Raw genomic sequence first — 69,528 nt, forward strand, 5'->3', positions numbered from 1 at the left:
CGATAGTACCACTTCTTGGACGCGGTAGTACCGTGGCCTCAGGCCTGCACTGCAGCACGAGCGGAAGAGGGGCAGATGTAATTTTTTACATCCGCGCCCTACGCGGTAGTACCGCTCCAGGCTTGCGGTAGTACCGTGTCGGATTTTTGCATAGATCGCAACTCAGTGGAAGTTGCCAAGGATGTATTTTTATATGTCCGTGCCTTCCCAGCCTTGCGGTAGTACCGCAGGGGGGGCGCGGTAGTACCGCGTCAGCGGTTCTATCGCTCCCTGCCTTAGCGCTTCAGGGCTAGTTTTAGCCCCTGCCGAGCCAGCGCTAGTACCGCAGTGCTTCGCAGTAGTATCGTTTGTCTGGTGCGATAGTACCGCTTGTCGCAGGCTGAGTTGGTGGATAACGGTTGGATTTGTTCTTTCACTATAAAAGGGAAGTCTTCTTCTCCGAGTTGACCACATCTTCCACCCCTAAGCTCCATTGTTGCTCTAAGCTCCATTTTCGCCCGATCTCTCTCCCCAACCAATCAAACTTGTTGATTTTCCTAGAGATTGGTTGAGAAGGCCCCGATCTACACATCCACCAAGAGAAATTTGATTTCCCCCACTAATCCCTTGTGGATCTTTTTACTCTTGGGTGTTTGAGCACCCTAGACGGTTGAGGTCACCGCGGAGGCATATTTCATTGTGGTGAAGTTTCGTGGTGTTATTGGGAGCCTCCAATTAAGTTGTGGAGATTGCCCCAACCTTCTTTGTAAAGGTTCGGTCGCCGCCTTCAAGGGCACCAATAGTGGAATCACGGCTTCTTGCATTGTGTGAGGACATGAGGAGAATATGGTGGCCCTAGTGGCTTCTTGGGGAGCATTGTGCCTCCACACCGCTCCAACGGAGACGTACTTCCTCTCAAAGGAAAGGAACTTCAGTAACACATCCTCGTCTTCACCGGCTCCACTCTTGGTTATCTCGTCTCTTTACTCGTGCAAACTTATCTTGTGTTACATCCCTTGCTTGCTTGTGTACTTATTGTTGTTGCATCATATAGATTGCTCACATAGTTGCATATCTAGACAACCTACTTTGATGCAAAGTTTAAATTGATAAAGAATAGCTAAAAATTGTTAGTTGCCTATTCACCCCCCCTCTAGTCAACTATATCAATCCTTTCAGGGGTCCACTGTATGTTACTTTCTTGCCAATATTAGCCAATCCGCATGCAAAATTTTGACAACAAAATATGGGTAGAGGTCAAACCAATAGCAGATCCTATTCTACATTTTATAAAAAAAATAGTCTGCATTTTGTCTAAAGAGCATGTGAATGGATCAGATATTGCTTCTTTTATTATTATTATTTTCTTTCTTTTACCATATATTTTATGTTTCTTTTTTCTTTACTTTTTTACCTTTTTTGTTTATGCTTACTATTTAATTTCCAGATATTATTTTTGGGCTTACATGATCTTATTCAAAGAATATAAAAATATATTAAGAAATACATTAATAAATCTTTTTAAATAAATGATTTTTAATACATGAATATTTCATTGTATACAGGTATATTTTTTTTAAACATGAGTAAATTTCATCTCATATATGTGAACATTTATTATATCCAAGTACATTATTTTTTTGGCAATACATGATTTTTTCTTCTTATTTTTAACATCGTTTCTGGAATATAGTAAATGAAAAACGCAATTTTCAGTGTCTAATGGGCGGTGTGCCAGTGTCCAGCCCATTTAGAAGTTGTTGAAGCGAAGAAATGCCGACTGCATGCCATGGCCCATCTCTGTATCTCTCACGGTCGCACCCACAAACAACATAGCCCGAACCCCTAAAAAAAACATAGCCCGAAAAGAAAACAAGGCCCGGAAATCGTAGCCCAGTCCAAAGCACCTCCGGCTAGTTCCCCTCACCGCCATGTCCGCCGCCGGCGAAGCCTCCACCACGGTCCTCCGCTTCTTCTCCTTCATCGGCGCCGGAGGTGCGCATCCTGCTCCCTCTGTTTTACATTCCTGTACTCATATGCCTTAACCAGCGGGGCTTAACGCATCTGTCAACGCAGTGATCTGCACCAAGGCCATCAACATGTATCTCGACCATGAGCGCAAGCAGGAGGAGGCGTCGGCCGCGGCAGAAGCAGCAGCGGCTGCAGCCTCTTCCGACTCCGCTGTGTTGGTAGCAGCCGACGCGTCTCCGGCGGGCGCCGTCGCCGCCGCAAAGCCCTGACCTCGGAGGAGGGGCCGCCTTTGCTGGTTAGGGTTCTCGCGATGTTGCTTGCCACTCGCGAAAGGGGAAAAAAATAGTAGTTCCACTTATTCTGTTATATGTAATGTGTTGTGATGACATGAACCCATGACCATCCTTTTTTTTTACCATGTGAATTGTGAATGCTGCGAGCTTTAATCCACCTGCTCAACTGTGGCCTGATGAATAATAATATTACACTTTTGTCCAGGCGTGAGATCGCGATGCTTTACATGTTATTTGTTCTATCAGAAAAGCATTTAATGTTGTTCTGTCTGATGTTCATATGGTAATTTGGCAGAACTGCTAATCAAACTATAGGTAGTTTACTGGTAAAACCTGATTTGCAGCATTCTCCTGGTTATAAACGTTTTTCTCTTTTACTTCAACAGTATGCACAGATTGAAGTAACATATAAACACTCTGGGGCTTTTTTCCTGTCGAGATTCTGTGATGCTTAGGATCAACTTTTGCCAAGTATAAGCATACACAATTAGGGATTCTTGATTTGCAGTTAAGGGTTCCGTGAATTGATCTTACAATGGAGAAAACTACATTTATTTCATGTTGCAAGCTCTGTTTTTAAGGCGTCCCTAAGGCGTCGCTTAGGCGACGCCTAGGCGTCAGGGCGCCCCCAGGAGGCAAGGCGTCGGCCTTGCCTTACATGTGTGTCTAAGGCGTCCGCCTTAGTCCTTAAGGCGTCCAAGGCGTCCGCCTAGGCGCCACTCTGCCTGCCTTAGGCAAATAAGGACGCCTTAGACAGAGCTGGGTGGTTTAGGCGGGAAACAGATAACCGGGAGGGAAGGAAAGGGCGGGAAACTTTGTTTTGGCGCCAACAGGTACTAGAGGGAGAGAGAGAGACCTGTAACCATTTTCAGTTTCCCCCCACCCCCAGGCTGGATCTGAGCTTCTCCCCCTCCTCTCTAGCAGCTTCCCCCTCCTCTCCGGCAGATCCCCCTCCCCCTCCTCTCCTGCAGTTCCTCCTCCTCCTCTCCTGCAGATTCTCCATCCTCTCCTGCAGATTCTCCATCCTCTCCAGAACTATATGGGCTCTACAACCATCAGTTGCAAGGTGTGTATGGCTGTATGCCTAGTTGCCTAATGCCTACCAAATTCTACTTAATTCTGTTGCTTACAAGTCTCTAAGGCGTCGCCTCGCCTTATGCCTTAGCGCTTAGGCAGTGAGGCGCCCCCCCAGCGCCTCGCCTCGCCTTACCGCCTTAAAAACATAGGTTGCAAGGGATTTTTAGGATCCTTAGGTTCTTGTTGTTGCTCTATCAGATTCTTGCAGCAACTAGGGTGAATTTAAAATCGATGGAAAAACACTTCTTTATAGCAACTAGACAGCTAAATGTTTGTGTGTTTACCATGTAGGTTTCCTTCTAGACCAGGTCTTGGAACACTCTTGATCTTAGTATGGACATTATCCACTTCCTTGATAACATCTGTGCTATAGCATTTCAGGAGCCATGGTATCATTCTTGCTTTCTATGTGATTTCAGTGACCACGGCAGATTTGATGGTATCATGGAGAGTTTTTTTTAATGGCTATGAATAATTGTTAGTGTAACTGCTTGAGTAGGTGATATGTTGGCAGTCTTCAAATACATACGAGTATTATGTCTTCAGGTTCGCAAAAGGGCTCTTTATAAACTATCTAATTCTTGATTTACCCTGTGGACTTCTCCAATACAATCTGCCTCTGTCAAGTTTGATTCAAGGTTCTTTCCAGGTTTGGATCTGTCGCAAATAAAGTTATATCAAGAAGTTTGGCTGGGTGAAAGGTCATCCAACTATGCAGTTCAAATTTTATTTGGAGTTTGTTGTTTTTTAGTCAACTGGTTTGATAATGTTTACTCAATTAGAACAATAAGTCAATAATGTCATCATAAGAGCGTGATTTCATATTTTCCGTGTATGGACAACAAAGATAAAGTTCTCTGCTTCTTTGACTCCTGGTGATGTCACTTTATATATTTCACATGATTTTGATTATATGTAAGTTGATTGTGGTTTGTTTCTGCTGAAGATTTCTTATCCTAAGTTGTTTGGCCAGAATCATTCATTTCTGGTAGTTGCATGCATTTGTAACATCACCAAGTGAAGAGGTTGATTATTTTGTACGAGCAACTCTGATGGTTAACAGGTTATATATAATATTGGTCCCGTAATTTATTTCTGCTTTAGTATATTTCAGTATAACACGTAAATAAATAATTTTTGAGCACTTCAGAATTTTATTTCTGCTCTCCATCAAATCCGTGCTACTTGTTTAATGCATCTGTATTTTACTTAGAACTTCATAACAAGTAGGATGTACTCAAGTCGCAAGACAACATACCGGGAATATGACACAGAGAGGAATCTGTTCTATGCTATCAGCCACGGTGATTTATGATATTATTATTTTACTTGAAACTACTTAATCATCCTATACTGTCTTTGGTTCTTAAAAGATCTTTTTTTGCAGGTGATGGTATGCTTGTCCCAGAGCAACAACTGTAAGAGTGTTACTGTCACCTTTTGTGCTTCTATTGGTGAACAAAACAGGAAATCCATATACTACAATTGCTACCACAAAAGGGAAACTGCAAAAAGGATTAACAAAGAGCCCTAAAGCTTGATACTCAAGTGAGCAAAGTCTCAGCTCTTTGAGGAGGGAAGAAAGAGAGAGGAGAATAGATTGTAATTGCAGCTCGGAAGATATCACACTTAAATGACATTTCTTTTGGTCGACTTGGAGGACGGAGTTGGAGGTACTGACTCCGATACTGATGGAAGCTTTTCCTCTGACGGACCGTTCCAGCAGATGTCCTTGAGAGAAGGCCGTAGGCCCATTTTGCAGAACCGTTCGTACTCCAATGTGTCTCCTGCCGACTTCTTCACCTCAACAACATAGAAGGATGGAGTCACTTCAAAGATCTCCGCATCAATCGCAAGCTGCCCCTTCCTCCCTTCTTTGGATCCCTGCAGCGTCACCAGTCCGTCCTGCTTCTTCACCTTGAAGGATTCTGTCTCGGCTATTTGCTCCAGCTTTGACACTATTGCTGATGCGGGTTTTTGGGTCATGAACCGCGAGTTCGACTTCTGCTCTTGGTCCTTCTCAAATAGGCCAGAAAGATCGAATCCTTTGGAGAGGGAGATTATGTCAAACGCATTCAAGCTCGCTGGCTTCAGTGCGCCATTTGGTTGTTCTGCCCTTTTGCCTTCACCATCCTTGTGGTCAGTGCTGAAAGCAGCCTGGACATCATTAAGATCCTTTGAGGCACGTGGTGTTGGTGTTCCCAGCATCACTGCTGGTTTGTACCCTTTCTTGAACCACGGGTGCTCAATCAGCTTGTCCATGGTGATCCTAGTGTTTGGATTTGGGTCGAGCAGCCTGGATAGAATCTTCCGGGCATCAGAACTGAACCACTGTGGATGCCTGACATCACCTTTGCTGATCTTCCGGTACATCTCCATCAAATTTGAGTCTTGGAATGGGAGGTAACCAGCAAGCAGAACAAAAAGTATGACGCCACAAGACCATATGTCTGCCTTTTCTCCATCATAGCCCTTCTTGTTGATTATCTCCGGCGCAACATATGCAGGTGTGCCGCACGTTGTGTGCAGCAGCCCGTCTTGCTTCTGACACTCCTTGAGGGCACTCAACCCGAAGTCGGACACCTTGAGGTTTCCATGCTCATCCACGAGGAGGTTCTCCGGCTTGAGGTCCCGGTGATAGACATCACGGCTGTGGCAGAAGTCCACAGCCCCTATCAACTGTTGAAAGTACTTCCTTGCAGCATCTTCCTTGAGCCGGCCCTTGGCTACCCTGGCAAAGAGCTCGCCGCCCCGGACATACTCCATCGCAAAGTATATCTTGCTCTTGCTGGCCATGACCTCGTGCAGCTGGACGATGTATGGGTGACGAACCAGGCGCATGATGGAGATCTCCCGCTTGATCTGGTCAATCATGCCGACACGCAACACCTTGTCCTTGTCAATGACCTTGATGGCGACGCTCTGGTTGGTCGCAAGGCTCCGCGCATGGTACACCTTGGCGAAGGTGCCTTGCCCGAGCATACGACCAAGCTCGTACCGGTTCATGAGAATGGTGGACTTCCTCTCCATCCTATCGGATTCCTGTGCACAAGAGCAGCAGCAAGCTGGTGGAGGTAAATTGGCTGTTCTACAAGCGTCTACTCTGCGCCACTTCGTGCCTCTGTGTCCCTCCCTCCCCGAGAGGGAGGAGAGGTGAAGGGCGAGAGCGCGCTGTGATTGGGGGGAAAACTAATACACGACTGGTCTGTTTTCTCAGAATCCTCCAAGGATGAAGGAGAGGATGGTGGGAGGGAAGAATAGTCTGCGGTGGCTAGAGCTTTCCTCGCGACATGAGGCCAGGAGCTTGGCTCGCCCTTCCCTTTGGAGCTGGAACAGGCCGCCTAATAATAAGCCGGGTACGTTGCGTTGGATGGCTGTGGTTTCTGGTGCTATTTGTAGGCAGGGGGGCCTCACCGGCCTGCTCTGAATGAATCTATCCACACATCCCAGCCTTCCATCCCAGCCTTCCATCTTTCTGTGCAACAATTACATGTGCCTTTCGTGATGGGAACCGCTGCTGGTGCATTGCATTATGTGAATAGTAGTAATTGAATGTCATATCCATGATTGGCTTGTTTAACAAGGTGTGGGGTGGGTGAGGTGTTGGGCCGGTGACCACTTAGCTTGGGCCGCGCATGTGGCCATCACGGCTGATGTCTCCGATCAAAGATGTTAGGTTTTCCGTAATCGACCAGTTTGCCGAGTTGAGGGTGCAACAAGGCATGTGATGAAGCATATGTTTCTGGGGTGGTTTGGCCGTGGTTGCTCCACATCTTGCGTGATCTGGATGCAACTGATGCCAACCTCCCTTTGCTTCTTCCTTTGTTTTTCATTTACATTGACTTTTGACTTAAAATAATTCTCAGTTTTACATTGATCTGGATGCAACTGACCACACGCATGCTGTACATATGCATTCAGGTGGTACTTTTCTTTCTCTCTCAATTCTGGCGATAGGTGTCCAACCTTTTTCATTTTTAGCTGACAAATGGACGGCGGTAAGAAGCTTCCAGGACATTGACCCTAGTTTAGTCTCTTGCCACAGACGTCAGGTGCCATATTTGGTTGGCTGAAACTTATACAGAGAATGCAGCACTCACCATGTCACATCCAATCTATTTTTTTCTTGAAACTCATGTCACATTCAGATGTTGATTAATCAGTAACCCACATCCAATCCATCCCGTTCTGCCCTTGCGTGGCCAGTTCTTCCCCATGGGTTTCTGCGGTATATTTTCGACAACGGAATCGGCATGTTTCAGCCATAGACGAGATCGAGCTGTTCCTTCCCCGACCATGTGATCGGCGCATGTGTGCGGTTAGCCTGCTAAATCCACATGTCAATCGCACGACATTTCTCTCGCCATTGTTGTCTGGCTGTGGCATCAAGATACTCATCGATTGGACATAAATTTGACGCTGATTTTTGTTTCATTTTTTTGCCACACATGAATGTCCAATTTGGTGTGGTTGTAGGTCATGGTCGCAACAAGCTACTCCCTCCGTTCCACAATACATGCATCCCATTTGTCAAAATATAGATGTATCTAGACATGTTTTAGTATATAGGTACATCCATTTTTGAACAAATGGAAGTCAAGTATTTTGGAACGGAGGGAGTAGGTTAAAAATAACACCTGAATGTGTTACATAATTTCTACTAATAATATTTGGCTGCTTGTCGATAGGAGAAATCATAAAAGGATTGATTGATTGATTGGGTGAGTAGCTTCTGAATACTTGGTGCACGATTTCGCCGAGCAACAGAGAGACAGGCAAGAAAAGAACTTGTTTGAAATGGATGAATTGTCATATGGAAAGCTTAAACCATGCATTGGCTAGACCTAGCTTATCACCAGAGCTTTGAATCAGGTGTCATATTTCAGAAACTAAAAACTGAAGGATCACATGGTAGGTAGTAGCACCAGGCACTTGTTCGATTTCATTTTTACACCAATAAAAATCAAAAATAAAATAAATGCTCAGTAGTACATGCCCATGGTATTCCCTCATCTTGAGTAAAGATCAACATGTGCAATTAGATCAGTAGCTGCATCACATCTGTCATTTACAACCTTTTTCCCTGCACGGGCGATCACAGCGCTCAGCCAAAGTTTACAGCGAAATTGTTCGTAGGATCAAGAGGGATCATGATGTTACACGGCACGGCACGTTGGTGCCCACCCAAACAAACGGTATAGATATGCAGCAGCAGCAGCAGCAGCATCCTACTAGGTCGACTTTATGGACAGTAACTCGAGCTCGGCCCACCAGAGGGGCGAGAGCCGCGGCGCCGCCGCCTCCGGCGAGATGCCAAGAACCTCCCTGAGCTTCGCCGTCACGTCTCGCATTGCTGGCCGCCGCGTCGGGTCGGGGTCGGTGCACCCCTCGATCACCTCGCACACGGCCTCCAGCTCGTTGGCCCTGTGTTCCTCGAGCACGGTGTCGACGAGCTCGGCGTAATTCTTGGCTTTGAGATGCTCGGCAGCCTGCGCGGCAGAAAAGAAGTTCACATTTGTACCGATGCAATGCTGTCGGAAATTAAGTTTGGAAGTTTGGGGTTGCGCGGTTTGTTCGTCGTGTTATACCCAGATGCAGGTCGGTTCATGGCCATTTGGTTGTTCAGGAAGCTTTCCGGATATGATCTCCAGCACAAGCGTGCCGAAGCAGAAGACGCTGGCCGCGAGATCGGGAGGAGGCTCGGAGCGACTGCTGCCGTCCTGCTTTGCGGCGTTTGCTCTGTCCGCGACTTCTTTCCACATGCCAACATCAGCAATCTGCAACTCAATCAATGGTTGTTAGTTATAGTGTGGTAGCTGATTGATGAACCATGCCTCCACTGTCTCCGTGTTTCAGAAGAGGAATGAAAACTGATCTCCTTCAAACGGATACCTTGGCAGCATAGTCATCTGTCATAAAGATTGCGTCGGAGCGTATATCGTTTATCGCCACAGGCGGATCGAGCTCATGGTGCATGTACTGGAGGCAGTACGCCAGGCCCATGATGATCCTCATCCTCGCGGCCCAGTCGAGATCCTCAAACACCTTGACTGCGAGGCTAGTAATTCAGTTTGCAGGCGCATATATACAACATACATAGCTTATGCGCAAGGAGGTAATGCGGAAAAAATTCCTTACGGTGAAGATGCTCAGAAAGAGTTCCATTTGGAGCATACTCGTACACCATCATTCTCATGAAGGGTTTATTTTCTATGCAAAATCCAAGGAGATTGACAAAGTTCTTGTGGTTGACTCTTGACAATGTATCTATCTACACAAGGGAATGGGGTGGTTAGAAAGGTTACTAGAATTCACGTTTTTTACTACCTACAACTGTTGTTTATTGTTGGCTACTACTAGAAGATGTTCGGAGTCACCTTTTTTCTGAAGAACGTTTCTGAACTCTTGGACCACTCCTTGGTCGATGGAATGGCAGTGGAGACAACACAGATCTCGACTCCGCTGGATAATGTCCCCTTGAACACGGTACAGAAAGGCAGAGCGTTGAGAATGTTGCTGAAATCCTCGCAAGCGGCTTCGAGTTCTAGTCTGTTTAGCTTTGGAACACCTGAATGAAATAAATTGAGCTATCCAACGTTAAATTGTATTACCTGGAGGCAATGGCATCTCAACAAATATAATGGAAGCACAAGCGTCCTGAGCTGATCATGTGCCAGTTCAAAGTAAGAATATCCGGTGCATCTAAAATACAAATTGTATCACAGAAGACCCACATGTTCATGAAATATTGTCAGGCTATGCATGTATTTCTTATGTTTCTTTCATGAGATATATTGACTTCATAAAAAATAAAAGCCAATAGGATAATTAGAATGTTTGCCTGTTACAAATGCCTTCCGAAGTTGGCCGCTTAGCCCTGCTTTCCAGGGGGCTATTGATCCATCCCCTCGCTTCCGACAGACCAAGATTGGCGCAATAATCAGGCTAATGAGCAGTAGTGCAGCTAGAAATATGAGGACGTAAGTCCAAATGTCATACTTCGCACCGGATGACTCTTTATCGGGTGATTGGGTCACTTCGGCAGGCACCTGCTTCGGTGTTGCAGCATCAACATTCTCTATGGATTCTGGAACCGAAGGCATCAGGATTTGGCCATCCGACTTTGGGAACGCAGGAAATGAACCAGTCCCTAGAGATAGAACATCAGCAGGTCTCTGGATTCCTGTTGAATTTTCCAGGTTATTATTCCCTGAAAGAGCAGGCAGATTGCCAGCTTCACCAAGCAGCCTGCGGCGCATCGCACTTGCTATGGACTGCAAATTCTGCATTATGTGTGACTCGGTAAAACCTGACAGACAAAATATAATTGTTTAATGATGTGTAACACATCAGACAAAAAGTGTTGAGTCTACATCCTGAAAATGCCAAATTACTTGGTAGATTGTTGCAATATTTCCCACGGAGGACGTTGAAAGAAATCCAATTCTTAGACCCCAGCCTGTAAAACGAAGATCTGTTAGGATGTGAAATAAAACTTTCAGAAATGAAACCTATGAGTATTTGAACGCTGAGTTGAGTGACCACAAAAGTAGCGCCGGGCACATCCATGTAGCCACTTACCAGCAACCTAGTTTTCTGCTCAAGCAGCATGTCTGCTCAGCAGCTCCATCTTGTGTGTTGAAAGATGAGACGCCTTCTTGGAACTGATTGTTGTGAAGTGATCTGAAACACAATGGTACTTCATTCTACGAAGCAAAGAAGAGATCACAAATGATGCAATTGGCCTTACAGCTGTTTGAGTAGTGGCATCGTCCCTAGTTCTTTTGGAATTGTTCCATCCAAGTTGTTGGCACTCAAATCCAGTACTTCAAGGGCAGATAACCCTCCAAACTCTCTGGGGATTTGCCCATGGAAATTGTTCTTTGGAAGTAAACTAGACAGAAATAAGAATTAAGCCAATATCACCCAACACATGGATTTCAAATAATATTGATCAAACAAAAGAAGATTTTGCGCAAACGCTTGCTAACGTAGGTGCAATGGTGCATCTAGAATTTTTCATCAAAAACTAAAATCATTTTCGACATTTACAAAATAAACAAGAGATAAGTGAATAGTACCCGATGTGGTTCTTTTGTGTCCTTTCATTTTTGTAAAAAGTACAGAAACTCATAACTTTAAATGAAAGTCTCTAGGTGCACATGATATATAGTGTAATGTATGTCCATGCTTTTTTGCATGATTTTTCGAAACCAGTAAGGCTGCAAGTGCGACATGCAATGCTTGCAAATGCAACCGTTTGTGATTCAGAATTATCCTGACCGAATAAGCTATTATATAGAAATAAGCACCAAACAATGGGATTCTAAATTAACCTCTTATAATCCAGATAAGTGTAGTTAAAATACTCACAGTGATCTTAGGCGTTGTAGGCTTCCAATCTCAGGTGCGAGGGTTCCAGCCAGTTCATGACCTGTTAAATTCCTATATGTTGAAGAAAATAAGAACTCAAGTACATGATGCACAATTAATACACTACCTTAGCTAATCGTATTGGCACAAATGATTTGCAAACATCTTAATTTCAAACGTGGAAAGAAACTATTTCCTGACATAAATTTGGCACAAATATGATTTGAACAATGTGGGCAATTACAAAATTCGGCACTTAAATAATCATGTGGAGGCATTGCGTCAACATTTGGAAAGAAAAAATAGAGGAAAAAAAAAGAACAGACTTACAGAATCTCCACGTTGCCGTCAGAGCATTGGACGCCGGACCAGCTGCAGGGATTGTTGTCCGTGGGATCCCAGTCATGGAAGACTCCATGGGGATCTCCCTCCACCCTCGCCCTCAGCTCCAGCAAAGCCAATCCTAGCAGATGAACACGATTGCAGAATACAGCACACCCACACCAGTCAGTCGCGGATCATCCATCGATCTCTCTTGTGATGGCATTGTGAGTTACCTTCGCCGTTGAGCGGAGCGGCGCCGGCCCACGCCTGCGCCTGGAGCAGCAGGACGAGGACGAAGAGCAGCATGAGCCCCCGCCGCGCGGCACCCATGGCCACGACGCGGGCGCCTCCCGGCGGCCACTCGCTGGCTGGACACGCCGACGCCGTCCTCGGACACCCGCCGCGGTCTCTCAGAGCGGGGCAGAATAAGACGAGCAACCAAGACGAGGCCGAGGGACGAGCAGCACGGCCGGCCCGGAGGCGCTAGCTCCGGTCGGGCCTTGCTTCAGGGCGGGCTCGGCCTGGCCATCTATCATGCCGGGTGGGGCGGAAGTGGGGGAGGGCGGGACGCCGCGCGTGCGCTGGCTGGTTCCGGCGAGCTATGCGCCGGCGGCCATGGGTGGATGAGCAGGGAGAGGCAGCCGCTGCCCGGATTTGGCCTCCTGCTCCGCGAAAGCTGGGGGGTTGTCCCGGCGGAGCTGGGTAGGTTCCTGCCGGGATGTGCGGTTGGCGGCGGCGCGAAGGGGGGGAGGGGATTTCGCGCGCGAAGGCGATGGGCGGTGGCTAGATTCGGAGGGGGGAGGGAGGGAAGGCCGCGCCCCCGTCCCCGTCGCCGTCGCCGCCGCGCGCGGCAAACCGCAGAAATAGAGCTTTGCCATTTCAGGACCTCTTTGCTTCAAAAGAGTTCTATGCTCCCTCCGTGTCTTTTTAGTCCCCATATATTAGTTTTTATTTAAATTAAAACTTTTAAAATTTTAACTGAGTTTGTAGAAAAATACATGAAGCTTTACAGTATCAAATCAATATTACTAGAATTGTCATCGAATATATTTTCATATTGTACCTATTTGATACTCCTTCTAGATGCTAATATTTTTTCTACAAGCTTGATCAAACTTCAGAAAGTTTGATTCAAGACAAAGCTTCTATGCAGAGTTAACAAAAAAAAGGAGGGAGTATCAGAAATTTAGAGATATTTTGTTTCCAGAGAATTTAAATAATTTTGGGGGGAGTATGTTCTCCGTATTGCGAACAGTGATTTTTCTCCATAATCTAGTTCATTTTTAAAAGAAGATTCTCATAGATATTTTTCTTTCTTTCAATGACAAATATGTCATGCACTTAATATGCCATTTCAGTTCTTCTAGAAAGAATTGTGTTTTCTGTGTGACACGACCAAAACATCTTATCGCACATTCAGTTCTTCTATTAGAAATTTAGAATTGAACATGCCATCGCATCCAATTCATGTTCATGTATTTTCAAAACGCTCAAACCAAAAAGGGCCCATCCTACTAGTAGAAATGAAAACAAACCGAGTCGCAAACTCTCATCGTCTTCAAAAAATAAAAATAAACACGCAGGAGCAAATAAGTGTTGATGCAGAGACATTTGGCAACAGAGACAAGTTATATAAAGGTTCAGGCATTCAGAACAGTTCACATTCACGAAGACACGCTGACGAAACGAAACCCAGATACAGAGTTGTTCACAGAAGCTAATAATTACATTCACCCAAACCTGAGCGAAATACCAAACTCCGGGGTTTTCTTAAGTCGCATGATTTAGTAGACAAGCTTTATTTAGCGGTAAACTTGCCCAGCCAAGCTCTCTTGAAAGCCTCGACTCCTGTCAGATGCACACGCAGCTTCACTTCTTGCCTCGCAGCTTTGTGCCAAGAGCCCTTTCCAGCTTGCCGATGATCTGTTGGTTTGGGATAGCCTTGCCTGACTCGTACTCCTGGATGACTTGTGGCTTCTCATTGATCAGCTGGTAATAAAACAATGTGTCTTAGGGAATGAAGGCAGAGAGATGTTACAGATTTCAGGTTGGCAGTGAAGTAAGGTTCATACCTGTGCAAGCTGTGCCTGTGTGAGCTTCTTGTCCGTTCTAGCCTGCATAATGCTCTTCTTCAGGTCTGACGGCACACGCTCATCTGTTGAAGGTAACCCCCAATGGTTACAAAGCAATAAAAGATGTGTATTGTATTGACATTCACTAATAACAATGAAAAAGTAAGGACCATTGAAGGATTCAAATTCCTAGGAAGTAAAATTTCCTACAGTAGCATTCCTATAATGTAACTTAAGTTTTAACAACACAACCCTAAAAGTACAGAATACGCACAACCCATAATGTGAAATCAAATGCAGCAGAATACGCACGGCTTCTAATTAGCAAATTTGCTCTGAAAGGACAGTACAGGTACACTATAGAGGAACTTGTTTTCCTTGTGATTAACAGTTGAATTGGCCACAGATAGAGAATATCAGTAGAAACTAAGAAAAAACTGACTTGTACACCACAACAAATTATGTTTATTCCAAACCTCAAAGAATTAATCGAACAATTGGGTAAGACATGAGTCCATGATAGTAGATCAATTAGGAATAAATGTTGCCTCAATACTGTGGAACACTCAAGCAAGCACAACATGCTTTACTATATAAGTAGATATATACTAAATGCATGTCAACGCACGAGAAAGAAGGTAAACTGATCAACTAACAAGCATACTCATGTATAGTTCCTTTTACCAAAAGGAGAAAAGCTGTGCCATATTTCACAAATATTATTATTGGATTTAACTGAGACGTACACACATCACATAAAAAAATGATTGCCATACACACACATCATATAAACAAAATGATTGGACAATAAACAGCTATTTTAGGCAGTTATTCCTTTTTTTAAATAAACATATATAGAAGTAAAAAGTGTAAGGAACTTACGAGCAAGATTCTCTGTATCATCATCAAGCCTCTTTGTATTGAGCGATGTGGTGCTATGAGCAGCTTTGTTTGTCCCAGCATTATCTGCATTCATCAACAATGTCATCCAAGTTAAAGCAATATATAAAACTCTCATATATCTCAACAAAAGTGTGCAAAAGATATGCACAGATAGATATTCTGATCATATGATGAAGCCTGTCTTTTACAGCACCGTCTATGATACAAGATATCATATACTGATCATGTTCAAGCATTTATGATGGCCATAGCATGCATAAGAAAACTAGAAAAATAACTCATCATAAAAGATAGAGGTATTCCATGACAAGCTTAAAGCCTTAAACCTCTTCAATGGCAACCACTTAACCGACATGAGCAAGAAAGTACTGTTCAATGTTGGCATGAAGTGCTTTATTGCGAAGGTAACCAAGACAACAGACATCACTAACTCCCGTTATCCACAAAAATAAACAGTTAAAACATATGGATCATATAATCCCCACTTAAACACAATAGGTGTGCACTAGGAACTAGGCACATGAGGTGTGCATTGTGCACTAAAAGCATAATTAACACTTCTATTAGTCATGTAGAATTCTGATTATAATTCAGAAAAGATCAATATAACATGGATCTACCAACACAGTAATTTTCAAATCCAAGCTCAACCCACACATCGCCGAAAAAAGGGACAAACATTGCTGTGAATAGTATGAATGCAAAATCATTCTACTTATACAGATCTCGCCCCAATATATCACAGGTTCTTATCAACACTGTTTGATGACTTTACATGCTGCAAAAGAGTGTTGATATTTTAATGTGCACTTGTGCAGTACCAAATCCGAATGCATAATCACATCAGAGATGCAATCAATGAGCCACTGCTGCAATATACAGACTACAAAGATTAAACCTGACTAACCGTATGTAATAACCTCAGATTCAGTGCAAAGCTGCATCATCAACATCAAACAGGTGAATCGTAAAAGAAAAAAAAATCTCAAAAAAAAATAAGGTGCTTGGCACTATCAAATAACCAAACAAGAACGTGCACTAGTCGTCTAAACCAAATAGACAATTTATTCTTCCAAAAATTCCTAAAAATTCACCCTCCTTGAATAAAAGGCCAAAGAATCCATTCTACCGAAAACCCTCGCGTGAAACATGAACATTATTCGGATTACCACACGCCTATGCCCAAAAATCAAGGAGGCTCAATCCAACGCCCTAGGATTCGCAGCATCGCACGCCAATCTGTCGAAAAAGCCCGCGCCTACTCGAGGACGACCAGCTACTACGCGGCCAAACCAAATCCACCACCGCATCGAGCGATTTATTTCTACTCCGAGAAAGGGGTTTGGAAGGCCGGGGCCCGGAGGGACGCTTACGCTTCTTGGCGATGTCGATGTCGACGCCGGCGCGGCGGGCGGCGTTGACGGCCTTCTCGTCCTTCTTGGCGGCGGCGTTGGGCAGCTTCTTGCGCACGACCACCGGCTCCCAGTCCTGGGCGATCGGTCCGGTGCGGGACATCTCGGCTTGCTCCGGCTTCGGGGGGACTCGCGATTCGGCGGGGCTAGGCTAGGGTTTCGCCGAGGTTGGAGACGATGAGGATGTGGTCGGTGCGAATGATCGGGGTTAAGGTGGCGACGGTCTCGGGACTCCTCTTGAGGTGAACGCGAGTGGGCCTTTCCGCAAACCTGGTGGGCTGGTAACGTGTCGGAGCGGACGGACCTGGACCTCTCTTTTTGTTCTTAGTTTCGGTCGCAGTTCACCGCGCACCCCCCTTATTCGAGAAACCGGCCCATTTAGTTTTTTCTCTCTTTCGTGACTGCATTTTTTCCTTCATTTCCGCAACGCACGCTCTCGAAATAGGCTTTTGTTCCGCTTTATGGATAAATCAACGATCCATACAAACAACATCTGAAATCGTACTCATAGTGACGGCTGGGGCAACAATACAATCATGCCCAAAGAAAGGAAAGAGAAATCGAAAACTTTCACGTCCGCATTTAGTCTGACCTAGTGGCTGACCGCAACGCACACTCGCTCGTGAAATGAAGCTTCCCAAAACTTTCACGTCCGCATTTAGTCTCTTTTATATTTTTATTATATTCGGTCTTTTTGTTTTCTTGTTTCATGATTTTCTCCAATGTATAAACTTTTTTAAATACATAACTTTCATACAATGCACAAATTTTTTTATTGAATGCGTGAAATTTTCTCAAATTCGTGAAGTTTTTTAAATCCCACAAACTTTTTTTCAACTTTCATGAATTTTTAGCGTTGATTTTTTAATACTTTGTGAACTATTTTTTTAAATCTGATAACTTTTTCTAATTCACGAAATTTTCTCAAGTTAGTGAACATTTTTGAATTTCATGAACTTTTTCAAACCCGCGAACGTTTCTCAAGTTAGTGAACTTTTTTAAAATCTAGCTGCAGAAAATAGAACCGGACAAGATATTGCGGAGAAACTAACACATGCATCTAACAAGAGAGCATTAACAAAACCTACATCACAACACACGAGCAACTCACAAATCTGAGCAACGAAAAAATAAATTGAAATTAGGAACAAAGGAGAGATGAAACCAACCACAACTGCCTGAAGAGCTCCAGACGTCTCACCACCGAACCCTCAAATGAGCAGCGAAGGAGAGGTCCAAATCAAAATCGTCATGTCTCTCCCTTTCTATCTCTCTGAGCTATCATCGTGGAAAAGAAAAAAAAGAAAAAGAGAAAAAGGCGGCTACAAGGAGAGAAAGGAAAATTTTAAAATGAAGGGGCGCTCGACCGGAAGACGCCAGGCACGCAAATTAACTGGTCTATCAGAGAAAAAAATACGGCTCGGTAACAACCAACCAGCCCATAGGTAAAAAGAAAGGGAATAGCATGAATTTCAACATTCCCCTAAAAAAATGAATTTCAACATATAGATGGCGGACAAAAAAACGATTGAACACCAATTGATTTCATCAAAGATCAAACTAAAAACTAGCAAATTTGAAAATATATAATATCCAGATGACCGTGATAGACGATGTCCCCCGTCCCTTAGTCCTTGTTTGTCATGTGGCAAAACTCTCTTATCTTGCCCTTGCCGGTGCCGTTGAGCTCGTTCATCTTCCTCATGACGGTAGTGAATGTGGCCGCCCACTCCCACTGGTCCCTCACATTGTCTTTCACAATCCGCCTCGTCTTTTCAATATGTCCTCAGTAAATTTGCCCTAATTTTCTCTTTAATATATGCTCGGTAAATTTGCGCCAATTTTATAGTATCTCATTGCAACGCACGTGCATCGTCCACGCTAAATTTGCATCAATTTTGTATCCCGTCGCAACCCTTTTGCTATGGCCACTCGAGGGTTTTTGTTTTCCGACACTGAAGAGTCGTTCCCACGATATTTTCACCCAGAAATGATTTTCCACAATCACATGTATCAACAAAAAATACGAAAACAAAGCTATAAATAAATAAAACCAAGTTTTTCTTTTTACGACTGATGATTGACCGTGATGGACGATGCCCCCGTCGCTAGCCTCTGTTTGTCACGTGGCAGAACTCCCTGATCTCGCCCTCGCCGGTGCCGGCGAGCTCGCTCATCTTCCGCATGGCGGCAGCGAACCTGGCCGCCCACTCCCCTTGGTCCCCCGAGTTGTCCTCCACCATCCGCCTCGTCTCGCCGTCGTCGATCAGCGCCCGGTCCGAGCTGAAGGGCACCCTCCCGGCGAGCACGTTCTCGAAGTACCGGCCGTCGAGGTCCCCCGGCGTCGCCTGGTCCTGCGCGACCCATTCCCCCGCCCCGGCGTCCTCGGGGCACCGCGACCGCATGTCGGCGCCGTAGCTCGGGTCCATGGTCTCGTGCACGGCGGGGTGGATCCGGTCCCCGAACGACGAGCAGTGCGCGCGGCCGATGGAGTGCGCGCCGGAGAGAGCGACGAGCTCGTCAATGCCGAAGCCCTTGGAGGCGAAGGCGCGGACGAGGTCGCCGAGCTGCGCGAACGGCGGCGGCAGGCTCTGGCTGGCGTCGGCCGCGTCAGAGGTGAGCCCGTCGCGGCGGCCCGAGGGGACGTCGTAGCTGATCGCCCCGGAGCTGAGGACGTTGGCCGCGTCCCGGGCGGCGAAGGCGAGGATGTCGGCGCACGACACGGTGCCGGGGCACAAGGCCTCGAGCTGCCTCTTCGCCTCCTCCACCACGTCGATCCCGCGGAGGCCGCCGTTCGCCGGCGAGGCCTTCTCGGGGTCCGGGTTGACGGGGCTCGGATCAATGAGGACGGAACCATCGCAGCCCTGTAAGTAATGATGCATCAACAGAGCGCTGCTAGATCAGTTTCTACACACACACACACACACACATACACACACACACACACACACACACACACACACACAAGATTATCTCCTCACGTTCGTTACATACCTTGACAAAGCAATCGTGGAAGTGGAGGCGAATGAGCCCGGCGCCGGAGCCGCCGTCGCCGAGCCGGGAGACGTGCCGCTCGACGACGCCCCGCACGACGGCCTCGACGTCGACGGTGCAGTTGGTGCTGGCACCGTAGAACCCGTCCTGCAGGGCGGCGTGGGCGGACGGCGGCAGCAGCCCATGCAGCGCCAACAAGAGCGCCACGGCCAAGTTCACGCGTCCTCCCGCCATCTCCTACCGCACGCAATGCCTAATCCAGATATGTCAACTCTAAAAAGAGGAACCGCAATGCAAGTGCAACAGCTAGCTGCAAGATCGATCTCCCTGGTGATGGATGGAGAAGTGCTAGTGATCAGCTAGTGCCAGTGTTGGCCTTGTACGTACGCATTTGTATATTGCGGGGATCTAAGTGGCTTGCTTGATGTGGAGGTATGTATATATGGAGACGCTCATGGAATGTGGCCCGTCGCGTCCAGCAAGCTCGGAACATGGCGAGGATTCTGCAAGCTGCCCGCTGACAATCTCGGCACTCAGGTTGGGAGGAATGATGGACAGCGAGGATCCGCAGATGGGAGAATATATTCTCGGTATCACCAGCTAATTCGATCTGAAATAGGGAGCGTACGCCTGCCTGCGGTTAATTAATTCTTGGCGCCATGTACGGATGCACAGAAGCAGCTACGTACTGGTACCGAAATTCGTATTCCAAGGTAAGTACTAGTGCTATCGAAGAAATGATTCGTACCAGATATCATTTGCGGTTAATTAATGCATCTGAACCGTGGATGATCTGTTAAGTAGTGATTCGCAAAAAAAAAAGATCTGTTAAGTAGTGAGGTGATATGGCAAAGAGCAATTTTAACAGGACGCGGCTAGCCAGCACCCGTTTGCTGGCTAGCGTCCGCGGGCACACCATCAAAAAGGTAACTACCCTGCCCAGTTATGTCCCAAAAAGGTACACGTGCCCCCTCCGCAAGCGTGGCCTCACATAAACAGACTCCCCCACGTCCGCTCTCTCTCAACGCAAGGCCACAAAATCACTCAAAAAATCCATTCATCAGTGGCGCTCTGAAGAGATTGTTGGGAAATTTGGGTGGCTTTTCTTCCTGATTTAAAAGCAACTTTAAAAGGACAAAGCATCAGTGGCTCGGTGGGACAGGTCTAGCTGCAACTCTTATAGGTGATCAAAGGAGTTGCTACTGGTAAGCAACTCCGGTGTGTATTTAAGCGAGTTTTGTGTACATCAGAGGCAACAAAGAGAGTTAGGAAAAGGGAAAACAAAGAGAGTTACATGTACATGTAGAAAGATGAGGGCAAATGTACAGCAACACAAAAATGGTTCGGACAGGCAACTCTATGGACACTTTTGTGCGACTTATGCATCAGTCATGTGCAACTTAGAAGCTCCCGAGTTTACAAAAAAGAAAGAAAAGGAGGTCCAGTAGTGCAGGCGCCTTTGGGGTGTCCATGTATGTTTGGGTAATTGATCCTCACCAATCCGGGCCTATCGATCGTACCTTCTGCATAAGAAACAAGACATTAGAATAAAAAATAGGATATTTTGTTACTGTGAGAACACATATTTCAAATCTATGTGAGAGAAACCATTCATTGTTAAGCTAAAGGATGCCAGCTGGGAGGTGATCAGCTTCGTCACTAAGCAGAACCGTCCGTTGGTTGCATCACTCTCCAAGTATCTCTGCTCGCACCAAGTAATCCCGCCCAAAAGAGAAGAGATTCATGACGAACCGCTATGAGAGCAATTTAACTACAGGTGCTCCTTTCTCTGGCCTTCTTTAGCTACATTCTCATTCGTTTGTGGTTGCCTTTTTGTCCGACATCTTGTGAGCTATAGTTGGGTAACTATGTACTACTGAGTACCCACCCACCCTCCCAACCCCTCCATGGTGTTGTGCCCCCTTCCTGCAACGCATGAAGCAAAAGTTAGGAAACACATCATGTCGTTTTTAAAGTTGCATAACATCATCTCTAAGTTGCCTAACATGACTAGCGAGTATCCTAACATCATATTTAAGTTGCCTAATATGACTAGCGAGTATCCCATTGCTATTAGTGGTTGTTGTTTACGCAACTTTCATCTTGTACCAGACAACTAGTGATTGTTATTCAGACAACTCCGTCTTGTACTGCAACGACGGACTAGCCATGATGGGGTGGAAGCCGAGGAGCAAGGAGCTGCTGAAGGTGACCACATAGACATGCCTTGTACCAGAAACTGATGGTGTTGATTATGCTACAACCGAAAATGTTCTGCTTGTTTGGTGGACCTAAAGAAGTTATTTCGGTGTATCAAATTAGTGGATAACAAAATATATACGAAAGTTAGGTGATCTAGGCAAGTAATATTTATATGTAGACAATTTATTCTGTTGGAATAGCAATGTGAAAATTAAATCAATTTGTTGCTAAAAAATATCTCTGGGCAACTTGCACCAGCATCTCTAGCAAATAACTATCATGTGTTGGGCAAGTTTTAAAGTTTAAAGTATTGGGCGAAATAAAACCCAGCACTCTCGGTGGCGGATCTCGAGGCAACTCGCGCAAGCATTTCTAGCAAGTAACTATCATGAGTTGGGCAAGTTTTGAACACTTCCAGCTCAAAATCGTCACCCCACATATGTCGCCGATCTCTGGGCAACTAACTATCATAACTAAGGCAACTTGGCATTACAGTAAGGCAACCTATAACATAATTATTGGTGCGGTGAGCTTATATAGCACAATTAATGTGAAATCTCCCTGATCATATACATAACTCAACACAGAACTACTCTCAAATTTATTGTAGGCAACTATCCGGCATTATGAGGCAAATAATGTGTATATGTAGGCAATTTATTCTATTGGAAATAGCAATGTGAAAATGAAAATCAATTTATTGCTAAAAAATATGTCTGGGCAACTCGCTCCAGCATCTCTAGCAAATAACTATTATGTGTTGGGCAAGTTTTAAAGCTTAAAGTTCTGGGTGAAATAAAACCCAACACTCTCAGGAGCGGATCTCTGGGCAACTTGCGCCAACATTTCTAGCAACTAACTATCATGAGTTGGGCAAGTCTTGAACACTTTATATAGCATAGTGCATATACTAACACAAAAATCAAACCAATGTGAAATTCCCCTGATCAAACACATAATTCAACATAGAACTACTCACAAATCTCCCATAGATACTAGAAAATTTATTGTAGGCAACTTTCTCGCATTATAGGCAAGTTAGTGCAAAGTCGTTGACTAGAAAGAAAGCATACTTTCTGGCTGGAACTCAAATGCATAAAAAAAAGGTACAAAAACTACATTCAGTACATAAAAAAGGTACTATAATCAACCCTCTACTTCCTGGTATATCTCCAATTTAAAAATGCAAAATGTTTTTAACTACTACTCCCTCCGTCCCAAAATGTAAGATCATTTTTGACACTATCGTCGTGTCAAAAGTGGTCTTACATTTTGGAACGGAGCGAGTACAACACTAATCAAATCAACAACCTAGGAGACACGTCATACACATTGGTTATCTATATGTGAGCACCTATGATCCATATTCCAGGCCCCAATGTTCTCCTAAAATACAAGAACAAAACCTATTGGAAATAACAGCTTTTATGCAAATTAAAATAAAATTGTTGCTAAAAAAATCTTGGGGCAACTCGCATCAGTATCGCTAGCTACTACCTATCCCGAGTTGGGCAAGTTTCGGGTGAAACAAACGCAGCTCTCTCAGTGGCGGATCTCTAGGCAACTCACGCCAACATTTATAACAACTAACTATCATGCATTTGGGGAAGTTCTGGACACTTCCGGATCAGCATTGAATCTCGGCATATCATCAACATCACAGAAACACAATCATGAGTGAGAAGTAGAGAGACCATATTCACCTTGACAAGCTTCTGCTTGGCATCATCCATGCCCTGAACATTGTCAAAACCCATCCAGTGCTTCCTGGGCTGGCGACGTTTGTCCGCATTGCACCCAGCCAACATCCGCCTCAAAGAACCACATCAGCAGCAGCAGTGAGTATCACAACCTGAGCAGCGCTGTCAGAATGTTAACCAGGAGCCTCCTGCCGGGTTGTGTAGCAGATCGGTAGTCTACCACACCCTCCCGCATCAGACCCAGCAGGTCGTGTCCACGCCCTCGATCCAACCCACAGCTCTGGGAATGCTGCGCGAGGATCCTTCCTAGGTTGCGTGGCCAGGGAGTTCTGGACTGCAGGGGTCTCGAGGAGCGTGCGAGCAGGGACCCTTCGCCGGTTGGAATCCTCTGGGGCCGGCCGGAGAATTTGTTGTCGTCGTTGGACGAGAAGGGTCCAGATCCGGCGGGGACCTTCAGCCGCGGGATGCATGGACCCGGCCAGAGATCGACGCGGCAGGGCCCAGGACGATGCCGATAAGGAGAGCTGGGATGATTCGCTGCCGGTCTGGGACGGGGCCGCGCCGTGTCGCAGGGGATGATTCGCTGCCGACCGAGGTGCGTCGGCGGAGAAGAAGGTTGGGGGGCTCCAGCGTGGGATTTGACTCGGTGGAGGCGCCAGCGCGAGGCTAGGCCGGTGGAGGCGTGGCGCAGCGGATCTCGCGGATCTAGCCATGGCGGTGATGTACCGTGATGGATGGAGGCGGATCGACGCGCCAGGGGAGGTGGACGGCCGGTGTTGTTTAGAGGCAGGGAAGGGAGTTGGCTGGGGATGGTAGGAAGGTGGGGCCACGTCGGCGGCGATCTGGGGCGGGGGCAGCGTGGGAGGTGGCTGTGGCTGTGGCATGGAGGGAGGTGGTCGGGCGTGGAGGAAGATGCGCTTAGGGGGAGAGAGGTCGTGGGGATTGACCGGTTGAGAGAGGAGTGGGTCGTGACAGAGAGATGCGGTCGTGGATCCGCATTTATTTTCTCCGACCGGCCGACAACTGAGACTCGCGATCAAGATCCTACGGCTGGGAAGGGTGTGTGCTCCGGAACCGTAAAAAGTGCAGCTGCACTAATTAGAATTTGGGATTTTAACATATGCTCCTTCTTACCCCCTCTTTTCACATGGGAAGTAAGAAGGTCTGTATACAGTGCAGCTTGCAAGCTTAATCCTAGCAGTCAAGAGTCAGAAGGGCATAATCCAAGGGGGCTACGAGGTGGCGTGAGAAAGGTAACCATCCTTCGCTGCATAAGTCGGTGCTGCCTGGAATTTCCACTGACAAAGCCAAGTCTCCAGCGGAAGTTTGAATTGCTGAAGGCAACAAGTGGGCTCAGCGAAGAACGTGCGGCAAACAGAAGTTTCGTTCTGTAGAAAAGGAACTTGAAAGGCTCAGAAAGAAAGGAGCTGGCTGGAAAACCACCACATCAATGGAGCGGTAGCACTTCGTTTTCCAATGTGAGCAAATTAGTTGCATCCGCCTCCATCTCCACCCATAGCGTTGCACCACTGCTCAGGAGATATGAACATCTTTTTATGAATGAACTGGAAGAACACCTCCAGCACTGCATATTGCAATACCCATCCATCTTGTGAGCACGCTTTGTTCTTCCCCGTGTCACTCAAGAGAGCTTTTCGAGGGGCTAGGGCTTCTTTTTTTTCTGCGACTATAAATTGCTCTCCGTTCTCCAGCCATGAGCGACTGAGTTGGAGATTGGAACAGACGCAGCAAGGCCAAAATGAGACCCGATCAGATGCTTGTGAACATGCAGAAAATAATGTAATGTAACCAGTAACAATGTCAGAAGCTTGATTAATAAGTAGTAACTTGTAGTACAGTTCATTTCAAACCTGTGCAGAGCAGAATCATTTCGAACCAAATTAAGAGTGTCACTGATACATTCGAAAACAGTAAGTCTAAATTGAAATTTCCAATATTTCTACCTACCACACGAGGCACAGGATAGCCTATGCAATCTTATTCTCTAACTTGCAGTACAGTTCGATCAACAGATCGTCTAAACTAACTGGAGGGCAATCTGGAGCCATTAACTCGTGATGATCCCTTTAAGCACGAGTCACCAGAGTGGTCGAAAACGACAGTGTAGTTCTTGCTGTTGACATCTCTGAAGTAGCATCCATCGGTACCCACATATTTATACACCTGGTGGTTCTCACCGGACCCAGAAGTCACCAAATTCCCCTTCACCCTCATACTACCGCGTGCCGACTGCTCATTCTGCAGAGAGCTGTATGAGAAGCCTTGCTCCCCACCAGAGGCCCTCTTCTCATTGATGCCCAGCTTGACAACCGAAACCAGCGAGTACTCATCACCCACTTCGTCCGAGGTCCCAGAGAAAAGATAGAGTGGGAAGACCTGGTGAACTTCTTCTGAGAGCAGCAGCATGGCGCCGTTCGTGGCGGAAACACCTGAATTGGCGTCGATCGTTTGGTTCACCACTTGCTCACTGCCGCTCTTGCTATACACATTGCTGTTTTTGTAGCTGAATCTCTGGTAGAAAGTTGTCATGACCTTTCCGTGCGACGATTCCACCCACCCGGTGGCGGAGACATGCCGGCTTGCGCTCGTCACGAACCGCCCGTCCAGCCCGCTGAACTGTGAGTCCACATTTGCCGACGAAGCTGCATCATAGCTGATCAAGCTCCCGACTGTCTTCTTGCTCTTGTGATCCAACCACAGATGCAGATTGGCATCAATGTACCACATATCCAATGCATTGGTCACAGCAAACCCAAAATTGTGCTCCTTGCCGTCCATGAGCTTGCCCAAGAATGGCGTGATATCAATGTCATAGGTAGGTAGGTTGAATGAGCCAATGCTGGTGATTGGCCGCCAGAGAAGCGGGTTGACACCACCGGTGTAGATGACAGTGAACGGCCAAACAGCACCGACGACGTGTTCGTCGACTCTAACAATAACCTCCCGAAACGCACCATTGCCAGGAATGCTGGACAAATTGTTGGCCTCAATGTACTCGTTGGGAGGGTTCGTGTACCAGAACTCGTCACTGGAGTGGAACGAAACGAACACCTCAAGGACCGCCCTGTAGGTGTTCGACGGAATGGCGAGCTTCTTTGACTGCACATCGGCCGAATTCTGGATGGCGAACCACTGCCCGTCGTTCAGAGGCAGGCTTCTCGAGATGGGCAGGATCAAATCGGCGTGCGGCGTTGGCGGCGGTGACGGAGTTGTGGAGTGGAAGTGAAGATGGAGGGTGAGGTTGGCGTGGTAGACGCCGGTGTACGTGCTGTCGACGATGTTGCCAAGGTACACCGCGATCTCGCCAGGCTCGGAGAGGAGGGCGGCGTACCTGGTGACGTCGCGGGAGACCGACCAGAGGATGCCGTTGGGGCGCGGCTCGGCGGTGCAGCTGCGCAGGAGCTCGGCGCCGGAGAGCCAGACGCCCAAGATGCGGTCGAACTGGCGGCCGCGGCAGTCGGCGCTCCACTCGAGCACCGCGAGCGCGAGCGACCCGCCCCCGGCGCGCGCGGCGGCGAGGCACTCGGGCGGCGCGTAGGCGGCGGTGGCCGGAGGGCGGCCGTAGGTGTAGCCGAAGGAGCCGGAGAGGAGCAGCGCGGAGCAGGGCCCGACGCTGCCGCGCGGAGGCTGGATCGGGCGGTCCACCTCGAAGAAGGCGGTGGGTGGCTCCGAGGCGTTGACCGGCGAGAGCTGGAGCGACGGAAAGCGGTGTCCGCGCGGCACGGCGACCGCGGCGAGGGGGAGGAGGAGCGCCAGGAGGAGGAGCAGGCAGGAGCTGGTGGTCAGCGACGCCATGGATGGAGCTAGGGAGTGGTGGAGTGGAAGTGGAACTGGTTTAAACAATTAGCACTAAAGCCCAAATCTACCAACCTACCCCTTTTAACAGCCAATCCGACCGATTGGGCCCACATGTCAGGCCCTAGGTGGTGCCACTGTTTCCAGGCCCACATGTCAGACGCTAGGCCATATTGACATTGCATCAGGAAATCACAAGATCAAAGCATATTTTCTTGCATAACAATATAAATTTAAATATATATTCCAAAATAAGCTTCATCAAGAAAAGAAAAAAACAGACTAGCAACAGTGTTCTCTAAAACCCAACTAGGCTGGCATTTGAGGACTAAATTTGTTGGATCATACTTGAAATTGTCTATACTGGCATTGGTAATTGGTGAAAGCCTAATGCGGGCCATAGAGAAAAGATGCCCGAGAAGTTCAACGCCGTGCAAACACGGCTTCATACATACAATCTTGACAGGTTACATCATGTTGGCCGGCTTCGAGGGTGAAATAGCAGCCACAGGCAGTGCAACGTTCAGCCTGCAAGAACAAAGGCATGCATCAGATCTTCACTCAAAACCAAATACATATACTGCCAGTGAGTTAACCTACCACACAACTACAGCTTTGGAAAAATTCCGCATCTTATGAAAATCACAACATCAGCATCATACATTCTTAAAAGGTCCTTACCAATCTACATGTGGCATAAAATAGTTTTTCTCGAATACGCACAAGCATGCGTATCATATATTCATAGAAGAAGAGCCAAGACGGCTGATACAACGCCTTTCGGCAATGTGCCACCCCGAGAGGTTAACACCCACAACCACCATGACAACATCGGCAACTAACACCCTTGCCCAAACTCAAGCCAAACAATGGCGAAAAGTACGGACACAGAGCACACAGGCCGCGTCCCCCGGTATCAAACACCTCATAGCACGACAAATCACCTAACCAAACTAGATCAACGCACTCTCCACCGATGGTGCCTAGAAGATTGGCCAGTAGACAGCGGGAGCTAGTCTGACTCGAAGAAGACGTCGCCGATGAGGCGTCGATGATGGAGTACATAGCGCCCCGGATGCTCATGTCCACAACAACATCCCGCACATGACAGCCCTGCACCCCAAGCCACACCGCCGAGGCGAGCGAGGCAACCCACCAGCCGCGTCCCCGGACGACACCCCAAGCACCTAGGCAGCGCCTCCAAGAAGGGGACGGCGCCGATACGCCGCCGCTGCCTGGCCCGGTGAACCGAGCCTAGAGTTTCCTCCGGTGTCAATAGAGCGGATGGGCATGGCCATGACAACGCCTCCAGGGAGGAGACGGCACCCACGAGCGTCGCCGTTGCCCGCAGTCGTAGCCGCGCCGGATTTCTCCTTGGCCACGCCCATCATCCCCGGAGCTCAGCAAACTGGAAGTGGGAGGCAAAGCTGCCACCTTGGGCCATCACCCTGGAGAAGGGAACCGAATGCCGCCGCGCCACCATCTGCAGACCACCACGCCGCCTAGTAGGCGCGTCCACCGCAGCCCCTGGTCGAGGGAGACCAGCGCCCGCCTCCACCCGCCACATCCCCGCCGCCCTCACGGCCAGGGACATCAGCGCCTCCGCCGGGACGCCGCCGCACATCCGCCGCAACTCCCGACCAGCCACCACAACGCGCCTCCGCTCCGGGGAGAAGAGAGCGAATCCGCCTCAGCCTGGGGCCGCCGCCCCAGCGTAACAGCACCGGACCACCCGCCGACGGCAGCCCCGGCGGTGCCCGCGCAGCCCAGGTGGCCAGATCTGGCCGAGCCAGACCGAGCCAGCCCGGCGGCCGCGCGCAGCCTCCACGCCTCGGCCAGGCGCCAGCGGGAGCAGCAGGCCGCGCCGCCCACCATCGCGCCGTCACGCCCCGCCGCCAGCGTGCCGCCACCGCTCAATGCAGACGCCCGCGCCTGCCGACACCGCACTTGGGGAGGAGATGCCCCCCCGCCGCCGACGCCGACCGGGCTTTGCCCGGCGGCGCAGCCCGGCGGCGGCGAGGAGAGGGCAGGGGAAGGGAGAGCTCGCTTGGCGGCGCTGGGGTTTGCCCTCCCGGTCGCCGCGCGGGAGCGGCACGGGAGGGGATTTCTGTCGTGACTCGGCATAAAATAGTAGAGTAGACAATGTACCAATCTAATTGCTGGCAGTTTATTTAAATTCATTGGACAAAATATGTATATGTATGTGTCACTAAGAATAAAAGTAGACAAACTATTCAGAGAAGAAAAAAGTACACAAACTAGATGAACATAAAATGTGGGTAACCTGTCAATCTATAACATAATTAACCAGCAAAATCTAAATAGGACAAGCAGCCACAAAAGTAAACCGGACAAGTCTGAACACCGGCGCTATAAATATGTTTGTAGCGACCAATGCGAATCAGACCCTCAGTTTCCTCATTTTTTTTTCTTTTGTGTTGAGAGTGCTTTCACACAAACTCTAGACGAACAATTCTTACATGTGATCTCTCACTGGTGGACCTTTGAATAAAACCTAAGATAGCTTCAGCAATCCAAATTAAAGCTTCACAATAATTTCCATCATAAAAAAGAAGGGATAATTGGTTTTATGCCCCTAGTTGGGTCACACTCGGCAGGTTTACCCCTAGTTTCCAAAAACCAGTGGTTTTGCCCAAGCCATTTCGCTTCTCTTATGCTTTTGCCCTTCATCACGATTCCATCCAGTTAGTATCATTTGACTGTGTGTTGACTGCCTGTGGACATTTCCTTGGACCTTTTTACCCCTTCTTCTGCACTCTCTGGCAACACACTGCCAAATGGGACCCATAACTGAGAAAAACATCTCTCTCATCTCACTACCATGTGGGACCAACGATGAACCAAACCAAATAACTAAATAACATTGCCATGTTGTAAACACCACATAAATTTTGCATAACATTTTTGTACAATAATTAACACAACATTGATCAATTAAAACAACAGTAATTAACACAAGAATCATCGGTCCCACATACAACAAACTAAGCAATAGTTCACAATCACTAGTTAAATCCTAGCTAATTACATGGGGTCAAAGATTAGAGGCCGCAGTCCGTAGGAGGATGAGCTCGTCAGAGCCAACAGAGTCGGAGCCGAAGCTCACCAAGTCCTCCTCGTCGGACAAGAGGAGGATGAGCTCGCCGGCGCCATTGGAGTCAGATCCACACGCCTCCTGCGACGGTGGCCATCACGGCCTTGTCCCACCGACGGGCACCAAGGTTGGCCACCAGCCACTGCCATTGCAGCCTCCGCTGGCCTTCCCCTCGCTGACCACCAGTGGGATTCATGGCGCCGCCGCCGCCTATGTTGGCCACCGCCACTGGCCTCTCCCCGCTGGCCACCGATGGAATTCATGGCGCTGCCTCCGCCTAGGTTGCCCACCGATGGGATCCATGGCACCGCCGCCATCGCCGCCTGGGTTGGCCACCGACGGGATCCATGGCTCCACCACCGAAGGGACCCGTGGCTTCGCTGCCGCCGCCTAGGTTGGCCTCCCACCGATGGGATCAGCTACATCGGCCCGCATGCGGGCGCCGGCGTGGCCACCCATGGGGACGTCGGTGTGGCTTGTTGTGTTGTGGCCTGGCTCGAAACCATGGCGGTGGAGCACCGAGGGTGGGGAAAGGGATAGTGGGATAGGATTTGAGAGAGGGGGGATCTGGGACTAGGGTTTGACCGATGGGAGAGAAAGAAAAAGAAATTGGGATTACTTTCTCAGTGATGGGTCCAACCTGGCAGTGTCTGGTGAGAGAGTGAGGAAGCAGGGGCAAAATGGTCGAGCGAAAAGTCCATAGACGGTTAACACAAGGTCAAACAGCACTAACTGGACGGAAACGTGACGAAAGGGCAAAACCATAACAGGAGCAAACAGGCTTGGGCAAAACCGAGGGTTTTCGAAAACTAGGCGCAAAACTGCCGAGTGAGACACAACTAGGGGCATGGAACTAAGACCCTGTTCGGAAGCTCTCCAGCTCCGCGCTCCACCGGCTCCGCATGAGGAGCTAGGCCGAACGCCTCGGCTCCGCGAAGCAAGCTTCTCGGAGCGGAGCCCCATGTAATGCAAATCGGTGGAGCGAGCAAAGTCCAGCTTCGCGAAGCCCAAATCGTGGAGTTGAGCGAAGTCTAGTTGCGTACCGGTTCGATTCATTTATCCCGAGCTGCTGTACAAACCAGCCACCAGCGCCAGCCCATGCAGCATGAAGAGAAGCAGCCACAGCCTTCCGAACGCACGCAGCTCCTCGCGGAAGCTGGAAGCTGGAGAGCTGCCGAACGGAGCCTAATTATCCCCAAAAATAAAGGGATCATAATCTGCAGTTGCCCAAAACTGCACAACTTGATAGGAGAAATTGATTGAAAACATGACCACAGATATAGAGAAATTCATATGCTAATGTTGTGCATCAGACCAATGACACTGCAACAATTACTTTTCCTAAAAATGCACCTACAATCTTTACCTACTAATAAACCAGCGATTGCTTCTGGTCGTACGTCGTCGCCAATTTTGTAGAAAGGTCCCTGTGGTTTTCGATATTCAACCCGCGGTCCTTAAAGTGAGAAAACGTTTCCAGCCCTGATCCGGCCCGCCCAGGCCCGAGTGCCGCCACCCGTAGGCCGCCACCACCAGCGCCCGCAGAGCTCCCAACCCCGAGCTCCTTCTCCCGTGCGCCTTCTCCCCAGCCTTCCTCACGCGTCGTCGGGCGACCGACGCCGCCACCAGCGACCATCCAGGTTACGCCACCGTCCCCTGCCTTCTCTCTTTCCTCTCTCTCTCTAATCTCCTCATCTCTCCTTCTCCCCAGGAGCTCAGCGCCAGCGCCATGGATGCCCAGTCCTCGAGCTCACCTTGGAGGTTCGAACGCCGCCACGGGACCTCCACCGGCCAGATCCGGCGCCTCCCTCCCCGGATTCGCGCGCCCTCCACCTCCTCTACCCGATCTGGCGCCCCACCCACCTCCCCACCACGCCCCGCGCGCCGCTGGCCGCCTCCTGCCCCGTCCCGCCTCAGTGCGCGCCGCCGGGCGCCTTATGCCTCCCAATCCCATCTCCTCCTCACCTGCGGCTTCTTCGCCGTTCACGGCTCCCGAAGCTCGAGCGGGCCGATCTACGCGTCGGTGACCTCGTGGGAGGCAGAGGATGGGATGGTGTGCTGTGCTCGAGAAGAGTGGGCTCGACTAAGGGGATTGGAGGGTGGCGTCGGCGGGCTCGCGGACGGGGATGGAGAGGGCGGTTGCTTGCAAGATCAAGGCTGGGCAGGCCGGAATTGATCTAAAAAAACAGGGTATGATGCAATCAATCTTCTCCAGCTATGTTCATATTCTTCTCTGACCTTGGAAATCTTCAATGTCATCTGCTTTCAAGTTCTGGCCACACAGGAATCCAACATCTATTGTTGGCAGCAGATTAATCTATTTATGATAGTTGATGCAACAGAGGGGTAGGGGCAGATCGTCTTCATCGCATTATGATAGTTGATGCAGCACCATAAAAAAAAAGGCCAACATGGCTCTGTGGTGGTCATGACTGCAACCTAACCGATAGTTGATGCAGCGTAGGATGAGGTGTTCCGATGGTGGTTTAAAGTAGATTGCGATGCCGCCATAATTTGTGCATTGCCCAGTGAAGAACCTAGAGAGGATGGAAATCACATCAACTTACCTATCCGATGTTGTCGAGTTTGTCCTCGGTTCTCAAACTCTCCACTGGCATGTAACCTATCCTGAAATTCATTTAATGAATCGACAAATTATCTTCATACCTTGCGTCGTGTCAAGATAAAATTTATTATGTAGATTCCATCCATGAGTGTACTTCTCTAGATCCTTGACATCATTTCCCTAATGCACTGTGAACTGGTTTCAAGCAAGTTATTATGGAGGATTTAGCTACACATTTTGGTCTAAGATGAGGTCACTAACTTGTCCTTCTCTAAGCTTTGAAAACCTGGGAGTTTCTGACTGCTAAATTAGACTACTGTCCTGCAAAGTAGATCAGCTATTTGACCATAAAAGTTAGTTCAATTTAGTTATTCCAGCCGGCTAGCTAATGTGGTTGTTGCAAATAGCAATAGCAGGAGCACATACCATGTTTCTTTGATAGTGGGTTTTCACGCTTAAGCAGCAAAAAATATATGTGTTCTATCTCTAGATGTTGTATCAGGTAGAACTACTGACAAGGAACAAAATAGAACATCAGTCACGTATAATTGCGAAGAAGAGTAAGCCAGTGCAGATTGAGGCCATACAACAATGGCTTAGCCGGGTTCAAGTTAGCTCAATTGTTCCGACATGCGATTTTTTTTCCTCTCGTGTTTATTCTTGTGACATTTTACAGAAATATAAATAGCATGCAAGCAATCAGGTTGATCAGAGCCAGACAGTTCACTACAGTAAGCAATGCAATGTAAGAGCATATGTTGTCATTAAAATTCCATTCAAGAAGAATTTCATATGTGTGTGTTAATTGGTTTGGTGCATTTATTGATAAATGATTTATCGGCCATCTACCAATAAATCGGTCTGGCTCCTCAAGGCAAAAACCTCAAAATTTATGACAAAATTCATCCTTATGCTGGATTACAAGCACTTATGTTGTGTACATTTCCGTGGACAAAAGGATCAGTCGGTTGGTTATGAGTTTTGTGCTTGGTAATTTTTCAGATCGTGGCAGATTGTTATCGCTAGCAAGGACTCACTGATCTCTGATGTGGCTCTCAATGGTGATGCGATGCAAAATGGACAAATCCATCATCGTTAGTCTGCTGCTGTTGGCTTCTTCTGAGCTACTAATATCAGGTTGTTTTGTTTCTGTTGAGCAGTTTAAGCTTCAAGGTTGCAACTGAAATGTGATCAATTGTGGTTGTTCTCAACTTCTCATTCAGCTCATCCTGATAATGTGGCTAGAGAACTGTATATCAGTTTATTAAGTTGGCTTCCTATCCGTTATGTAGTTTATGTGTGAATCCTGCAAGTCGTCATGTTCAATTGTGGTTGTCATGTCGAATTCGTCCTGATCATACTGAGCGCAAACTGTAGGGTTAGCTGTGTTTGATGTTGAATCGCTGATGATCACATTGTCGGAAAATTATTCCTGGTTTCCTTTCTATTAGTCAGTTTTAAGTGCGAGTGGTACAAGTCATATTATTTGATTGTTGTTCTCTTATCGAATCCGTCCCAAGCATATTATCCACAAACTATATTTCTGTTCAATATGTCAAACTTATTTCGGTGACTATTTTGTTAATGTTCAAATCAGCTACATTAAAACTAAAATCATATGGGAATCAGAGCGATTTACAAGGACCCTTTGGGGAGATACTTTGCAAATGTGGAACAGGAATAAAGCATGTTAGTTACATGGCGGAGATGGGATACTTAGTTGATCTGAACCATTTTGCAGTTCACTTTTAATCTGAAAATTGTACCTGATACTGATCATGACTTCTTTAGGTTCTGAGGGCTTAGATTGAAAACACCATGACAATTTTTTGTATCGCAGTGGGGTTGGCTGCTGTATTATGGAAGATTTGGAGATTTATGAATGAGGCCTGTTTTGAGAATAAAAGCGGTGTCTGATACTTTTGTTCTGATTCATGTGGTTTGTTATTTGGTTAAACTCATGGTCAATTTTGCAGATTAGCGCTGATTTGGGGAGTAAAGCTCTTCGAGCAAGTGACAAAAATCAAGTCTTCTGAGCATCTCAAAGATGGCGACCTGAAGTCGTTTGACTGGCAGCTTAAAAGCAATTAAAGTGCACAGAGAAATCAAACTTTTAAAGCCACTCTTGCCATTTGTGGACTGTTCCTGCTTGTTGGTGACTGCTTTTGCGAGTATGTTCACTCTCATCTACTCCCTTCGTTCCAAAATAGATGAGTCTACTTTGTATTAACTTTAGTACAAAGTTACAAAGTTGAGTCATCTATTTTGGAACGGAGGGAGTAGCAATGAAATATTTTGTCTCTGTTGCGCAGCCGCTGAAAGGGCAAACTCCAGATCCTAGATATCTATGGGTTTTGGGTGCCCTCTGGGGTTACCTGAATGTTCCTATTTCTGTTTCTTCTTCCCTTCTTAGTTTTCTTTATGATGTAGATGAACAATTGGTTTGTGTTAATAGAATTCAGAGAGGAGGCTCTCTTTTAGAAAATCTAATGAGGGGAGACTGAATGACCGAGTGTAGATGACACTGACCAAGTTTAGTAGTATGTGATCCTACATGTCGCTCCATTAATTCTTCTAGATAATTCCTGTATGCTTAACTGTTTCCTCATTCAGTCCAATAACGATGACAGATCCAAGGTGGTATCCTTTGTAGCTGAAGGAGAAGATGTATGCAAGGGTGTATTCCATATACTGTTATATCTTTGTGTCATTATAACATATATATTCCTTCAGTGCTTAAAATGATCTCATTGCCAGTATGTTTACGACGAAGATGGATACTCTCACTGTATTGCATAATTGATATTCAGCACTAAGTGCTATCCGGTGCTTATCACACACATACATGAGTAGTCAAGTGTACCTTTACATAGTAGCAAGTATTTTTGGTAATCACTACTGGTTTATGTCTTGTGAATCAAAATATCAGATAATATCAAATACCTGTCTAAAAAAATGTCTCGTGAATCAAATATCAGACCAGGATTGAGCAGACAATATCAAGTTTGATGAGACAACAATCCACACGAAGCAACAACCGAAGATGACAAGGGGACTTTACCGAGTAGGCATACGTGCTGACACCAACGCGGCATGGAGGAGCGACACGGGAGGCTAGAAGAAAAGGTTGGGGTAGAGCTCGCATGGCAAACACGTTGACGCACAACATGGTTGCTCAGGCGATGTCGAGCCAGAGGTTGATCAAATAGAGTGGGGATTTGCGCTCGTCCACGCCAATACGGTGTCGTTATTGGGTTAAATGCGTGTGCTATTTTCTTTTCCCGTTACAACGCACTGTATGTTTACTAGCAATATTTTTTTAAGAAAAAAGGATAAACTCTTCCCAAGAAAACAACCAACTATCTGTAGAAAAATTCAACATAGTAAAATGGTCAAAAATGTTCAGAGTTTTACATATGTTTACACTTTTAAAATGGTTAAAAATTCCCAAAAAAGTTTCGTTTGTTCTTAAAAATATTTTCATTTTAAAATGTACAAAACTTAAAATAATCAAAATTTCTTTTTCAAACAAAAGACATCTGTTCAATTTTTTCCAATTTTTGTATAAACGTTAGCTTTCCTTAAACGTGTCCCAATTTTTGTGAATTTTATTGAAAATAAGGAAATATTTGTAGTTTCCTGAAAAGTAAAAAATAAAACTGATGGGAAACTATTCCATCCAAAACTACTCTTCCATCAGACGAAGAATGCAAAATTGCAAAGTTGCTTTCATGTCCAAACCTCATGCTACAAAAAGCAATAATCAGTGTAACCTTTTTTTAGGGTAGTATAACCTTATTATTGATGTTTATTACAATTGAATATAAATAATGGTGCATAAAGCAGATTGCACGCATTTTTTCGCCCGGTGCATCGCACGGGCATTTGTACTAGTTCTTTATAATCCCTAAATGTTCCTTACATCACCTAGAAAATTATCTCTACGACACAAGAATAAAAGCAAATGATACTTAGGACAGGACAACATACATAAATAAATAATTGAAAGCATACGAGGATAACACTGACCTCAGAAGTGAAGGTGCTCTCTGAAGACAACAGACTTCCAGTGTAAGTACCAACAGATGTGGAATTTCTCATCCCAAAATCAATGTAAGTCTTGGTAACCGGATTATATAGTCTTAGTGATCCTGGTGCAGAGAGAACTATCTTCCCGTCATTTAGAATTTCCAAGGGTTGAGCAAAGAGATTTTCAGGTTGGAAATCTAAGCTGTAGCTTTTATTCCAGAGACATTTCTCACTATCCATCAAAAACCACAAGTCCAAAGAGCAACCTTCAGGATTGTGTGCCATAACTAAGAACCCATCCAAATTTACCGGTGATAGCTCCAAGTATAGACTAAAGTAACCGCACCTGCCATTGCTGTCCTTAACAAAGCTGCGCACTGGCTTTGGTCCTTGGACAATCCCCATCCACTCCTCTGTCTCAAGGTTGAACAAAGCCATGCTACCCGGTTTGACACGGACCCCAGAAAACGTAAAACGTTTGTATAGAAAATCCAACAAGAAATAAACGACTCCTTTGACAACAATACTTCTGTTACGGTTACTTGTGACAGGGGGCGGAGGGCCCTGTTTGCCCCTCCATCTTGCATTGCGACCATCATCAAGGGTGATGACCTCACAGAGCATCGGGCTGGACTCATGATCAGAATTATCGATGCTAACACAGCGTAGGGCCTTGTATTCTCCCGTGGTGACAACCTGTCCCAAGTCAAATGATTCTGGAAAGAAATGTTGCACATGTGCATGCTCCTTTGCGCGGCAACTGGGCAATGCAAAAGTATCGCCCGTGACAGGGTTGATCACATGGCGGCCCTTATGTCCGGTGACACAAATAAGGTCCAGCCGGCGTGTGCGCACCATCCTGGCATTCTTCATGGTGGTGGCTATCCGCTTAACAACATGGCCAGACAAGTCCATAATGTTAATGGTGCCTCTTTCAAACATCTCACAGTTACATGTGACGATTAGTGGCTCGGGGTGATGGGACTTGTGCGCTGCAACGAAGAGCGGATCCGAGAGGAGGGACCTCCAGGATGGGCAGACTGCTCGGAAGAGGCATAGCGTCTTCGCCGGGAGGCGCACGAGGATGTGGTGCAGCATGTCTTCAGGCAGCACGGCATCGTTGGAGGCGGCAATGGTCACCTTTGGCGGCATCACTGAGGCGTCAGACTCTGTCTGCAACAACAGCAGGGGAGTACGCTTATCATTTTCTCAGTAATCAGGCGACCAAGAATACCCAAATATGCACAATAGAAACAACAGGTACGCATCAAGTGGGTATTTCCTTTCGATTTTCATTGTGCTGTACTATTCACCAATCTCGTGTCTCGGAAACGTATTGCCCTACGAAATTAGTATGTGTCGTTGCAAACTTCTAGGGTTCCCGAAGCTAATTAAAACCTAGACTAGATCCAAGCCAGCGAATCATCCGCTTGGTGACGTCTCAGAGATGGGGCTTGAGCGTAGATAAGGTATGGCCGGGCGGGGAGGGAGGGGTCGTTACCACGGAGGCGAAGGCTGGTGAGGTGCGCAGGCGTGCGGCCGGAACGGATGGACGGCGACGAGATCGGAGGTGGCGAACGGAACTGGCTTCACCGAGTCGACTAACGCGGTAGGCGACGCTGGTGAGGGGTGCAGGCGTGCGGCCGGAGCTGGTGGGCGGCGACGAGGCCGGAGGCGGCGACTGGCGAGCAGAGAGGGGAGAGTGCCCACCGCCTTCGCCGGCCGAGTAGACTGTGTTACTTAATTTGGGCCGACCTAACTGGGCCTTTGGTTTGGTTTGCATCCTTGGGCTCTGCATTAGATTTGCTTTTTGCGAGGAAGCTCTGTATTATTAGATTTGCTTTGTGCACACGCAATATAGAAAATTTTTGGGCTTGGAGTGCTGAACGACCGGGCGTCTTCTCAGTTAAGTCCGCATATCAAATGGTGCTGAACACCAAATACCAGAGAGAGAATTGGATAGATGAAAATGCCGGGGCTTCGGATATGACTTCTCAAGTGAAAGCATGGACCTCATTGTGGCATACTAAGGTTCCATCGAAACAGAAATTTTTTGCATGGCGTTTAGTCCAGCATTCAGTGCCTACGGCGGATGTTCTACACCACCGTAATATGTCTCAGTCTCCTTTATGTGCGTTGTGTGGAGCCCCGGACTCATGGAGGCACGCATTGTTGGATTGCACCATGTCGAGGTGCATTTGGGCTTTATTAGATGAGCATGTGATGGAACAGATGAGCATGAACAGCGATGTTAACGCGGAGAACTAGCTTTTCGCTATGCACGAGGTTCTTGATCACGCAGGTTTTGTGAAGCTAATCATATCACTTTGGGCCGTGTGGCGAGCAAGGAGAAAGGCGATCTACGAAGATATATTCACTAGCCCAATGTCTACTCACCAGTTCATTGTCTCGTACCTGAATGATCTCAAGAGTGTTGAAACATCGGGAAGGACGGCAACTGCCCAACCTACTTCTAGGCCAACACAGTTGCTTCGCCCTCCGGCGAGTCTAGCAAAGATTAATGTTGATGTGGTGAAAAGAGGTAATCAGGTAAGGGGTGTTGTAGCTACAGTATGCCGGGATCAGAATGGTCTCTTTTTGGGGGCCTCGGCGATCGGTTTCAGCGGAATTGGTGATCCCACGACACTGGAGGCGATGGCAGTTCGAGAGGCTCTGGCTCTAGCTCAAGATCTTCATGAACAAAAAATACATGTGGCTTCTGATTGCAAGGTGGTGGTGGACGACATCAAGCAACAGAGTTTGGCAAGCTATGGTGCGATAATATATGAAATAATAGAGTCTAGTAGGTCTTTTACTATTTGTAACTTTGTCAATGAGTTTAGGAGCTCGAATTTCGAGGCTCACAATCTCGTGAAGCACGCTCTGAAGTTAGGGGTGGGCCGCCATGTTTGGTTAGGGCACCCCAGAAATCTTTCTTTCGTCCCTGTAAACGTTGCGACGTCTTAATAAAGCTTCGTGGGTTTGTCTCAAAAAAAAGTTTTCAACATGGGCCTCCAACTTTTTCACAAAAGAAAAACGAGGCCTCGTTTTTCAGTTCTCATGGTCTATATGTCGTCTTGTGCGTCCTCAGAGAGAGAAAAACTGTTGTCTTCGTTCACTATCTAGTTATATTTTTTTTGGAAGGTAAAGGGAGTTTTATTGCAAGATTATAGAGTTACAATCTTGAGGCCACAAATCCTCAATACACGATGGTACTGAGCCCAACCACACAGCAGTAGTTCGTTCCGTGCGGCTATAATGGGCCAGTCGATCGGTAACTCTATTCTGAGAACGGTTAATCTTCAGAGGAAAAAACTCCCTGGTACCTAACAAGTCCTTGATCTCCAACACAAGGTGGCCATAAGCTGATCTACAAAGTGCATTATTGGACAAGCTTGATAAAGCTTTAGAGGAATCCGACTGCACAACCACCGGGAGGTCCGAATGTTGTATAGCTAGTGCCATGCCTTGCATTAACACGTGTAGTTCCGCCTCTAGCGAATCATTGCAGTGGAAGATAAAACGATAGGCTGCAAAAAGGATTGCTCCATCACAGTTTCTTAGAACCATACCAACAGCCACAGAGCCGTCGTCCTTTTGGAGTGATCCATCAATAGAAAGGGCCACCGTCCCAGCTGCAGGCGCCGGCCATGGAATTTTGGGAGGTCGGTCAACTCTCGCCTTGGGTGAAGCCTCTAGGGTAAGCATCTTGCCTTCTATAATTTCATCAGTTGAGTACCTCCCAGCCAATTTGATCGACTTGTAATAACTGTCCAAGTACTCAACATTAGCGAGCGCTGGCGTACTCTCTTTCCCATGTATCAAATCATTAAACATCTGCCAAATCCTCCACACCAACATACTGTATTTGGCTGAACATGTGATTATAGAATCAGCACAAGCCCATAATCCATTCCTTTCCAATTCATAATCTCAACATCATACCAGACTGAGGTTGCTCTCGAAAATGAATACATATTTTTTTCTAGGGGTCTTTGTTGCCCATTTTGTCTGAGGAGTTGCCATTACGATGGAACATGCATACTGGAGTACTCCCTTCGTTTCATGAAGTTTTTAGCTTGTCCTAACTCAAAATCCTTTAAGTTTGACCGAGTATACAGAAAAATATGCTAATATCTACAACCAGATTATACATAGCATGAAAGTACTCCCTCCATCTCAAAATAAATGTCTCAAGTACAAAGTTGAGACACTTATTTTAAAACGGAGGGAGTATATTATATGAAGAATACAGTCATAATAATTTGATGGTGTAGGCATTGGCATGTTTTTCTATAGACTTAGTCAAACTTAAAAAAGTTTAACTTAGGGCAAACCGGATACTTCATGTATTTTGGAACGGAGGAGTATGAGGCTAATTGCACTACTAGGAAAAGGGCTATAGATGGAAATGACATTAATGGCACACCAGAACATGTGGTGTACTAATGGCGCACCATGTGTTGGTGCGTCATTAGTGTCCAAATACTAATGGCGCACCACATCCACGGTGCGCCACTAGTAAATTATTTTCAATTTTTTTTCAAATTTTTTTATTTATTTTTTCAAAACTAGTAATGGCGCATCAGTGGACAGTGTGCCATTACTAGTTAAAAAACTAGTAATGGCGCACTGTCAACTGGTGCATCATTACTAAGTTTTTTTAAAAAAATTCAGAATTTGTTTTATTGTTTTTTCAAAACTAGTATGGCGCACCACACCCACGGTGCGCCATTACTAACTTGGCCCAAAACATACCGAATGCACCCCCTCCTCCCTGTGGACCGCCTTTTCAGTTTTTTAAAAGATAAAAGAAAATGATGGAAATGTAAAAAAATAAAAGAAAGTAAGTTTCCTATGTGATATGTGGTCTAGTTGTTGGGAAAATTTACAAATATGAATTTTGACTTTATTTGCAAAATCTCTCTGAAATTTGTAAAATGGGCATAACTTTTGCATATGAACTCGGATTAAAAAGTTTTTTATATGAAAAATCATCTACTCGAAAAGTTACATCCGAATTTAACAGGGGGATCCCGTTAAACATTTTCAAAATCCCCAAAATCCTAACAGAAAAAAAGTTACGGGGCTTTTAAGATCCGGAGGCAAAAAAAATTCAAAAAATTTCAAACTTACTAGTGGCGCACCGTATGCTAGGTGCGCCACTAGTAACAGAAAAAAACTTGGTTTAAAAAAAATTGAATTATTTTTCAAAATATGATACGTAATATGACCGGGAAGTTTGAAATATTTTTTCAAAATTTCATCATACTCATGAATATGAACAAAGTCCTAGACATCAGCAAGGTTTAATAGGATTGATATGATAGATATATCAACAAGTGTCTGTGAAGTGAGGTGGTGTTGGGGTTGGATAGAACTATGAAGTTAAGCGTGCTTGGGCTGAAGTAGTGTGAGGATGGGTGACATTTCGGAAAGTTTGACCACAAAGTGTGATTTGACTTGAGATTAAGCATATTGACTTGAGATTAAGCTATAGTGACCCGAGATTAAGAAAAAAAAATCATTTTAAAAAAAATGAAAAAAAATATTACTAATGGCGCACTACTGGTGTGCCATTAGTATCTGGTATACTAATGGCGCACCAGTGATGCGCCATTAGTAAAAAATACTAGTGGCATCATTAGTAAAAAATACTAGTGGCGCCATTAGTAAAGAATAATAGTAGTGCGCCATTAGTAGGCAAAACTGATGCGTCATTAGTAGGCCTTTTCCTAATAATGTTGATTTAATGCAACATTTGACAAGGCAACAATTGGTAATTAAAATCAAAAGTTACCAAGATTCAAAAACTTATCTTGGCAACTTTTGTGAGCTTGGCCAAAATGGAAAACGGTAACCAATCAATCACTAGCTAATATTTAACATTTGCCAAATTTTGACATGGCAATTTTTGGCATCAAACCAATCATGCTCTATTATAGCTACGATGCTAGGTGGTTAGAGAAGTGCTGAGAAAACAAATCAATTTTAAGCACGAGTGCATATCTGTGGAGTGCAAGTGATTATTTAGACACCTCGACAATACAAATTTATGGGTTCAATTTATGGGTGACCTTTCGGAAAGTTTGACCATAGAGTGTGATTTGACCTGAGATTAAGCATATTGACTCGAGATTAAGCCATAGTGACCCAAGATTAAGAAAAAAATAAAAAAATTATTTTTTAAAAAAAAAATTGAAAAAAAATATTACTACTGGTGCGCCATTAGTATCTGGTATACTAATGGGCACCAGTGGTGCGCCATTAGTAAAAAATACTAGTGGCGCCATTAGTAAAGAATAATAGTAGTGCGCCATTAGTAGGCAAAACTGATGCGCCATTAGTAGGCCTTTTTCTAGTAGTGTTGATTTAATGCAACATTTGACAAGGCAACATTTGGTAATTAAAATCAAAAGTTACCAAGATTCAGAAACTTATCTTGGCAACTTTTGTGAGCTTGGCCAAAATGGAAAACGATAACCAACCAATCACTAGCTAATATTTAACATTTGCCAAATTTTGACATGGCAATTTTTGGCATCAAACCAATCATGCTCTATTATAGCCAACTACGATGCTAGGTGGTTAGAGAAGTGCTGAGAAAACAAATCAATTTTAAGCACAAGTGCATATCTGTGGAGTGCAAGTGATTATTTAGAAACCTCAACAATACAAATTTATGGGTTCAATTTTTCTTCATAAAAATTTTCGGATTCTGTCCTGTTTTTGTGGAACAATTTTCTGTCAAAAGCAAAAAAACTGGCCATTTAAATTGCGCATTTTTTTTCAACAGCAAGCTACATTATTTAGACAGAGAAGTAGAGAACCCAAAAGACCGAGTTGGCAATATTGTCTTTAGCTCATCCGAAAAAGGAAAAATCTCATTCCTGTGCCATCAACCCTATTGCAAATCTTGACTGGGATGCTGAATGCTCATGGTACGAGCAGGGAAAAAGGAAACCAGTCTCTTTATACTTCTCCGGTTGATAAGTTCAGAAATATTTGATTGCATCTATTTCAATGCGAACTACATATGGATGTATAGTCATATTTCAGAGTGTAGATTCATTCATTTTTGCCCCGTATGTAGTCTATATTGGAATCTCTAAAAGACTTGTATGTATTTCGGAACAGAGGGAGTAGTTGGAATATTTTGAAACCCAAGCGCCACTTTTATTGATTTATATACATTCCAGAAGAGAAAGTTGTCTTGTACTAGAAGACTTACAAAGTGGGATGCTTGCAGAGATAATTTCAAACAAATTTCTTACCTAGTACATGAACGATAATCTAACCTAACAATCTCGAGTGGAGAGACAAAGTAAACTGAACGATAGATAATTCAGTTGCACACCTTCCCAGTTAAAGTTTCAGCAACCTTTTCCTAGCTGGTTGATTTTTATTGGAGGAAAATTTGACACCACTAGACGGCGATCCCTTTGAGCAAGAATCACCAGAGTTGTCAGAAATTATAGTGTAATTCTTGCTGCTCACATCCCTGAAGTAGCATCCATCAGTACCCATATATTTGTACACCTGATGTGTCTGCCCCAAACCACTAACCACCAAATTCTTCTTCACCTTCATTGTGCCGCGTGCTGACTGTGCATTCCGCAAAGAGCGGTACGAGAACCCTAGCTTCCCACCCGAAACACTCTTCTCGTTGATGCCCAATTTGACAAGCGAAATCAATGAGTACTCATCACCCACCTGGTCTGATGTTCCAGTGTAGACATACAGCGGAAACACCTTGTGAACCTCCTCTGAGAGAAGAACAGCAGAAGTATCCTTGACAAAAACACCAGACTTTGCATCAATCGTTTGGTTCACCACTTGCACAGTGCCATTGCTCCTATATACATTGCTGTTAACATAGCTAAATCTCTGGTAGAAAGTTGTGGTCACCTCCCCGTATGATGATTTCACCGACCCGGTTGCGGAGACATGCCGGCTTGCGCCCGTGACGAACTTACCATCCAGCCCACTGAACCCATAGTCCAAATTCAGTGCCAGTGCCGGTGCATCATAGCTGATCAAGCTCCCGACTGTTTTCTTGCTCTTGTGATCCAGCCACAGATGTAAATTGGCATCGATGTACCACACATCCAATGCATTGGTGACAGCAAACCCAAAATTATGCTCCTTGCCGTCCAGGAGCTTGCCCAAGAATGGCGTGATATCAATGTCATAGGTAGGCAGATTGAATGAGCCAATGCCGGTGATTGGCCGCCAGAGAAGTGGGTTGATGCCGCCGGTGTAGATGACAGTGAACGGCCAAACAGCACCGACGATATGGTCATCTACTTTAACAATAACCTCCCGAAACGCACCATTGCCAGAAACGCTGGACAAATTGTTGGCCTGAATGTACTCATTGGGAGGGTTCGTGTACCAGAACTCATCGCTGGAGTGGAAGGAAACGGATACCTCAAGGACCGCCCGGTAGGTGTTCGACGGAATGGAGAGGCTCTTGGACTGCACGTCGGTGGCGTTCTGGACGGCGAACCACTGCCCGTCGTTCAGAGGCAAGCTTCTCGAGATGGGCACGATCAGATCGGCGTGCTGCGTGAGCGGCGGCGGCGCAGGGTGGAAGTAGAGGTGGAGCGTGAGGTTGACGTGGTAGACGCCCGTGTAGGTCTTGTCGACGAGGTTGCCAAGGTACACCGCGACCTCGCCGGGCTCATTGAGAAGGGCCGCGTACCTGGTGACGTCGCGGGAGACGGACCAGACGATGCCGGTGGCGCGCGGCTCGGCGGTGCAGCTGCGGAGGAGCTCGGCGCCGGAGAGCCAGACGCCGAAGATGCGGTCGAACTGGCGGCCGCGGCAGTCGGCGGCCCACTCGAGCACGGCGAGCGCGAGCGAGGCGCCCCGGGCGCGCGCGGCGGCGAGGCACTCGGGCGGCGCGTAGGCGGCGGTGACCGGGGGCCTGCCGTAGGTCTCGCCGAAGGAGTGGGAGAGGAGCAGCGCGGAGCAGGGCCCGGCGCTGCCGAGCGGCGGGCGGATCGGGCGGTCCACCTCGAAGAAGGTGGTCGGCGGCGCCGACGCGTTGAGCGAGGCGAGGTGGCGGGACGGGACGCGGTGCCTGTGCGGCGCGGCGGCCGCGGCGAACGGGAGGAGGAGAAGCGCGATGAGGAGGAGGAGGAGGCGGCGGCGGTGGCCGGAGGCGGCCGCGGCCGGCGACGCCATGGCTGGGCTGGAGAGCGGGGAGCACGAGATGCGGGGGCGGTGGGAGTGGAGCCGGACAAGTAAACCTGGGGGTTTAATCGAGGTGAAAGGTCGCGTATAATAGAAGAGGTTGTTGTCGTTGTTACGCCGTAATCTAGGCGATTTGGGTACGAGGCGGGCCCGCCAAGGGGTTTGGTGTGGATTTTTATGTTTGATGAGTCGCGTAAGTTACAATAATTATGTGTTGCGTGCGCGTGTCCAGCGTGGAAACGTGAACCTAGTACTTCATCTGGGTCTGGATTCTGGATGCTCCGCTGTGTGTGTGCACGTGCTGGTGATGATGAGCCTACTGCGTCCGGATCCGGATTTGCGGCAATTTTTGCAAGTAATTGCAGGTGTAAAATATTACTATTGCAAGTATTATTTTACCGAAATCCACAAGCGATTTTCTTAATGATCACAGCGCTAAATGTAATAAAGATGATCATACTATCCCCCCCCCCCAAAAAAGATGATCATAGTTTCAAAAAAAAGATGATCATATTTTGATCATGTTTTTTGTAGTAGAATTTTAGCTTTCCTAGAATATGCAACATGTTTTGTCTCGCTTTTCTAGTGCAGAAACTTGTCCGACATGATCACTGCGATTAACATGCAACACAGTCAACACACATACAGCATAACCACACGATCAATGCTTTATATTTCACCACACATACAGCATAATCAACATATACACATATTTTGGGGACTTCTTTTCTGATTTTTTGCCGGAATTGAAACGAGCAATTCATACCGGTTTTCAGTTACCAGAGGGACAATGAAAAAGAGGACAAAAAGGTGATTTTACTGCTGCAATTCATACTACATATCTGAGGACAGTGAGCAGAGGGACATAAAATCAGGAACACAACACACTCAATTGCTACATGCTTTTATGAAGCTAGGGTTTGTTTGCAACTTACCCAAGCATGCGAGGATCTAGCCCGGGAGCCCTCGGCACACAAGACAAGTGGATTGGGGAGCTCCCCTGCAGCTCCAAACCATAGAATCCACTCGCTGGCGAGTATCGGGGCCGATTTTGCCTGCCTGTTGCTAGATGGAGCACCAGAGCTTCGACCCATGGCGGCCGGTAGCATAGAGCGCACTATGTGGTGACTTGCCATGGCACGGGAAGGGGTTGACTTCCTGCAATCGGCGGCGGAATTGTATCGAACGACGGTGATGGTTGAGGCGATGGACGCGGAGGCAGTGTTGCCGGGGAGCTCGTCCTCGCCCTGGCTTCGGGCGGGTGCAGAGGGGGTGGGGATTTTGCTTCCACCTCTGGACGATTGCAGCAACGCACAGGGTTGCAATAGCGTACACTTTTTTTTCTCCTGACACATGTCGACAATCCAACCGTCGAGCGTCATTGCAGTCAACGGCTATTACCAGATGGTTTAGTAGCCGGATGATGCCTAGCGGGCGTTATTTTTATAGCCAGGCAGACGTGGATTATGGAACATGATTCCACACACATCTATCATAAACAGAAAATGTGAAAAGAAAATACTATTGATTTTTTTAATATATATATATGGTCTACCTTTTTACTCGCGTATGAAGTTCCACGAAAAATGGCCTCTGTAGTATTCTAGATAAAAATGACAAAGTTGAAACTATGTTCAAAAATACTATTTGAAACCGATCTCTGAATCCAAATCAGCGACGAAGAACGATCCAAATCAAATATCAGAATCCGATCCGGTTCGTTACACATCCATCGAGGGGCGGCCTAAAACCATCTATAAAATGCAGCCGAGCCGTGCCATCAACGTACCCACCGAAGATAAAGTCCACCGTCGCGCGCACGCGGCCAGCCGGGGAGGAATAAAAAGCAAACTAATCCTTCGCAGTACACGCCCAACACGTAGGTAAGGTAGGGAAGAAGATCTGAAGGCATGGAGAAAGGTGGAGCAAGCGGCCCTGCCGCCATGACGGCCGCCGGCGACGCAAAAGAGCAGCACGAGGGAGAGGCCAGGCCTCCAAAACAGTACACGGCGGCGCAGCTGACGTTTTTCTGGGCGTAGTTTGCGGAGTGCAAGCGGTACATTGCCATGGAGGAGGAGGAGGTGGTGGAGGAGTACCGGCGGGCGGGGAGGCTCCACACCTACGACGAGGACAAGGAATGGCAGAAGCGCTTTGCCAGGGTCGCCAAACAACATCCGCACGCTTGGCCCAAGCATATGGTCGCGGAGATTGAGGAATACATCACCTACCTCGACGAGGACGAGGACGACTTTAGGATAGGACTTTACTCGTTAATCGGGGATGAAATCACAGACTAATTACCTGTTTTCGACAGTGAGAGCAGTGGGGGAGCTAGCAATTTGCTTCTTGATGTTCATTGTAAACAAAAGTACAAAACTGTGCAGCAATTGATCAATTGTTGGCTTGTATAAATAAATAACAAATAGTACCTCGTATTTTTATACCTATGTATTGTGGACTTTTGGATCAGTTTTTTCTAGTGCAGCCCCTGAGTAAAAGATAAGAGATTTTTTTTTAAACAAGGTAATCGCTCCGTCTCATAATGTAAGACATTAGTATATTGATGATGTGATAACGTCTTATATTATTGGCCGGAGGGAGTAAGAGATAAGAGATTAATTACTTTTTGAACTATATATACTTCTATAAAAGAAGCTGGAGTACCCGCCTCCTGGGGCTCATCGAGGGCGAACTGCGCCTCTTAGCCGTCCGTTTCCGTGTGGCTTGCGGCGGGAGCCTCTCGAAGCAGCTCCGCGCCGTCCAATTTTGCCCAGACGGCATGGACCTAGACGACCCAGCTGGAAGGTCCATGACGGGTGGATAGTCTGCCCGCTCGGGGCCACCATCATTGGGCGATCTTCGTTGCGCCTTAGCCAGACCCGCGTGTCGGCGTCTTAGTCCCAGACGGTTGGTTCGGTCGCTATAGTCAGCTATAGTCGGTGTGTGCGGTCTACCTGCTTGCGTCAGCTCACGTGACGCCCGCGCCCTCCGTATCTATCAAGGCAACACACCTCGGTGGTCTATGACAGATGGGCTGCGGGCGCTGCCGGGGCCACCATGGTGCAACAACTTGTGTCGCGCCCGTCCGTGACACACTAGCTGGGCCCAACGTTCACTCGGGTGGGCGGGTCGGCGGCATGGTTGGCCGCTAGGCTGTGTTGGGTTCGATCGTGCCGGGTAGCCTGCGCGTACCCGGTGTTCATTGGGTTGGGCGACTCTGCGGCGTGGTTGCTCGCTGGGCTGCTTAGGGTGCCGAGTTGGGCGATCACGGGCACTTTTCCTGTGTTGTTCCGGGTCGATGGGGGGTCGTTTCTTTCTGGGTTTGTTTTGCCGGCCACCTTGGTGTGCCATCGTTGGCGAGTTAGGGCATGTACAATGGTTGATATGATAGCCTTATCTTAAATTTTGCATGTAATTTGGAGATGACAATAAAATATACAATGGGTTATCTCCTAGTCTTATCTAAGATAACTAGTTGTTCCTAAAATCATGGTAACACATATTAGGTTAAGAATCATCTTTAAAATAAGAGAAGACAAACCTTTTCTTATGGATCCTCTCTCCTCCACGGCTCCACCTCAACAATTATCCTACGTGGCACACCTAAGATAGTATAATTGTACATGTCCGGATGGCACGCCTAAGATAGCATAATTGTACATGTCCGGGTCGGTGCGAGGAGGTCATTCTCTCGCAGCCAACTCCCGCATTGAGTATTTATTGTTGGAATTTACTAGTAGGCCTCTGTCCCAAAGATCAATTAAAATTCTGAAATCTCTTGACCCATTCATGCATAGCTTGTGACTGGGACTAAAGTTTAGTCCCACCCCGAAAGTTGAGTGAGACTTGCAAGCCTTTATAAGGTGAGCTCTTCTACCATTTGTATGAGCATAAGAACGTGCCGCGGGTTGCGGGAATGAGCCGAGGACAAAGCTATGCACGTTGTTTATATTTTTGCTGCTCAGGAATAATTAATAAGTCATTAATTAATATTTAATGGACATGTTAATTACTCATCCATTTCCGATTCTTTTGGATTGTGGGGCTGTTACTTGGACGTGGGGTTTTCTCCGTGACCTATCCCAACCCGCATTATATAGTCAGGCAAATGTCTACCCTAGCCGCCGCTACAACATATGGTTTCACACCATTCCAGATCATTGCGTCATCACGCAAGTCTTCTCCATCCCTCCTTCCGGCATGCACGACGAGAAGGGACAACAAGCCTCCGGAACTGTGACACCCCCGATTTGACCGTACACTAATCATGCACACAAATGTGTACGACCAAGATCAAGGACTAACGGAAAGATATCACAACACAACTCTAGACACAAATTAAAATAATACAAGCTTTATATTATAAGCCAGGGGCCTCGAGGGCTCGAATACATAAGCTCAAAAACACAAGAGTCCGCGGAAGCAATAATATCTGAGTATAGACATAAGTTAAACAAGTTTGCCTTAAGAAGGCTAGCACAAACTGGGATACATATCGAAAGAGGCGCAGGCCTCCTGCCTGGGATCCTCCTGAACTACTCCTCGAAGCCGAACTCCACGTAGAAACATCCTCGGGATCCTCTGGCTCCTGGACTCCACCATCTGGTTGCGACATCCGAGAAGAAAGGAAAATGGGGAAAGAGGGAGCAAAGCAACCGTGAGTACTCATCCAAAGTACTCGCAAGCAAGGATATACACTACATATGCATTGGTATCAAATGGAAAAGGATAGTATATGTGGACTGAACTACAAAATGCCAGAATAAGAGGGGGATAGCTAGTCCTGTCGAAGACTACGCTTCTGGCAGTCTCCATCTTGCAGCATGTAGAAGAGAGTAGATGGTAAGTTCACCAAGTATCATCGCATAGCATAATCCTACCTGGCGATCTTCCCCTCGTCGCCCTGTGAGAGAGCGATCACCGGGTTGTGTCTGGCACTTGGAAGGGTGTATTTTATTAAATATCCGGTTCTAGTTATCATAAGGTCAAGGTACAACTCCGGGTCGTCCTTTTACCGAGGGACACAGCTATTCGAATAGATAAGCTTCCCTGCAGGGGTGCACCACATTTTCCAACATGCTTGATCCCATTTGGCCGGACACACTTTCTTGGGTCATGCCCGGCCTTAGAAGATCAACATGTCGCAGCCCCACCTAGGCACAACAGAGAGGTCAGCACGCCGGTCTAAATCCTATGATGTAGGGGTCTGGGCCCATCCTCCATTGCACACCTGCACGTTGCGAACGCGGCCGGCGAGCAGACCTAGCCTCCCTTATACAAGAGCAGGCGTTCCAGTCCAACCCGGCGCGCGCTGCTGCTACCTATTGAGCACTGCATTGGATTTCCTTGAAGAGGAAAGGATGATGCAGCAAAGTAGCGTAAGTATTTCCCTTAGTTTTTGAGAAACAAGGTATCAATCCAGTAGGAGGCTACGCGCGAGTCCCTCGTACCTGCACAAAACAAATAACTCCTCGCAACCAACGCGATAAGTGGTTGTCAATCCTTTCAAAGTCACTTACGAGAGTGAGATCTGATAGATATGATAAGATAATATTTTTGGTATTTTTATGATAGAGATGCAAAGTAAAATAAAAGCAAAGGAAATAACTAAGTATTGGAAGGTTAATATGATGAAGATAGACCCAGGGGCCATAGGTTTCACTAGTGGCTTCTCTCAAGAGCATAAGTATTTTACGATGGGTGAACGAATTACTGTTGAGCAATTGACAGAATTGAGCATAGTTATGAGAATATCTAGGTATGATCATGTATATAGGCATCACGTCCAAGACAAGTAGACCGACTCCTGCCTGCATCTACTACTATTACTCCACTCATCGACCGCTATCCAACATGCATCTAGAGTATTAAGTTCACGAAAACAGAGTAACGCCTTAAGCAAGATGACATGATGTAGAGGGATAAATTTATGCAATATGATAAAAAAAACATCTTGTTATCCTCGATGGCAACAATACAATACGTGCCTTGCTGCCCCTGCTGTCACTGGAAAGGACACCGCAAGATTGAACCCAAAGCTAAGCACTTCTCCCATTGCAAGAAAGATCAATCTAGTAGGCCAAACCAAACTGATAATTCGAAGAGACTTGCAAAGATAAACAATCACACATAAAAGAATTCAGAGGAGATTCAAATATTGTTCATAGATAATCTTGATCATAAACCCACAATTCATTGATCTCAACAAACACACCGCAAAAAAAAGATTACATCGAATAGATCTCCACAAGAGAGGGGGAGAACATTGTATTGAGATCCAAAAAGAGAGAAGAAGCCATCTAGCTAATAACTATGGACCCGAAGGTCTGAGGTAAACTACTCACACTTCATCGAAGAGGCTATGGTGTTGATGTAGAAGCCCTCCGTGATGGATGGCCCCTCCGACGGAGCTCCGGAACAGGCCCCAAGATGTGATCTCGTGGATACAGAAAGTTATGGCGGTGGAATTAGGGTTTTGGCTCCTGTTCTGATTGTTTGGGGGTACGTAGGTATATATAGGAGGAAGGAGTACGTCGGTGGAGCAACAAGGGCCCCACGAGGGTGGAGGGCGTGCCTGGGGGGGAGGCGCGCCCCCTACCTCGTGGCCTCCTCCTTTATTTCTTGACATAGGGTCCAAGTCTCCTGGATCATGTTCGGTGAGAAAATCACGTTCCCGAAGGTTTCATTCTGTTTGGATTCCGTTTGATATTCCTTTTCTTCGAAACCCTAAAATAGGCAAAAAAAATAGCAATTCTGGGCTGGGCCTCTGGTTAATAGGTTAGTCCCAAAAATAATATAGAAGTGGATAATAAAGCCCAATAATGTCCAAAATAGTAGATAATATAGCATGGAGCAATAAAAAATTATAGATACGTTGGAGACGTATCAAGCATCCCCAAGCTTAATTCCTGCTCGTCCTCGAGTAGGTAAATGATAAAAAGATAATTTTTGATGTGGTGTGCTACTTGGCATAATTTTAATGTAATTCTTGTTAATTGTGGTATGAATATTCAGATCCGAAAGATTCAAGATAAAAGTTCATATCGACATAAAAATAATAATACTTCAAGCATACTAACAAAGCAATTATGTCTTCTCAAAATAACATGGCCAAAGAAAGTTCATCCCTACAAAATCATATAATTTAGTCATGCTCCATTTTCATCACACAAAAATGCTCTCATCATGCACAACCTCGATGACAAGCCAATCAATTGTTTCATACTTTAGTAATCTCGAACCTATAAACTTTCACGTAATATATGAGCGCGAGCCATGGATATAGCACTATGGGTGGAATAGAATATAATGAGGGGGTTATGTGGAGAAGACAAAAAAGGAGAAAGTCTCACATCAACGAGGCTAATCAATGGGCTATGGAGATGCCCACCGATTGATGTTAATGCAAGGAGTAGGGATTGCCATGCAACGGATGCACTAGAGCTATAAATGTATGAAAGCTCAACAAAAGAAACTAAGTGGGTGTGCATCCAACTTGCTTGCTCACTAAGACCTAGGGCACTTGAGGAGGCCCATTGTTGGAATATACAAGCCAAGTTCTATAATGAAAAATTCCCACTAGTATATGAAAGTGACAAAACAAAAGACTCTCTATCTTGAAGATTATGGTGCTACTTTGAAGCACAAGTGTGGCAAAGGATAGTAACATTGTCACTTCTCTCTTTTTCTCTCAATTATTTTTTTGGGCCTTTTTTATGGCCTTTCTTTTTTTCTCACTTGGGACAATGCTCTAAAAAATGATGATCATCACACTTCTATTTATTTACAACTCAATGATTACAACTCGATACTTAGAACAAGATATGACTCTATATGAATGCCTCCGGCGGTGTACCGGGATATGCAATGAACCAAGAGTGACATGTATGAAAGAATTATGAACGGTGGCTTTGCCACAAATACTATGTCAACTACATGATCATGCTAAGCAATATGACAATGATGAATGTGTCATGATAAACAGAATGGTGGAAAGTTGCATGGCAATATATCTCGGAATGGCTATGGAAATGCCATAATAGGTAGGTATGGTGGCTGTTTTGAGGAAGATATAGGGATGTTTATGTGTGAAAGAGCGTATCATATCACGGGGTTTGGATGCACTGGCGAAGTTTGCACCAACTCTCAATGTGAGAAAGGGCAATGCACGGTACCGAAGAGGCTAGCAATGATGGAAGGGTGAGAGTGCGTATAATCCATGGACTCAACATTAGTCATAAAGAACTCACATACTTATTGCAAAAATCTACAAGTCATCAAAAACCAAGCACTACGCGCATGCTCCTAGGGGGATAGATTGGTAGGAAAAGACCATCGCTCGTCCCCGACCGCCACTCATAAGGAAGACAATCGAATAACACCTCATGTTTCAAATTTGTTACATAACATTTACCATACGTGCATGCTATGGGACTTGCAAACTTCAACACAAGCATTTCTCAAATTCACAACTACTCAACTAGCACGACTTTGATATTATTACCTCCATATCTCAAAACAATCATCAAGCATCAAACTTCTCTTAGTATTCAAAACACTCATAAGAAAAAATTTAACTATTCTTTGAATACCAAGCATATTAGGATTATTTAAGCAAATTACCATGCTATTTAAGACTCTCAAAATAATCTAAGTGAAGCATGAGAGATCAATAGTTTCTATAAAACAAATCCACCACAATGCTCTAAAAGATATAAGTGAAGTACTAGAGCAAAACTATATAACTCAAAAAGATATAAGTGAAGCACATAGAGTATTCTAACAAATTCCAAATCATGTATGGATCTCTCAAAAGGTGTTCACAGCAAGGATGATTGTGGTAAACTAAAAATCAAAGACTCAAATCATACAAGATGCTCCAAGCAAAACACATATCATGTGGTGAATAAAAATTATAGCTCCAAGTAAAGTTACCGATAGAAGTAGATGAAAGAGGGGATGCCTTCCGGGGCATCCCCAAGCTTTGGCTTTTAGGTGTCCTTAGATTATCTTGGGGGTGACATGGGCATCCCCAAGCTTAGGCTCTTGCCACTCCTTGTTCCATAATCCATCAAATCTTTACCCAAAACTTGAAAACTTCACAACACAAAACTCAAAGTAGAAAATCTCGTGAGCTCCGTTAGCGAAAGAAAACAAAAGACCACTTCAAGTTACTGTAATGAAGTCATTCTTTATTTATATTGGTGTTAAACCTACTGTATTCCAACTTCTCTATGGTTTATAAACTATTTTACTAGCCATAGATTCATCAAAATAAGCAAACAACACACGAAAAACAGAATCTGTCAAAAACAGAACAGTCTGTAGTAATCTGTAGCTAGCACAAGATCTGGAACCCCCAAAATTCTAAAATAAATTTCTGGACGTGAGTAATTTATCTATTAATCATCTGAAAAAATAATTAACTAAATATCAGTTTCCAAATAAAAATGGCAGCAGTTCTCGTGAGTGCTAAAGTTTCTGTTTTTTACAGCAAGATTAACAAGACTTTCCCTAAGTCTTCCCAACGGTTCTACTTGGCACAAACACTAATTAAACACAAAAACACAACCTAAACAGAGGCTAAATAAATTATTTATTACTAAATAGGAGCAAAAAGCAAGGAATAAAAATAAAATTGGGTTGCCTCCCAACAAGCGCTATCGTTTAACGCCCCTAGCTAGTCATAATAAGTAAGGATAGATCTAGGTATTGCCATCTTTGGTAGGCAATCCATAAGTGGCTCTCATAATAGATTCATTAGGTAATTTAATTTTCTTTCTAGGAAAGTGTTCCATACCTTTCCTTAACGGAAATTGGAATCTAATATTTCCTTCCTTCATATCAATAATTGCACCAATCGTTCTAAGGAAAGGTCTACCAAGAATAATAGGACATGAAGGATTACAATCTATGTCAAGAACAATAAAATCTACGGGCACATAATTACTATTTGCAACAATAAGAACATCATTAATTATTCCCATAGGTTTCTTAATAGTGGAATCCGCAAGGTGCAAGTTTAGAGAGTAATCATCAAAATCACAGAAACCTAACAAATCACACAAAGTCTTTGGAATCGTGGAAACACTAGCACCCAAATCACACAAAGCATAGCATTAATGATCTTTAATTTTAATTTTAATAGTTGGTTCCCACTCATCATAAAGTTTCTAGGGATAGAAACTTCCAATTCAAGTTTTTCTTCATAAGATTGCATCAAGGCATCAACGATATGTTTAGTGAACGCTTTATTTTGACTATAAACGTGAGGAGAATTTAGCACGGATTGCAACAAGGAAATAAAATCAATCAAAGAGCAATTTTCATAATTAAATTCCTTGAAATCCAAGATAGTGGGTTTAGCAACATCTAGGGTTTTAATTTCTTCGATCCCACTTTTATCAATTTTAGCATCAAGGTCTAAAAATTCTGAATTCTTGGAACGCCTTCTTGGTAAAGGTGGATCATAATCAGTCCCATCATTATCAAGATTCATATTGCAAAACAAAGATTTAATAGGGGACACATCAATAACTTTTAGATCTTCATCTTTATTTTCATAGGAACTAGAAGAACACGCTCTTATAAAGGCATCTTTCTTAGCACGCATCCTAGCGGTTCTTTCTTTGCACTCATCAATGGAAATTCTCATGGCTTTGAGAGACTCATTGATATCATGCTTAGGAGGAATAGATCTAAGTTTCAAAGAATCAACATCAAGAGAAATTCTATCAACGTTCCTAGCCAACTCATCAATCTTAAGCAATTTTTATTCAATCAAAGCATTGAAATTCTTTTGCGAAGTAATAAATTCTTTAATATTAGATTCAAAATCAGAGGGCATCTTATTATAATTTCCATAAGAATTGTTGTAGGAATTACCATAATTATTAGAGGGATTACTAGGATAAGGCCTAGGATTAAAATTTCCTCTATACACGTTGTTACCAAAATTGTTCCTACCAACAAAATTCACATCCATAGATTCATTATTATTCTCAATCAAAGTAGACAAGGGCATATCATTAGGATCAGAAGAAACACTCTTACTAGCAAATAATTTCATAAGTTCATCCATCTTTCCACTCAAAACATTAATTTCTTCTATCGCATGCACCTTTTTATTAGTAGATCTTTCAGTATGCCATTGAGAATAATTAACCATAATATTATCTAGGAGTTTACTAGCTTCTCCTAAAGTGATTTCCATAAAAGTGCCTCCCGCGGCCGAATCTAAAAGATTTCTAGAAGCAAAATTCAACGGCATAAAAAATTTGTATAATCATCCACAAATTCAAACCATGAGTAGGGCAATTACGTATCATTAATTTCATCCTCTCCCAAGCTTGTGAAACATGTTCATGATCAAGTTGCTTAAAATTAATAATATCGTTTCTAAGAGAGATGATCTTAGCGGGAGGAAAATACTTAGAGATAAAAGCATCTGTGCACTTATTCCAAGAATCAATACTATTTTTAGGCAAAGACGAAAACCAAGCTTTAGCACGATCTCTAAGCAAAAAAGGAAATAACTTCAATTTAACAATATCATTATCCACATCTTTCTTCTTTTGCATATCACATAGATCAATGAAGCTATTTAGATGGGTAGCGGCATCTTCACTAGGAAGGCCGGAAAACGGATCTTTCATAACAAGATTCAGCAAGGCAGCATTAATTTCACAAGATTCAGCACCAGTAAGAGGAGCAATCAGAGTGCTAATAAAATCATTGTTGTTGGTATTGGTAAAGTCACACAATTTAGTATTATCTTGAGCCATCGTGACAAGCAAGCAAACTAACACACAAGCAAACAAAAAGCAAGTGGGCAAAAAGAGGCAAACGGGAAAGAGAGGGAGGATAGAGAGAGAGAGGGCGAATAAAACGGTAAGGGTGAAGTGGGGGAGAGGAAAACGAGAGGCAAATGGCAAATAATGTAATGCGTGAGATAAGGGTGTGTGATGGGTACTTGGTATATTGACTTTTGCGTAGACTCCCCGGCAACGGCGCCAGAAATCTTCTCTACTACCGCTTGAGCACTTTGTTGGATTTCCTTGAAGAGGAAAGGATGATGAAGCAAAGTAGCGTAAGTATTTCCCTCAGTTTTTGAGAACCGAGGTATCAATCCAGTAGGAGGCTACGCGCGAGTCCCTCGTACCTGCACAAAACAAATAACTCCTCGCAACCAACGTGATAAGGGGTTGTCAATCCCTTCACGATCACTTACGAGAGTGAGATCTGATAGATATGCTAAGATAATATTTTTGGTATTTTTATGATAGAGATGCAAAGTACAATAAAAGCAAAGGAAATAACTAAGTATTGGAAGATTAATATGATGAAGATAGACCCAGGGGCCATAGGTTTCACTAGTGGCTTCTCTCAAGAGCATAAGTATTTTACGGTGGGTGAACAAATTACTGTTGAGCAATTGATAGAATTGAGCATAGTTATGAGAATATCTAGGTATGATCATGTATATAGGCATCACGTCCAAGACAAGTAGACCGACTCCTGCCTACATCTACTACTATTACTCCACTCATCGACCGCTATCCAGCCTGCATCTAGAGTATTAAGTTCATGAAAACAGAGTAACGCCTTAAGCAAGATGACATGATGCAGAGGGATAAATTCATGCAATATGATAAAAAAACCATCTTGTTATCCTCGATGGCAACAATACAATACGTGCCTTGCTGCCCCTACTGTCACTGGGAAAGGACACTGCAAGATTGAACCCAAAGCTAAGCACTTCTCCCATTGCAAGAAAGATCAATCTAGTAGGCCAAACCAAACTGATAATTCGAAGAGACTTGCAAAGATAACCAATCATACATAAAAGAATTCAGAGGAGATTCAAATATTGTTCATAGATAATCTTGATCATAAACCCACAATTCATCGGTCTCAACAAACACACCGCAAAAAGAAGATTACATCAAATAGATCTCCACAAGAGAGGGGGAGAACATTGTATTGAGATCCAAAAAGAGAGAAGAAGCCATCTAGCTAATAACTATGGACCCGAAGGTTTGAGGTAAACTACTCACACGTCATCGGAGAGGCTATGGTGTTGATGTACAAGCCCTCCATGATGGATGCCCCCTCCGGCGGAGCTCCGAAACAGGCCCCAAGATGGGATCTCGTGGATACAGAAAGTTACGGCGGTGGAATTAGGGTTTTGGCTCCGTATCTGATCGTTTAGGGGTACGTAGGTGAAGGAAATATGCCATAGAGGCAATAATAAAGTTATTATTTATTTCCTTATATCATGATAAATGTTTATTATTCATGCTAGAATTGTATTAACCGGAAACATAATACTTGTGTGAATACATAGACAAACAAAGTGTCACTAGTATGCCTCTACTTGACTAGCTCGTCAATGGATAGATGGTTATGTTTCCTAACCATAGACATGAGTTGTCATTTGATTAACGGGATCACATCATTAGGAGAATGATGTGATTGACATGACCCATTCCATTAGCTTAGCACCCGATCGTTTAGTATGTTGCTATTGCTTTCTTCATGACTTATACATGTTCCTATGACTATGAGATTATGCAACTCCCGTTTACCGGAGGAACACTTTGTGTGCTACCAAACGTCACAACGTAACTGGGTGATTATAAAGGTGCTCTACAGGTGTCTCCAAAGGTACATGTTGGGTTGGCGTATTTCGAGATTAGGATTTGTCACTCCGATTGTCGGAGAGGTATCTCTGGGCCCTCTCGGTAATGCACATCACTTAAGCCTTACAAGCAATGCAACTAATAAGTTAGTTGCAAGATTATGTATTACAGAACGAGTAAAGAGACTTGCCGGTAATGAGATTGAACTAGGTATTGAGATACCGACGATCGAATCTCGGGCAAGTAACATACCGATGACAAAGGGAACAAACATATGTTGTTATGCGGTCTGACCGATAAAGATCTTCGTAGAGTATGTAGGAGACAATATGAGCATCCAGGTTCCGCTATTGGCTATTGACCGGAGACGTGTCTCGGTCATGTCTACATTGTTCGCGAACCCATAGGGTCCACACGCTTAACGTTACGATGACAGCTTCATTATGAGTTTATATATTTTGATGTACCGAAGGTTTTTCGGAGTCCCGGATATGATCACGAACTTGACGAGGAGTCTCGAAATGGTCGAGACATAAAGATCGATATATTGGACGACTATATTTGGACACCGGAAAGGTTCCGGGTGAGATTAGGACAATACCGGATCACCGGGAGGTTATCGGAACCCCCCGGGAGGTATATTGGCCTTATTTGGGCCTTAGTGGGAAGGAGGGGAAAGGAGCAAGGGAGGGGGCGCGCCCCCCCCCCCCAAGCCCAATCCGAATTGGGAGGGGGCCCGCCCCCCTTTCCTTCCTCCCTCCTTCCTCTTCATTCCCTCTCCTACTCCTAATAGGAAAAAGGGGAGTCCTACTCCCGGTGGGAGTTGGACTCCCTCCTAGGGCAGGCCACCCTCCTTGGCCGGCCCCTCCTCCACTCCTTTATATACGGGGGCAGGGGGGCACCCCAGAGACACAACAGTTGATCATTGATCTCTTAGCCGTGTGCGGTGCCCCCCTCCACCATAGTCCTCGATAATATTGTAGCGGTGCTTAGGCGAAGCCCTGCGACGGTAAAACATCAAGATCGTCACCACACCGTCGTGCTGACGGAACTCATCCCCGGCACTTTGCTGGATCGGAGTCCGGGGATCGTCATCGAGCTGAACGTGTGCTAGAACTCGGAGGTGCTGTAGTTTCGGTGCTTGATCGGTCGGGCTGTGAAGACGTACGACTACATCAACCGCGTTGTGCTAACGCTTTCGCTTCCGGTCTACGTGCGTACGTAGACAACACTCTCCCCTCTCGTTGCTATGCATCACCATGATCTTGCGTGTGCGTAGGAAAATTTTGAAATTACTACGTTCCCCAACAGTGGCATCCGAGCCTAGGTTTTATGCGTTGATGTTATATGCATGAGTAGAACACAAGTGATTTGTGGGCGATATAAGTCATACTGCTTACCAGCATGTCATACTTTGGTTCGGCGGTATTGTTGGATGAAGCGGCCCGGACCGACATTACGCATACGCTTACGCGAGACTGGTTCTACCGACGTGCTTTGCACACAGGTGGCTGGCGGGGTGTCAGTTTCTCCAACTTTAGTTGAACCGAGTGTGGCTACGCCCGGTCCTTGCGAAGGTTAAAACAACACCAACTTGACAAACTATCGTTGTGGTTTTGATGCGTAGGTAAGAACGGTTCTTGCTAAGCCCGTAGCAGCCACGTAAAACTTGCAACAACAAAGTAGAGGACGTCTAACTTGTTTTTGCAGGGCATGTTGTGATGTGATATGGTCAAGACATGATGCTAAATTTTATTGTATGAGATGATCATGTTTTGTAACCGAGTTATCGGCAACTGGCAGGAGCCATATGGTTGTCGCTTTATTGTATGCAATGCAATCGCGTTGTAATGCTTTACTTTATCACTAAGCGGTAGCGATAGTCGTGGAAGCATAAGATTGGCGAGACGACAATGATGCTACGATGGAGATCAAGGTGTCGCGCCGGTGATGATGGTGATCATGACGATGCTTCAGAGATGGAGATCACAAGCACAAGATGATGATGGCCATATCATATCACTTATATTGATTGCATGTGATGTTTATTTTTTATGCATCTTATCTTGCTTTGATTGACGGTAGCATTATAAGATGATCTCTCACTAAATTTCAAGATAAAAGTGTTCTCCCTGAGTATGCACCATTGCCAAAGTTCGTCATGCCCAGACACCACGTGATGATCGGGTGTGATAAGCTCTACGTCCATCTACAACGGGTGCAAGCCAGTTTTGCACACGCAGAATACTCAGGTTAAACTTGACGAGCCTAGCATATGCAGATATGGCCTCGGAACACTGAGACCGAAAGGTCGAGCATGAATCATATAGTAGATATGATCAACATAGTGATGTTCACCATTGAAAACTACTCCATTTCACGTGATGATTGGTTATGGTTTAGTTGATTTGGATAACGTGATCACTTAGAAGATTAGAGGGATGTCTTTCTAAGTGGGAGTTCTTAAGTAATATGATTAATTGAACTTAAATTTATCATAACTTAGTACCTGATAGTATCTTGCTTGTTTATGTTTGATTGTAGATAGATGGCCTGTGTTGTTGTTCCGTTGAATTTTAATGCGTTCCTTGAGAAAGCAAAGTTGAAAGATGATGGTAGCAATTATACGGACTGGGTCCGTAACTTGAGGATTATCCTCATTGCTGCACAGAAGAATTACGTCCTGGAAGCACCGTGGGTGCCAGGCCTGCTGTTGGAGCAACACCAGATGTTATGAACGTCTAGCAGAGCAAAGCTGATGACTACTCGATAGTTCAGTGTGCCATGCTTTACGGTTTAGAATCGGGACTTCAACGACGTTTTGAACGTCATGGAACATATGAGATGTTCCAGGAGTTGAAGCTAATATTTCAAGCAAATGCCCGGATTGAGAGATATGAAGTCTCCAATAAGTTCTATAGCTGCAAGATGGAGGAGAACAGTTCTGTCAGTGAGCATATACTCAAAATGTCTGGGTATAATAATCACTTAATTCAACTGGGAGTTAATCTTCCGGATGATTGCGTCATTGACAGAATTCTCCAATCACTTCCACCTAGCTACAAGAGCTTCGTGATGAATTATAATATGCAAGGGATGGATAAGACAATTCCCGAGCTCTTCGCAATGCTAAAAGCTGCGGAGGTAGAAATCAAGAAGGAGCATCAAGTGTTGATGGTCAACAAGACCACTAGTTTCAAGAAAAAGGGCAAGGGGAAGAAGAAGGGGAACTTCAAGAAGAACAGCAAGCAAGTTGCTGCTCAAGAGAAGAAACCCAAGTCTGGACCTAAGCTTGAAACTGAGTGCTTCTACTGCAAGCAAACTGGTCACTGGAAGCGGAACTGCCCCAAGTATTTGGCGGATAAGAAGGATGGCAAGGTGAACAAAGGTATATGTGATATACATGTTATTGATGTGTACCTTACTAGAGCTCGCAGTAGCACCTGGGTATTTGATACTGGTTCTGTTGCTAATATTTGCAACTCGAAGCAGGGACTACGGATTAAGCGAACACTGGCGAAGGACGAGGTGACGATGCGCGTGGGAAATGGTTCCAAAGTCGATGTGATCGCGGTCGGCACGCTACCTCTACATCTACCATCGGGATTAGTATTAGACCTAAATAATTGTTATTTGGTGCCAGCGTTGAGCATGAACATTATATCTGGATCTTGTTTGATGCGAGACGGTTATTCATTTAAATCAGAGAATAATGGTTGTTCTATTTATATGAGTAATATCTTTTATGGTCATGCACCCTTGAAGAGTTGTCTATTTTTGATGAATCTCGATAGTAGTGATACACATATTCATAATGTTGAAACCAAAAGATGCAGAGTTGATAATGATAGTGCAACTTATTTGTGGCACTGCCGTTTAGGTCATATCGGTGTAAAGCGCATGAAGAAACTCCATACTGATGGACTTTTGGAACCACTTGATTATGAATCACTTGGTACTTGCGAACCGTGCCTCATGGGCAAGATGACTAAAACACCGTTCTCCGGTACTATGGAGAGAGCAACAGATTTGTTGGAAATCATACATACAGATGTATGTGGTCCAATGAATGTTGAAGCTCGTGGCGGATATCATTATTTTCTCACCTTCACAGATGATTTAAGCAGATATGGGTATATCTACTTAATGAAACATAAGTCTGAAACATTTGAAAAGTTCAAAGAATTTCAGAGTGAAGTTGAAAATCATCGTAACAAGAAAATAAAATTTCTACGATCTGGTCGTGGAGGAGAATATTTGAGTTACGAGTTTGGTTTACATTTGAAACAATGCGGAATAGTTTCGCAACTCACGCCACCCGGAACACCACAGCGTAATGGTGTGTCCGAACATCATAATCGTACTTTACTTGATATGGTGCGATCTATGATGTCTCTTACAGATTTACCGCTATCGTTTTGGGGTTATGTTTTAGAGACGGCCGCATTCACGTTAAATAGGGCACCATCAAAATCCGTTGAGACGACGCCTTATGAACTATGGTTTGGCAAGAAACCAAAGTTGTCGTTTCTGAAAGTTTGGGGCTGCGATGCTTATGTGAAAAAGCTTCAACCTGATAAGCTCGAACCCAAATCGGAGAAATGTGTCTTCATAGGATACCCGAAGGAGACTGTTGGGTACACCTTCTATCACAGATCCGAAGGCAAGACATTTGTTGCTAAGAATGGATCCTTTCTAGAGAAGGAGTTTCTCTCGAAAGAAGTGAGTGGGAGGAAAGTAGAACTTGATGAGGTAACTGTACCTGCTCCCTTATTGGAAAGTAGTACATCACAGAAACTGGTTTCTGTGACACCTACACCAATTAGTGAGGAAGCTAATGATGATGATCATGAAACTTCAGAACAAGTTACTACTGAACCTCGTAGATCAACCAGAGTAAGATCCGCACCAGAGTGGTACGGTAATCCTGTTCTGGAAGTCATGCTACTAGATCATGATGAACCTACGAACTATGAAGAAGCGATGGTGAGCCCAGATTCTGCAAAATGGCTTGAAGCCATGAAATTTGAGATGTGATCCATGTATGAGAACAAAGTGTGGACTTTGGTTGACTTGCCCAATGATCGGCAAGCAATTGAGAATAAATGGATCTTCAAGAAGAAGACTGACGCTGACGGTAATGTTACTGTCTACAAAGCTCGACTTGCCGCAAAAGGTTTTCGACAAGTTCAAGGGATTGACTACGATGAGACCTTCTCACCCGTAGCGATGCTTAAGTCTGTCCGAATCATGTTAGCAATTGCCGCATTTTATAATTATGAAATTTGGCAGATGGATGTCAAAACTGCATTCCTGAATGGATTTCTGGAAGAAGAGTTGTATATGATGCAGCCAGAAGGTTTTGTCGATCCAAAGGGAGCTAACAAAGTGTGCAAGCTCCAGCAATCCATTTATGGACTGGTGCAAGCATCTCGGAGTTGGAATAAACGCTTTGATAGTGTGATCAAAGCATTTGGTTTTATACAGACTTTTGGAGAAGCCTGTATTTACAAGAAAGTGAGTGGGAGCTCTATAGCATTTCTGATATTATATGTGGATGACATATTGCTAATCGGAAATGATATAGAATTTCTGGATAGCATAAAGGGATACTTGAATAAAAGTTTTTCAATGAAAGACCTCGGTGAAGCTGCTTACATATTGGGCATTAAGATCTATAGAGATAGATCAAGACGCTTAATTGGACTTTCACAAAGCACATACCTTGACAAAGTTTTGAAGAAGTTCAAAATGGATCAAGCAAAGAAAGGATTCTTGCCTGTGTTACAAGGTGTGAAGTTGAGTAAGACTCAATGCCCGACCACTACAGAAGATAGAGAGAAAATGAAAGATGTTCCCTATGCTTCAGCCATAGGCTCTATCTTGTATGCAATGCTGTGTACCAGACCTGATGTGTGCCTTGCTACAAGTCTAGCAGGGAGGTACCAAAGTAATCCAGGAGTGGATCACTGGACAAAGGTCAAGAACATCCTGAAATACCTGAAAAGGACTAAGGATATGTTTCTCGTATATGGAGGTGACAAAGAGCTCATCGTAAATGGTTACGTTGATGCAAGCTTTGACACTGATCCGGACGATTCTAAATCGCAAACAGGATACGTATTTACATTAAACGGTGGAGCTGTCAGTTGGTGCAGTTCTAAACAAAGCGTCGTGGCGGGATCTAGATGTGAAGCAGAGTACATAGCTACTTTGGAAGCAGCAAACGAAGGAGTCTGGATGAAGGAGTTCATATCCGATCTAGGTGTCATACCTAGTGCATCGGGTCCAATGAAAATCTTTTGTGACAATACTGGTGCAATTGCCTTGGCAAAGGAATCCAGATTTCACAAGAGAACCAAGCACATCAAGAGACGCTTCAATTCCATCCGGGATCTAGTCCAGGTGGGAGACATAGAGATTTGCAAGATACATACGGATCTGAATGTAGCAGTCCCATTGACTAAGCCTCTTCCACGAGCAAAACATGATCAGCACCAAGGCTCCATGGGTGTTAGAATCATTACTGTGTAATCTAGATTATTGACTCTAGTGCAAGTGGGAGACTAAAGGAAATATGCCCGAGGGGCAATAATAAAGTTATTATTTATTTCCTTATATCATGATAAATGTTTATTATTCATGCTAGAATTGTATTAACCAGAAACATAATACTTGTGTGAATACATAGACAAACAAAGTGTCACTAGTATGCCTCTACTTGACTAGCTCGTTAATCGAAGATGGTTATGTTTCCTAACCATAGACATGAGTTGTCATTTGATTAACGGGATCACATCATTAGGAGAATGATGTGATTGACATGACCCATTCCATTAGCTTAGCACCCGATCCTTTAGTATGTTGCTATTGCTTTCTTCATGACTTATACATGTTCCTATGACTATGAGATTATGCAACTCCCGTTTACCAGAGGAACACTTTGTGTGCTACCAAACGTCACAACGTAACTGGGTGATTATAAAGGTGCTCTACAGGTGTCTCCAAAGGTACATGTTGGGTTGGCGTATTTCGAGATTAGGATTTGTCACTCCGATTGTCAGAGAGGTATCTCTGGGCCCTCTCGGTAATGCACATCACTTAAGCCTTGCAAGCAATGCAACTAATAAGTTAGTTGCAAGATGATGTATTAAAGAACGAGTAAAGAGACTTGCCGGTAACGAGATTGAACTAGGTATTGAGATACCGACGATCGAATCTCGGGCAAGTAACATACCGATGACAAAGGGAACAAACATATGTTGTTATGCGGTCTGACCGATAAAGATCTTCGTAGAATATGTAGGAGCCAATATGAGCATCCAGGTTCCGCTTGGTTATTGACCGGAGACGTGTCTCGGTCATGTCTACATTGTTCTCGAACTTGTAGGGTCCGCACGCTTAACGTTACGATGACAGTTTCATTATGAGTTTATATATTTTGATGTCCCGAAGGTTGTTCGGAGTCCCGGATATGATCACGGACTTGACGAGGAGTCTCGAAATGGTCGAGACATAAAGATCGATATATTGGACGACTATATTTGGACACCGGAATGGTTCCGGGTGAGATTAGGACAATACCGGATCACCGGGAGGTTATCCGAACCCCCCGGGAGGTATATGGGCCTTATTTGGGCCTTAGTGGAAAGGAGGGGAAAGGAGCAAGGGAGGGGGCGCGCCCCCCCAAGCCCAATCCGAATTGGGAGGGGGCCCGGCCCCCCTTTCCTTCCTCTTCCTTCCCTCTCCTACTCCTAATAGGAAAAAGGGGAGTCCTACTCCCGGTGGGAGTTGGACTCCCCCCTAGGGCGCGCCACCCTCCTTGGCCGGCCCATTCCTCCACTCCTTCATATACGGGGGAAGGGGGCACCCCAGAGACACAACAGTTGATCATTGATCTCTTAGCCGTGTGCGGTGCCCCCCTCCCCCATAGTCCTCGATAATATTGTAGCAGTGCTTAGGCGAAGCCCTGCGACGGTAAAACATCAAGATCGTCACCACGCCGTCGTGCTGACGGAACTCATCCCCGACACTTTGCTTTATCGGAGTCCGGGGATCGTCATCGAGCTGAGCGTGTGCTAGAACTCGGAGGTGCCGTAGTTTCGGTGCTTGATTGGTCAGGTCATGAAGACGTAGGACTACATCAACCGCGTTGTGCTAACGCTTCCGCTTCCGGTCTACGAGGGTACGTAGACAACACTCTCCCCTCTCATTGCTATGCATCACCATGATCTTGCCTGTGCATAGGAAAATTTTGAAATTACTACGTTCCCCAACAGTAGGTATATATAGGAGGAAGGAGTACATTGGTGGAGCAACAGGGGGCCCACGAGGGTGGAGGGCGCGCCTGGGGGGGGGGCCTTTGTTTCTTGACGTAGGGTCCAAGTCTCCTAGATCATGTTCGGTGAGAAAATCACGTTCCCGAAGGTTTCATTCCATTTGGACTCCGTTTGATATTCCTTTTCTTCGAAACCCTAAAATAGGCAAAAAACAGCAATTCTAGGTTGGGCCTCCGGTTAATAGGTTAGTCCCAAAAATAATATAAAAGTGGATAATAAAGCCCAATAATGTCCAAAACAGTAGATAATATAGCATGGAGCAATCAAAAATTATAGATACGTTGGAGACGTATCAGCCGCCCAGTCGCTGACGTCACGAAGGCTTCGGCTGATACCACGACGTCGAGTGCCCGTAACTGTTCCTGCGTAGTTGGTTAGTGCGTATAGGCCAATGGCCAGACTCAGATCAAATACCAAGATCTCGTTAAGCATGTTATCTTGAAGTTACCGCGAACACGGACCAGGGCCAGGCCCACCACTCACCTGGGTGGTCTCAACCTGCCCTGTCGCTCCACCACAAAGATCCACACAGAGGGCCATCGGGAAAGTATGTCCTTTCAGCCCCCAATTCGTGAATCAACCGCGTGTACTCAACGAGCTGACCCGACTTTAGTCATAACATGTATCATGTGTAATAAGTATAGTATTTACCCATGATCAACACCCGACGTGATCACCGCCCGATAGTATAGCATGGCAAATTGACAAGAATGTAGGGCCACTGATGATAAACTAGCATCCTATACTAAGCATTTAGGATTGCAGGTAAGGTATCAACAAGTGTAGCAACAATGATAGGCTATGCATCAAAATAGGATTAACGGAAAGCAGTAACATGCTACACTACTCTAATGCAAGCAGTAGAGAGAAGAATAGACGATATCTGGTGATCAAGGGGGGGGGCTTGCCTGGTTGCTCTGGCAAGGAGGGGTTGTCAACAACGTAGTCGATCGGGGCACCAGCAGTGGCGTCAGTCTCGTAGTCTACCGGAGAGAAGAGGTGGAAGAAACAATGAATACAATGCAAACAGATGCATATTGATGCATGACATAACAAGTAACGGTGCCAAGTGTGCCCTAACGCAGCAGGAGGTGATACCGGCGAAGGGGGCAAACATCCGGGAAAGTATCCCCGGAGTTTTCGCGTTTTCGGACTGATGAACCAGAGGGGGAAAGTTGCGTGTTTTCTATGCTAGGTATGTGTGGCGGATGAATGGGCTACATATCCGGATTCGTCTTGTCATTCTGAGCAACTTTCATGTATAAAATATTTTCATCTGAGCTATGGTTTATTTTCTGTGATTTTCTAAAGATTTTAAACATTTCTGGAATTCATTTATTTATTTTAAATCAGCATTATCCAGAACAGTGCCTGGTGAGATAAGCATGACGTAGAGGTGACGTCAGCGGTCAACGGTCCGCTGACCAGAGTCAAACCTGACCGGTGGGTCTAGTGGGACCCACCTATCATAGACTAAGACTAACTAATCAGGTTTAATTAGTTTAGTTAAGTGATTAGGTTAACT

General features: G+C 45.5%; 8 protein-coding genes and 2 long non-coding RNA genes across 12 annotated transcripts; 2 read left to right on the forward strand and 8 right to left on the reverse strand.

Annotated features, from left to right (window-relative positions):
- The first annotated feature begins 1,844 nt into the window (after window positions 1-1,844).
- LOC119267505 lies at window positions 1,845-2,447 on the forward strand. Its single transcript, XM_037548895.1, has 2 exons — window positions 1,845-1,974; window positions 2,056-2,447. The coding sequence occupies exons 1-2, from the start codon at window positions 1,911-1,913 to the stop codon at window positions 2,217-2,219; spliced, it is 228 nt and encodes a 75-aa protein (XP_037404792.1). The 5' UTR covers window positions 1,845-1,910; the 3' UTR covers window positions 2,220-2,447.
- Window positions 2,448-4,737: 2,290 nt separating this feature from the next.
- Window positions 4,738-6,719, reverse strand: LOC119267504 (CBL-interacting protein kinase 5-like). Its single transcript, XM_037548893.1, has one exon. The coding sequence runs from the start codon at window positions 6,348-6,350 to the stop codon at window positions 4,950-4,952; it is 1,401 nt and encodes a 466-aa protein (XP_037404790.1). The 5' UTR covers window positions 6,351-6,719; the 3' UTR covers window positions 4,738-4,949.
- Window positions 6,720-8,337: 1,618 nt separating this feature from the next.
- On the reverse strand, window positions 8,338-12,875 carry LOC119267503 (protein MALE DISCOVERER 2-like). The gene is made up of 12 exons (XM_037548892.1): window positions 12,251-12,875; window positions 12,024-12,156; window positions 11,694-11,765; window positions 11,071-11,214; window positions 10,902-11,003; window positions 10,715-10,779; window positions 10,162-10,629; window positions 9,698-9,888; window positions 9,459-9,591; window positions 9,213-9,370; window positions 8,909-9,097; window positions 8,338-8,809 (listed from the first exon to the last, which is right to left on the reverse strand). Exons 1-12 carry the CDS (start codon window positions 12,345-12,347, stop codon window positions 8,552-8,554), a joined length of 2,010 nt encoding a protein of 669 aa, XP_037404789.1. The 5' UTR covers window positions 12,348-12,875; the 3' UTR covers window positions 8,338-8,551.
- A 738-nt stretch (window positions 12,876-13,613) lies between these two features.
- On the reverse strand, window positions 13,614-16,620 carry LOC119267506 (multiprotein-bridging factor 1a-like). The gene is made up of 4 exons (XM_037548896.1): window positions 16,366-16,620; window positions 14,972-15,055; window positions 14,090-14,172; window positions 13,614-14,006 (listed from the first exon to the last, which is right to left on the reverse strand). The coding sequence occupies exons 1-4, from the start codon at window positions 16,505-16,507 to the stop codon at window positions 13,887-13,889; spliced, it is 429 nt and encodes a 142-aa protein (XP_037404793.1). The 5' UTR covers window positions 16,508-16,620; the 3' UTR covers window positions 13,614-13,886.
- Window positions 16,621-18,381: 1,761 nt separating this feature from the next.
- Window positions 18,382-19,780, reverse strand: LOC119271361 (peroxidase 2-like). Its single transcript, XM_037553220.1, has 2 exons — window positions 19,399-19,780; window positions 18,382-19,268 (listed from the first exon to the last, which is right to left on the reverse strand). The coding sequence occupies exons 1-2, from the start codon at window positions 19,630-19,632 to the stop codon at window positions 18,513-18,515; spliced, it is 990 nt and encodes a 329-aa protein (XP_037409117.1). The 5' UTR covers window positions 19,633-19,780; the 3' UTR covers window positions 18,382-18,512.
- Window positions 19,781-20,580: 800 nt separating this feature from the next.
- Window positions 20,581-24,469, reverse strand: LOC119267507. Its single transcript, XR_005132466.1, has 2 exons — window positions 23,304-24,469; window positions 20,581-21,324 (listed from the first exon to the last, which is right to left on the reverse strand). It is a non-coding gene; the product is annotated as an uncharacterized LOC119267507 (long non-coding RNA).
- Window positions 24,470-25,133: 664 nt separating this feature from the next.
- LOC119267509 (peptide-N4-(N-acetyl-beta-glucosaminyl)asparagine amidase A-like) lies at window positions 25,134-27,154 on the reverse strand. The gene has a single exon (XM_037548898.1). The coding sequence runs from the start codon at window positions 27,114-27,116 to the stop codon at window positions 25,344-25,346; it is 1,773 nt and encodes a 590-aa protein (XP_037404795.1). The 5' UTR covers window positions 27,117-27,154; the 3' UTR covers window positions 25,134-25,343.
- Window positions 27,155-27,368: 214 nt separating this feature from the next.
- LOC119267510 (F-box protein At3g07870-like) lies at window positions 27,369-38,536 on the reverse strand. Its single transcript, XM_037548899.1, has 4 exons — window positions 38,328-38,536; window positions 36,827-37,999; window positions 31,275-31,416; window positions 27,369-27,644 (listed from the first exon to the last, which is right to left on the reverse strand). The coding sequence occupies exons 2-3, from the start codon at window positions 37,976-37,978 to the stop codon at window positions 31,288-31,290; spliced, it is 1,281 nt and encodes a 426-aa protein (XP_037404796.1). The 5' UTR covers window positions 37,979-37,999; window positions 38,328-38,536; the 3' UTR covers window positions 27,369-27,644; window positions 31,275-31,287.
- Window positions 31,727-35,287, forward strand: LOC119267511. 3 transcript variants are annotated; one of them, XR_005132469.1, is made up of 4 exons: window positions 31,727-31,871; window positions 31,943-32,421; window positions 33,800-33,934; window positions 34,774-35,287. It is a non-coding gene; the product is annotated as an uncharacterized LOC119267511 (long non-coding RNA). The 3 variants fall into 3 exon arrangements; XR_005132468.1 differs by adding an exon at window positions 33,474-33,542 and having other exon boundaries at window positions 31,766-32,421; XR_005132467.1 differs by having other exon boundaries at window positions 31,785-32,421.
- A 5,442-nt stretch (window positions 38,537-43,978) lies between the features above and the next one.
- On the reverse strand, window positions 43,979-46,055 carry LOC119267508 (peptide-N4-(N-acetyl-beta-glucosaminyl)asparagine amidase A-like). Its single transcript, XM_037548897.1, has one exon. The coding sequence runs from the start codon at window positions 46,013-46,015 to the stop codon at window positions 44,192-44,194; it is 1,824 nt and encodes a 607-aa protein (XP_037404794.1). The 5' UTR covers window positions 46,016-46,055; the 3' UTR covers window positions 43,979-44,191.
- Between the last annotated feature and the right edge of the window lie 23,473 nt (window positions 46,056-69,528).

Source organism: Triticum dicoccoides, chromosome 3A (assembly GCF_002162155.2).
Source record: "Triticum dicoccoides isolate Atlit2015 ecotype Zavitan chromosome 3A, WEW_v2.0, whole genome shotgun sequence".
Lineage (NCBI taxonomy): Eukaryota > Viridiplantae > Streptophyta > Magnoliopsida > Poales > Poaceae > Triticum > Triticum dicoccoides.

Excerpts from the sequence above, each read along its gene's own strand:
- LOC119267505 (XM_037548895.1), top strand. The coding sequence starts at position 1,911 with ATGTCCGCCGCCGGCGAAGCCTCCACCACGGTCCTCCGCTTCTTCTCC. Across the intron at positions 1,975-2,055 it reads CTCCTTCATCGGCGCCGGAG|TGATCTGCACCAAGGCCATC; the intron begins GTGCGCATCCTG and ends CTGTCAACGCAG.
- LOC119267504 (XM_037548893.1), bottom strand. The coding sequence starts at position 6,350 with ATGGAGAGGAAGTCCACCATTCTCATGAACCGGTACGAGCTTGGTCGT.
- LOC119267503 (XM_037548892.1), bottom strand. The coding sequence starts at position 12,347 with ATGGGTGCCGCGCGGCGGGGGCTCATGCTGCTCTTCGTCCTCGTCCTG. Across the intron at positions 11,215-11,693 it reads CTACAACGCCTAAGATCACT|TTTACTTCCAAAGAACAATT; the intron begins GTGAGTATTTTA and ends ATTTCTGTCTAG. Across the intron at positions 9,592-9,697 it reads AAACGTTCTTCAGAAAAAAG|ATAGATACATTGTCAAGAGT; the intron begins GTGACTCCGAAC and ends TCCCTTGTGTAG.
- LOC119267506 (XM_037548896.1), bottom strand. The coding sequence starts at position 16,507 with ATGTCCCGCACCGGACCGATCGCCCAGGACTGGGAGCCGGTGGTCGTG. Across the intron at positions 15,056-16,365 it reads CATCGACATCGCCAAGAAGC|ATAATGCTGGGACAAACAAA; the intron begins GTAAGCGTCCCT and ends TGATGAATGCAG. Across the intron at positions 14,173-14,971 it reads TGATACAGAGAATCTTGCTC|ATGAGCGTGTGCCGTCAGAC; the intron begins GTAAGTTCCTTA and ends TACCTTCAACAG.
- LOC119271361 (XM_037553220.1), bottom strand. The coding sequence starts at position 19,632 with ATGGCGGGAGGACGCGTGAACTTGGCCGTGGCGCTCTTGTTGGCGCTG. Across the intron at positions 19,269-19,398 it reads TCCACGATTGCTTTGTCAAG|GGCTGCGATGGTTCCGTCCT; the intron begins GTATGTAACGAA and ends CATTACTTACAG.
- LOC119267509 (XM_037548898.1), bottom strand. The coding sequence starts at position 27,116 with ATGGCGTCGCTGACCACCAGCTCCTGCCTGCTCCTCCTCCTGGCGCTC.
- LOC119267510 (XM_037548899.1), bottom strand. The coding sequence starts at position 37,978 with ATGCCGCCAAAGGTGACCATTGCCGCCTCCAACGATGCCGTGCTGCCT. Across the intron at positions 31,417-36,826 it reads AGAGCACCTTCACTTCTGAG|GCTCCGTTCGGCAGCTCTCC; the intron begins GTCAGTGTTATC and ends GGGGATAATTAG.
- LOC119267508 (XM_037548897.1), bottom strand. The coding sequence starts at position 46,015 with ATGGCGTCGCCGGCCGCGGCCGCCTCCGGCCACCGCCGCCGCCTCCTC.